The sequence below is a fragment of the Archocentrus centrarchus genome, chromosome 20, assembly GCF_007364275.1.
Source record: "Archocentrus centrarchus isolate MPI-CPG fArcCen1 chromosome 20, fArcCen1, whole genome shotgun sequence".
Taxonomy (NCBI): domain Eukaryota; kingdom Metazoa; phylum Chordata; class Actinopteri; order Cichliformes; family Cichlidae; genus Archocentrus; species Archocentrus centrarchus.
This window is the reverse complement of record NC_044365.1, coordinates 18523958-18585845: the sequence shown is the minus strand read 5'-3', so window position 1 is coordinate 18585845 and position 61888 is coordinate 18523958. Positions and strand designations below refer to the sequence as shown.

General features: G+C 40.4%; 1 protein-coding gene across 2 annotated transcripts; it reads right to left on the bottom strand.

Moving 5' to 3' along the window:
• Positions 1-33812: 33812 nt before the first annotated feature.
• epc1a (enhancer of polycomb homolog 1 (Drosophila) a) lies at positions 33813-59205 on the bottom strand. 2 transcript variants are annotated; one of them, XM_030756181.1, is made up of 14 exons: positions 58803-59205; positions 51522-51681; positions 50254-50399; positions 49621-49827; positions 49041-49189; positions 47395-47548; positions 46172-46330; positions 45840-45929; positions 45492-45640; positions 43619-44034; positions 37768-37892; positions 37199-37340; positions 36263-36709; positions 33813-34451 (listed from the first exon to the last, which is right to left on the bottom strand). In XM_030756181.1, exons 1-13 carry the CDS (start codon positions 58953-58955, stop codon positions 36294-36296), a joined length of 2466 nt encoding a protein of 821 aa, XP_030612041.1. In that variant the 5' UTR covers positions 58956-59205; the 3' UTR covers positions 33813-34451; positions 36263-36293. The 2 variants fall into 2 exon arrangements, with proteins under 2 accessions (XP_030612041.1, XP_030612040.1); XM_030756180.1 differs by having other exon boundaries at positions 33814-34451; positions 36298-36709.
• Positions 59206-61888: the final 2683 nt, after the last annotated feature.

The following is a 61888-nucleotide window of genomic DNA, read 5'->3' as shown; positions in this document are numbered from 1 at the left end:
ATAAGTGAGAGGCATGTGTGTCAATGATAACTGAAATTTTAAAAGGAATCTTAATGGATACAACTATGAGTGGGGGACTCAAAGTTGAGACATATGAGAGCCAAAAGAATGAGTTGGTGGGTCCATCGGTGAACAAGCCTCAGCTGGGCCAGCTTACTGTACAAACACATTACATATGTGTCAATGCTGGATTTGTTCATTTGGTATGTTGCAGTATTACCAGCTGGTTACATTATGACACCAAAGATCGCTGAGAAACAAGTTTTTTCAAACTTGGCTCTGGTGACAGAGACCCAGGTTTGATTTTTAAGCAAATGATCCACTATAGCATCATGCTCTTTAACCTCCAAGTGTGAACACTTTTTTGTTATGTAGAACTGATGGATTTGCGACCTGTCCAGGTTGAGCCCCACCACCTGCTCTATGACAGCTGACTTCAGCCCAGACACAGCCCTGAATTAACTGAATGGATGGAAATCTGTGTGAGACCAAACAGATGAAAACATGTTCAGCGCTCGGTTTTAAATGTTTTTAAATTTTTTATTACATATTGTGAAATGTTAAGCAGAAATAAGAAACTACCCCAACTGAATTTTGTTTGTATGGTATGTCTGTTATGACTCAACTAGAGGCATGTACCTCAATCGTGAGTGAAATACAGCATCTTCTGCTGCAATTTAGGCACTGAAAGAGTTGACAAAAGAGTGTTTTAGGTGAACGAACAGCATCCTTAAACCATCATTTTGCCCAATCATGACAAACAGGTTCTATAACTTTGCAAGAAAGGGTCAGAAGAAGAGGCAACAGCTGAAGGAAAAATGATTTCATCCTTTATCAGGATAACGCACCAGCACAGAACTCCCAGTGAAGCAGTTTTTTGGCTGAGGTGTACACTGCAGTACTTGAACTGCCTTCCCTGCTCGCCCCATTCTGATCTACCAACATGCAAACTTTCTGTTCTTTCCTTAAAATCAAGTGTGCACTCAGGGGAACTCGGTTTAAATGAAGCAAAGAAGGAAATGACCTACTGCACAACTTTGATCAGTGGAAGCCTGGAGAGCAGCAGTGTATAGTCACAAAAGGGAGATATTCTGAAGGGAAAAAACCCAGCAGTCTTAGTCTCAGTATTTAATGGCCACACCTCACAGATGTTTGTAGATCTTCTAAATAAATGTGAAAAAAGTCGATACAGAATAGTTTGTAGAACATCTATATCACACTAACGTGCAAAACTGTCCCTTTCTTTGGGTGGAGCATGAAAATTACCAATATGCAGTGAGCATGAAAATAAGAAATCTCTGCATGTGTTAGATAAGGTCAGTGGGAGATAGCGGTCACTTGCTAGAGGAGAGTGAAGCTGAACCAATCACAGGAAATAACACAACCGTGTACAGTGGGGGAAGAGCAGGGTGGTTTCCAATGTTGCTATGATACTAATGACCACAAATAAACTTTGACCCCCACAAAGTGAGTGTGTGATGGAGGGAAAATACACATTAAACACAATTTATTTCCAAACTGGTGACTGGCCAAACAGGTTTTTGGCTACAATTTTATAGTGTGTGCACTTGTATATTTCTATGTTTATCATGTGTAGCTTTGTCCTCCCCACCCAGCTGAGTCAGCAGTGCCCCCCCCCAAGGGTAGCTGAAGGGAAAGAACAGCCAGGGGTCTGCCTCTGCTGCTTAGTCATCCTTTTGACAGACTAATCAATCACAGTGGATTTTTTTTTTTTAAGGTCAATTAAAGGTGAAGAATTTTCTTATATAAAATTTCAAGAATGTTTTGAAACTTTTGCATTTAAAGGCAGCCCAGTATAAGGGAAACATAAAAGAAATGAAGCAATGCCAGCAGTTTAAGTAGTAAAAGGATGTAGCGATTGAGACATTTGCCAGTTTTTATAGCCTGGAACTAACTGGAGGAAACAAAACATTTATGACAGTAAAAAGCTTATTCTCATCCCTTGAAGATCAAATATTACAGGTTTCTCAAACTGCTGGCATCTCACAGATATGCACAACGTGTTTGATGGTGCAATCGCACATTTGGTAATGGAAGTAGTGAGAGTAGAAATTTTTAGTGCCGCACTAACAACATCTGATGGAACAGCAGCATTTGATGGCCTGGGATGAAAAGCTTTTGAGGAGGTTTGTAAATTTTTTTTTTACTCAGCAAAAAGGAACATTAAACAAAAAGGTACTTTTGACTCAAAATGTTTTTAAAAGAGATTTTGAGAATGAATATGGCTAGGAGCTATAGGGGTTTAAGAAGGATCAGAAAACTCTGCTTCTGCTAGTTTTCTCCTCTTTACCGATACCCTTAACTGGTCACAGCAGATGGCTGCCCCTCCCTGAGGTCTCTTCCTGTTAAAAGGGAGTTTGTCCATTCCCCTATCGCCAAGTGCTGCTCTTAAGAGATCATTGCCTTGAATCAGTGGTTGATTTATATAGTGCCAGTTCAAAACAAAGTGAAATGAATTGAATATGACTACATTTATTAATCCAGGGCTTTAGCTCAAGGGATGTAAAATTGACAGCTGGAGCACGCCAGGCATAAAAATTATCTGCTTAGAAATGCAGAATGAATCATGTATTACTGAATATAGAAGTAACAGTAAATAAAAACATGCTCAAAATTTACTCAGGAGACCTCCAACATCAGCCATGTGCAGTAACAGTAAGGACCTCACAGCATGTTGTCACAGCGCTGTCGATTCTCTCTGTGCCGTTGCCTGGATTGTGTATTTGTGGAAAATGTGAGCCAGACCTCAGCAGATCTCCAAGCCACATGATAAGAGCCTCCGCCAGAGGAACATGCTCGCAGCAAACGCTCATGTGGAAGTCACAGCTGGCCATGCTGCACAATGCAGATGTGACACACGCTCAGTTCACCGTACTCGCTGTCTTTTTTTTTTTTTTTTTCCTTCCTCACCCTTACTGATAATGTGAAATCAGGACATCATCATTTCTTTCTTGCAGGTTATGTTTTTTTTTAAATTTGAGCTTCTGTAGGTGGACAGCACTCCAGCTTCACCTGGAGCCGGTCCAAAAGAAGACCAGAAGGTATTTCCCTAGAAAAATACCAGGTGAGGTCTACAAGACATACAGGAACATATAAAGATGAACACTTAAAGTTCTAAATTTGATCTTTAAAAAAAACTCAGCTAGAAAACAGTAAATTCCTTAGACTTGAGTTTGATTACAGACAAGTGTCTGTGGAAAAGAGTCCATATCTTTGTCACTTTGGTGAAGGAGCTCATTTCAAGCTAGTAGTTTAAATGAAACCAGACTAAGAGTTTGCTGGCAGACAGGGAAAGGGTCTCTTGGGTGGCATTCAATGCTCTGCAAACACTTAACAGCTACATTTGATGCCCTGGTTGTTTGCAGACAACTCTAAAGCACTTGCAAAGAAGAGAAGGAGGGATGGATTGTTTATAGAAACGGTTACATAAAAATGAGAAGCAAAAATAGAAATAGAGCAAATACACAAAATAAAGGGTAAATAACATACATCATAATAAACTCAATAAATTTCAGATTCAATCATTCAGGCTAAAGTAACAAAGTACAAATTTAATTATCATAAATTTGATCCACCTGAGAATTTCAGCAGAACTTTTTTTTTTTTTTTTTTTACCCATTATTTACCTTTATTTTCCAGGAAGTTCAATTGAAATTAAAAGTCTTTAATAAAAGAGGCCTGGTTCAGGTAACAGTACTGGGGTTAGGTTAATTGGCTAATCTAAATTGCCCATAGGTGTGAATGACAGTGTGAAAGTGAGTGTGAAAGGTTGTTCTGTGTTGGCCCTGTGACAGGCTGGCGACCTGTTCAGGGTGTACCCTGCCTCTCGCCCTATGACAGCTGGGATAGGCTCCAGCCCCCCCGCGACCCTGAACAGGATAAGCGGAAGCGAATGGATGGATGGATGGCTCAGGTAACAGCCATACAAACTAAATATGTTAAAAATGCAGCAAGTCCAGCACTTTATCATCAGGTACATGTGTTCATCTGCTAGTTAACCCAAATATCTAAATCAGCCAATCACATGGTAGCAACTCAATGCATTTAGGCATGTAGACACAGTCGAGACAACCTGCTGAAGTTCACCCTGAGCATCAAAATGGGAAAGAAAGGTGATTTAACCGGCTTTGAAAGTGGTGTGGTTGTTGGTACCAGACAAGCTGGTCTGAGTAGAAACTGCTGATTTACTGGGATTCATCCGACCTCGTATTAATAATTCAGGATGGGGCTGGTGATGTAATGATATGCGAGATAGGTGCACCTTATAAATTACGTATGTATGAGACTATAAAAAGCTAAACTTTTCATGAATCTTCACAGCTTCAATGTTCTGTACATCAGTCTGTCACTAGAGGGAGCCACAATTCAGGAGAATCATGTTTTAAGGAAACACATTCTTAATGCTGAAGTCCACTGTTTAATTGAGTCTTGATGGTTCAGTTGGAATGAAGCAGAGTCAACTGCAAATTCACACACTTCCTGGAGTAATCAGTTTTTCTTGACTGAGGTTTGAAACACTGTAATTATACACTGGCTCGCAGCACCATGCAGTATTTTGACGCCACTAAGTGAACACAGCCATTGCTCATTATTTAAAACTACTCCCCATGACATTAAGCATTTAACAGCATAAAACATTAATCCTGAACAAAAAATAAATAAATTTTCTGGTCCGTGTACCATTTCTGTTCACAAGCTGTGAGTTGCAGCATCTGGATTTATCTGCGCTACATCAGCTATTCGCACATCCTGTGCTGATAAACTTCTCCCAGCATCAACATCGATGCACAGTGAGGGGAAAAAATAACAGGAGTGTGAAGGATGAGTCACAGGCTGGAGAGAATGAGGGGAAAGGCTTTGGTAGCTTTGTGGAAGAGGCTTCTCAAAAAACAAAAAAAAAATCTGCAGAAAGGGCTAAAGGCAGAGATGAGAAGAGAGAAACTGATGGAGTGCACTTGTATCAATGAGTCACATTCAACATCTGATGGAAAAGGTGAGGAAGGGAGGGAAGAGCGAGAGAAGACGATGGGTCCAAGAGTAGAGGCAGAAGAATTGAGGGCAATGAGTCAGAGCACTAGAAAGGAAGAAAGGGTGGAAGGAAGGTGTGAGACGAGGCCAAGAGTAGGGGTTTAAAAAAAATTTTTTTAAATGCACATACACACAAGAGCAAAGAAAGCAAGGAAATAAAGATGAGCCTTGGGTTAAAATTTTTAAAAAAGATGATTAGCTAGTCAGAGCACAGAAATGAAGGGAGTGAGAAAAGATGGAAAATTAATGAAGAAGAAAATGAAAATCTGAGGGGTATGAAGTGATAAGACAGAGAGGTGATGAAGAGATCAAGGCTGCCAAATGAAAATAACCTATTTATACTCAGGTAGTGGCATGGTTCAGAGCTCCAAGTAAATGACGCACAAACATATCAGTTCATTTCAGTGCTGTTAATACATCGAACTCTAACTTTTAATTGTTTGCTGGGGGATGGAAGCCAACAGAGTAAGTTGGCTGTTTCACAGAAACAGCAGTGGACAAACCGGAGCTGGAAAGTGATAGTTGAAGAAAAGAAGAAGACGCAACAGCAGAGGAAGTTTGTGTGTCTTAATGATGGAAAAACTTCATTTACAATGTGCGAGGATACAAATTCAATGTAAACGTGTGTAGCAGGGATGGGGCATGTTGTTTTTGTGTCTAAATGTGAAACTCCACCTCCCTCTACTGGCTGTAAACACACCCATTTCTGCCCACACGCTGCATGTGGGAGCAAAACTATTCAGGGAGACACACTAAACACATTTCTGGTAAGTGTTAAAGACCCACAAAGACATTAACGGACAGCAAATTTGATGATTTCACATCTTTTTTAAAAAAGTACCAACAAGGAAATCCAGTTTACAGAAGCTTTGATTCTGAGGTTAGTTAGATCACAGCGAAAGACGAAGATATTTTCTTCTTATTTTTGTTATTACTTTGTGCATGAGTAGGGACCATGAACCAATGCTACACAGCATTTATAGCCTAAACTAATCCAATGCAACACAAAACTCAGCACACAGCAAGAAAACAGACAGAAGCAGTGGAAGCCTGGCCATTGGGAGCACAGAGACATATCACGTAAGGGTCATTTTGGCCTGCTGTGAATTTGAGCGGCGATCCAATAAAAGCAGGAATGTGTCCACAGACATCCCCAAATCCATAATCAGTGAATTTGAGTGAGTTTGAGGTTGTAGGCTCAGCAGACCATGGAAACTCAGGCTCTTAGACTTGTCTGATTGTCCTACCTTTTATACATTAGACATCTGCTGGATTTGTCATTACTTTGACTTGCTCTTTTTCCAGGGTGAAACGATTTAAATATATTAGCTGTACATTTTTTTTAACAAAACAAAGCAATGGGGAGAAGTTTGAATCTATTTTGGATTTTCTCTAATCCACACAGTCAAAATTATACATACAAGCTTGAATATAAACATACACCCCAATTAATGTTTGGTTAAATGTCTTAACAGACACTCTTGGTAGCCATGAACAAGCTTGTGGCATATTTCTGGCTGGATGTTTGACCACTCTTATTGGCAGAATTTGTAGTTTATTTAAATTGGTTGGTTTCCTGGAACAATGGTTTGGGGTTTGAGAAGGCCATTCCAGAAGCTTAGTGTTAGCCTGTTTTATCCATTCCAAACTCAGTTTTGAAGTGTTTGGGATGATTTTCCTGTTTGAACACCCAATTGTATCCAAGTTTCAACTGTCTAGTTACTGAGGTGAAGTTTAAGAATTTGGAGGAAGTCCTCCTCCATTATTCCATCCATTTTATTCAATGCACCAGTGCCACTGGCTGCACAACAGTCCCAGAGCATGATGCTACCACTACCATGCTTAGCAGTTGGTACAATATTCTTAGGTTTGAAAGCCTCACCTTTACCCCTCCAACTATACCTCCTGTCATTTTGGCCAAATAACTCAATCTTTGCCTTCTCCAGAAGGCATTTGACTCCTTCGTGTGGGCAGCAGGCTTATTATAGTTAACGAAAACGAACGAAATAACGAAAACTGAAATTGAAAAAACATTGTTAACTGAAATAAATAAAAACTAAAATTAAAAGGAAAAAACAATAAACTGTATTGTGAGTTTTAAAAAATTAACTAAAACTAACTAAAATTATAGATAAAATGACCGTCCTTTTATTGTTTATCATTTTATTTAAAAAGCCTTGTGGATCATTTTCTGCTCCGAGTTTAAGCTGGGAGCGTCGTCGGGCGCGTGCGTGCTGAGCTTACCGACAGGTGTTGTGCCAAAAAGTGATCGTCTGCCAAAAAGTCATTGCCAGAAAATGATTGCCCATATTTAAACTGTTGTAAATGACTTGCTGATCTATAATCTGTGAAAAATATGTCAAACATATCTCTCGTGAATGATAAAGTCATTTTGAGTAACAAACAACATTTCTGTCACAAGGTAGAAGCTGCAATCAGTTTTTGGCAGAGACTTTTATATATTCTTTATTTATCAGGGTAAAAACTGCGATTGGCCAGATTTTTAAAGAGATATGTGGCCAAGAGGGCAGCAGAAATCAGAACAAATATGACATAACACTCTATAAAGATATTTTCAGTGACCAAAGAGGACTGGATTTATTATATGTACGTGCAATAATGCAGAGTCATAAACATACTTGAATAACAGGTCATTTCTTCATTTTATATCTAAGCCCTTCATAAATCCTATTGACTACACTCTATACACCAATATAAGCAAATACATTACACATAAAAGCACATAAACATCAAAAATCACTTTCTGGCAGACGATCACTTTTTGGCACAACACCGGTCCGTAAAGTAATGTCAGCGGTCTGCAGTGAAAGCGGCAGAGTCCCAGTTTCTTTGAGTCCGATAATACAGATAGAAGCGTGTCTTGTTGTGAATGATGAAAAATGTATGGAACACGTTTCAGTGAGGAAAAAAAAAAAAACACCAACATCAAAGTCCACCTGAGAAGCGCGCACAAGGAAGCTACGGAAACCGCTCTGAACCGACGGAATCTGGCGTTCACCTCCGGAGAAATGTGACTACTCGTCGCTGCCATGCAGCCGCAACGTTGTGATGAACCTGTTCTGTCCCTGTGCGTTTCCGGCCACTTTATCAGTGAGAGAACAACAACCAGGAACAATCAATATAAGGACTCACAAATGTCAGTAAATTCCTGGAGGGAGACTGCTAAAACTGTCGGAATGGATGCGAGGGAATGAAGAAAGTGAACTAAAAAGTCCCAGCCAGCACCGCATATAAAACACCAGCACACGACCCTAAGGTAATGAACACACACAATCCAGCTACACAAGCAGAAATGTGACATGAGGTCGGCCACATATCGAGCATCTAACCAAGCTAGCTCCAAAATAGAAGCTGTTAATCTGCTGCACTGACGGTGAACTTTATTGTAGAGTTTATTGTAGAATTTATTGAGTTTGGAAGTTCATATTTTTCTTTTTTTCTTCCTGTTGATGTTCATGTGTGTCCTTAATATTACACACATTTAGCAGGCAATGCTGCTGTCTGTGAACAGTTGGTTGTTGAATATATTTCTTTAAACGGTATCTTTTGTTGATTTTTTATTACACAAGAGTTACTCTTGTACCTTGAATCTTGCACGTGACAAAGTATGAAAAACTAAAAATACTGAAACTAACGAAACTAAAACTAAGCAATAAACCAAAAACTAATAAAAACGAGCAAAACCACTCTAATTCACTTAGTTAGTTTTCAAAGAAAAACAAAGTAAAAACTAACTTAAACTAAACGATAATGTAAAATCCAAAACTATTATAACCCTGGTGGGCAGCTGCCCTAAGTTGAGCTTAAAGGTCTCAGGGTTTCTTGGTCAGCACCCTCTCAGTCCACGGTGATATAAAACTCACTTTAATGTAGACAGCGATGCTGGTGTTCCAACAGTTTTCCAGTTCATGGTAGGATTGTACATCCTAACCAATTTCCTCTCATCTGAGGGTGACAGTTGGGTCTTCTTCCAGACCCTGGCAAAGTGGTGACACATCTGAATAACTTGTACTTGTGTACAACTGAACTAATGATCATGAAACCTGCAGTTGTTTTCGAATGTCTCAAAGAGCTTCACTACTTGTGTAAATCTACAATTCTCCTCCTTAGATCCTCACTGAGTTCCTTGGACCCTCCATTGGTCAATCCAATGAGTGATGTCAAATCTTTTTAATGCTGGCAAAGAGAAAGTAGCAGTGGTAGTCAATCATGATCACTAATGAGAAGTTAATAGGTCTTGGCAGGTTAAACTGTATACTGTAGAACCTACATACAATTTTGACCCTGTATGAATTATAGAAAATGCTAACTTGTGCACCCACTTCTAGTTTTTTAAAGTCTTTAAAGATGTGTGTTATACAATTATGTTTGTACTTTAATAGAGTTATGGTTATAAACTCTCCAACTGCTTCCACTCTTATTTTGAGTATAATTAATTTGACAAAAAGTGAAAAAAAAAATCCACAGTACAGCAATATACATTTTGTATACTCAGGATCCAAAAATTTATAACTAAGGTGAATTATTTAAATCATGTTGAAAGAATCTGATATTGTATCAGCCCTAAAAATTGCACACACAGAGGGTTAGCCTAAGTGTCCTGGGATGGATTCAAATTCTTTTTCTTGTACTCATGTTTCAGTCTGCCCATGGGCAGAAAAATATGTACTTCAATAAAACACTGTGAGGTAAGATGCAACAATTAATTCATGACTGGCCTTTTCTTTTTTTTTTTTTAAAAAAGGGAATTTTATTGGTTAATCCCTTTAATAGTAGCAGGTACAACACAGTAAGCAAACATATTGTTAATGTAAAAGAATGCAACAACAACAAAAGATGATGTAAAAGTTACAATGTTAAATTAGCAAGATATTAGCCTCAGTGGCACGGACAGTAAAACTGAAGCCTTCATAATGCTGGATGTCACTATACCTGCCGATCAGCTCTCTGATTTACAGAGTGGTAACACATGATATCACAGTGTCATATTTTTGACTGCTGCTCATCTACAGACTGAATATGGCCTCTGTGGAAAGTTGAAACATTTTTCAACTGAACTGAACATGACTTATACCATTACATCATGTTATTTAGACCTGTTCCTTGGTTTTTGTTTGTTTTTTTTTTTGTTTGTTTTTTTTAATGTTTACTCAAATGTATTACTCGTATTAAAGACAACACCCAATATCCTGTTTTAAGTTCATCCCTATGAATACCAGCCTTACATAAGTTATTCAATTATCATGTTCAAAGGAACTAAAGTTACACTGTTACTTCATTTTATTCCAAAGTGATGATGTAGGAAGATCAAACCACTTTTGACCCATTTCAGGACTGTGTGTTGATAACTGGACTGTTACATAACTTCTGTGTGGCACACATTTTTAATAAAATCTACATTCCTTGTATGGCAATATCTGGTCTGTTGGTGTTATTTAAATGGTTTTAAAATGTAACTGTAAACAACATTGCATATGCTTGATAGTCACTCAGTGTAATGCTAACGTGAGCCACATGGTGGAGCTACAAACCTATGATATCATGCTGGTACTTCTGACACAACAAAAAAAAAATTTTTAATATTATATATAGTTTTTTTTTCCTCTGCTTCAAGTTATATCTTATGTTTGTCAGTGTTTTTTGACTTTAATAGTACAGGCAAAAACCACTGCTGACCAAAATGAACACAAAGGCTCATCTCACACTTTCCCAAAAGAACGTCTTGATGATCCGAGATTTTTGGGAAAATATTCTATGGACTGACGAGACAAAAGCCGGACTTTTGGAAGGTTTGAGTCCCGTTACATTTCATAAAATGATCATCATACCAACAGTCAAACATGGTGGTGGGTGTTGTGATGGTCTGGGGCTGCTTTGCTCCTTCAGGACCGGCACGACTTGCTGTAATTAATGGAACCATGAATTCTGCTCTCTACCACAAAATCCTGAAGGAGAATGTGCGGCCACCTCTGAATGGCTCAATAAATACATAAAATTGGAGGCTTTGAAGTGGCCCATTCAAAGTCTTAAAAACCCTCCAATGTGGCTGAATTAAAACAATTCTGCAAAGAATCTTTAATATTAAAATTGGATTGCTGATCTGAAACATTAGTGAAAAATGTACAAAAAAAATAAAAAATTAGAAAAGGGCCAAATACTTCTTCATAGCACTGTAGCTCTCAAAAGACATCTGTGCTGCATTTGTTTAAACAGCAGCTAAAGAAAATGTGAATGGGTTTTATTACTGCTTTGTGTTCATGCACGTGTCTGTCTTTAAGCCTAGGCCTCTAATTACACCCATTAAGGCATTTATTGAATGACCTGGTGTGATAATATGAGGTCGCCAGAGCTCATTCTCAGTTTCTGTGCAGCCCTGCCATTGGTCAGTACCCCCTGCAGTGTGCGCCAGCATACAATTAGCCTTCAGGCCGAGGCAGTTTCAGTGCACATACGGTGGCCCAAGATTAGTGTTAAGTAGTTTCTGAAGACAGTGCTTAGTTTGGAAGGGGATGGATTTTAAGTAGCAGAGCTGCTGGCTGTGCAAAACTGCCCTTTGTTTATGCTGAACATCAAAAGGTTGAGCTGAAGTTATAGTTATATATGCTGTCATTTTTCTTGTTGCTTAGCAAGACACCATGTGTATGAATAAGCTCTTTATACACTTTATTTTATCAGCTTGTGGTTTTCATCTCCAACATTGTTAGCACCAAAAACCTCTTTAAATCCTCTGTAATCAAGTATTTAAGTAAAAGTTACTTGTCAAGAGATAGTTCAGAAGATAACCTCCCACAAAACCACACTTTGTTAGCTTTACATTTATTGTATTAATAAGATGTAGAGAGAGTAGTACTCATACCATCTGACACTCAGTAGCAAACTGTTCCAATAAGAAGAAAGAAAAAGGAAACACCAACAGCATGAGACAGTTCAGCAAAACACATTTTTAAACTTAGTTTAAAAACTATTTTTGGAAAACAATAACTTTGAAGCTCAACGCCCGATTAGGTGACTCAGCCTGCCTTTTTTTTTTTTTTCCCCGTAGCTTTATGGCACATCACACTGGCTGCGAGGCTCAAACTATTGAGACGTAGAACAAAGATGAGAGGCTGATGGAGACTCCACTGTAGAGGCTCTACCGCAGTGAATAGGAAGTTGGATGAATAGGATTTGGAGGGGTGACAAATCGAATGGAGGATTAGGTGTCTGCGTGTGCTGTGTGTGTGTGTGTGTGCGCTGTGTGTGTGAGCTCCACCAGCTGGCTGAGTCTTCCTTCCCATTAACTGAGGAGGTGTGTGTGTGTGTAATTGTGTGTGTTTGTGAGATATGCACCTCATGTGTTTGTACTAAGACGTATAAGCCTGTTCTGGATGATCCCCTGGATGTTTCAGAAGTTATTAGATACATACAAATGTGCAACCTGTTAAAGCCATGTGGAGTCAACATGCATATTAAAAAGGAGCTCTGTGTGACCTCAGGAAATCATTGTTATTAATGATGCCTGTGGCCCTTCAGTGCACTGCAGTTACTCACATCTGTAGTGTGCTAGCTTGCATCAACCAGTAAGTGAGGAGATGTACTATATAATGCTGTACTAGTCGATGAAAATACTAATTTTCTATTTTATATATTATATATATATATATATATATATATATATATATATATATATATATATATATATATATATATATATATATATATATATATATATATAAAAAAATATGCTTTTTAACATTCACAATCACTCATATGCCGATGGGTGAATTGGGGCAACCCAGGGTTTAGCTTTTTGCCCAAGGATACTTTGGCATGCAGACTGGTGGAATCAAGGATTGATCATCCAGCCTTCCTATTGGTAGACAAACCACATCTGAGCCACAGCCACACTGAGCTGGATAGCATGTCTCTTTACAGAACTGAAAGATCAGCATGTTGTATACTTGAGTATCGGTATAATGGCACCAAATTTGACTTGGAGTTCATGCATAGCTATGTTACAGCCATCAGGCTGACCACTACTGTGTTTGCTAATGTTAGTTATGCATCTTTGTTTTAGCCATCTACCATTTCCACTCAGACACTATAACATTAGCAAAGTGTAACAGCCAAGGATAAAATCCAAGTGTACATGAGAACCAGCAACACTCACATGAAAGAAAAAAAAAAATAAAAATTCCAAGGACAAAAAATCCAAACCCAAGCTAAACAACATAGCAAATGTGTTGCAATCCAGTGAGGAGTGTTTGGACCTTTAGGAAAGACCAAACCACCACTCTGCAGACACATGGCACAACATAGAGCCAGATCAGTAACTGTAGCCTACATCAACACCTAAAGGAGAAAGCATCCTTGAAAAAGTGTCCTAATTTTCCCATTTTGGACCAAGAAGACAGCAGGTTTGAGCAGGTACATCCCCTGTGAATGGCCGAGGGATTCAACCTCCATTCACACCTTGACCTTAATGATGGTGGCATGTGGCAGTTGGTGCAGTTTCTTTAAAGTCAGAAGTCATAATTTCCAAATTCCCAGTCTGCTCAAATCACACTTCTAACTCAGAGCAGCCAACCCCAGCTTAACAATGAAATGCAGCAAATGAGACCAATTAATAACTCATGATTACAGGATGGGTTGAAGACTTTCAGGACCACCTCCAAGGGGACAACCTCACAAAGGGGTTAATGCTGCATTTCATTTAGCTCTGAAGTTGGGATGTCAGAGCTTGGAATGATGTCACTCCAGAGTTGAGTGTGTTCCAGTCGTTTTGCTCCTACACAGGAGAACAAGGTAATGCTTTTTTTTTTTTTGTGCTTAAAAACATTGCTGAAGCAGATTCATGGAGAGAGCCTGGCTTATAGCCAGTCACGAATATACAACAGTGGCTGTACAGATTACAACTTTTACAGTTTTCATTTTGAAAAATACCTCTGCCCTTAAACACTGTTTAAGTGTAGACAGAAGTCACAAAGAAACACAGAAAAAGCTGCTTTTACCAAAATAACCATTTACATATGGACAGGGCCTGAATATTTGACCTCAGCCAACACTTTCATAATGAGTCATGAGAATTTGGGTAATACTGAAAAAGGCATTAAGTCCGTTTTCTAAATTTCTGGTTATTTAAAGTTTCAGAAAAGATGGTTTTAGAACACTAAGAAGGTGAGGAGAGGAAAAAAAACAACAACACACTTTCTAACCATAGATTACTTATTAAATTTTTAAGTTTTTTTGGAGTTATGTTGTGCTGGGAACCTGCAGTTTGTTGACTTTGACTATTTCTAAGCTTCACAATTGACACTGGCCACAGCAAACATAAATGCCACATCCTCTGACCTGAGTCCTTGGAAATATTTTAATACTTTCCTCTCAGGTTTCATTTTTGATGGCACGTTAAATTTTAAAACACATAATATTACTCAGTCTGCATATTTCCACTTATGTAATATTATTCAGCTATGTCCATTTCTTACAGCTACTGCTATTTTTGTACATGCTGTGGTTACATCTTGGATTGATTATTGTAATTCTATCCACTCTGGTTTACCACAAAAACATCTCCACAGAGTTCAAATGGTTGAAAAATGTGGCTGCTTGTGTCTTTACCAGAACTCCTTCCATAGCAGATATTATTCCAGTGCTCCAAAAACCTGACTGACTTCCTGTAAAATACCACATTAATTAAAAGATCCTGCTTCTTACATTCGAGTCTTTCTTGCACATCAATATCTGTGATCCTCTGCACATCGCCACTCCTTGCCATACTCTGACATCCTCCTCCTCATTAAACCACCTGCTCACCTGACCGCTTTGGAGCTTTCAGCTGAGTGGCCCTGCTCTCCTGTACCACATTTGCAATATTGATTCTTTACCTATCTTGAATGCCAGCATTAAAAACACATCTGTGTAAGACTGTCTATTCTATTTGATTTCTATTGTTGACTTTTTAAATTCTATAATGTATTGACTTATTTCTATGGTGTTTCTAATTGTCACTTTACGCATACTGTGACTGAGATTTAATTGCTTGCAAGTGTTTTGAATAACGCCCATAAAAGTTTCATTTCACTACATTGATGCACAGCCATGTCTGGATGTAAGCAGAACTTCCTCTAATATAGCAATAAAGCTGATAATTTATATATTTAACCAATATTAGCCACTTCCCTTCAGTAATAACCATCAAAATGCCACTTTCATGATAATCTTAGCTCACTCAGTTTTACATTAGGGATATGCAAATTTCAGCACCTAAAAGACTCTGAAATAAAACTAAATCATTTAACATTTGTATACGTTGACATTTCTGTCTATACAGCTCCTGTTATGATTCCCATTTCCAGCAGGCACCAAAAAAAAATGAATAATCCAAGTGGGTGCTGTCATGATTGCAGGCTATGGTACACGCGATGTTGAGGCTCCGGTGCCAAATGATGTGGGTGGAAGTGAGTAAAGCAAACTTTCTGTCTCCACAAATAGATTTATACCCTTTAAACCATGAGGCTTTTTTAGGATTTGGCTTGTAAAACGTGAGTAAAAGCCATCACGCATCCAGTCTCTTGCCGTCAGTCCCAATATAAGAGGACACTTTATCACAACATTTCACAGCAGACATTCTGACATGTCAGAGCAGAAAAATTGATAACATTAGTGAAGGCTGCTTCCAAATTAGTTTTGTCTTCTCTGGCTCACTGCGGCAGCTGAGTCGGACACTTAAACGGAACAGAGCTGTCATTAAAGTTATTAGTTCCACCTGTGCCGCTCCTCCAAGTCAAGATTTCATTTTCTATTTCTGCTTCGTGCCTTTATTTGACAGTCATAGCCTGAGAGGTGCAAGGAGAAAGACGCACACATACCAGATATACATACCAGACATGTGGGAATGCACACAGGAACAACGCGTACTGCGTTTGGCAGAAAGATTAACCGCTTCCCAAATATATCTTAGAGTTATGTGTGAAAAAGAAAGAAAGTGGACTTGGTTTGTATCCAGAAGAACATGGTTGTGATAAAAATTACACATTGTTGAACCCAAGTTTTTAAATGTCAAAATAAATAATAGAAAAACGACCCGAGGCTATGCATCAGATGAGACAAATGATTCATACTTTCCTCTAGAAAAAGAGTATTTCAATAAAGTCAAACAATATTTAAAAAAAATAAATAAATCTGAGCTTTGTAAATTTCACAGAGGATCAACTCGAGTAGCTGTTTAATGTAAACCATGCATATTTATCTTGTTATATCCTCTAGAGTCAGAAAGGATTTTTTCTTCTTTTTATGAAAACTTTGTTTGTTCTCTGGTTGTTTGTTTTTGAAAGATCGTGTAGTCACAGCCTTTTTAACCATCTTTGTTTATTGAACCTGGTTGTGACCATATTGGAATGAGCGGGTAGACCTGGCAGGTGTACTACAAAGCCAGAATAATCGGTTAAACTGTCGAACTTAAAGTCAGAGTTTTCTGTACCACAGAAGTGGCTCTTTGATCGGTTGGAGGTTTTGTCGAGCCATTAACGTAAAGAAAGTCTAGCTGTGTTGAACTTTCTCGTAGTATACCCCTCTGGAATTTTGTTGGTCAAAGCTAGCCCTAAATACTTAGCAAGGTCTAATTCACAGTGGCATCAAGGCCCAGATCCAAACTGACCCCTACACACATTGTGTGGTGGGTCTGCCACATTAAATTCCTCCAACACTGATCCATGCTTTTGCATTTTGCCTATGCAGAACCTAACGACAGCCTTGCAGACCGTCATCTACGTGTTGCAGCCGTTTACTGTCACTGGTGGGCAGTGTCACAAACAACCGGTCTGTGGGCTACTCTTATTTGTGCTGCCGTTGAGAAAAATAAAAGTTCTAACATTGCAAAGAGCTGAAGTGAAACTGACTGTTAAAAGCAACAAAGTTTCCACTTATCTTTGATGTTTTTATGCACCTCTCCTATTTGTAGTGAACTCCACTTTTACTCCCTTCCTGATTTGGCCAGCTTTTAAAACAAATCAGCATCCAGCCTATGCACAACACCATCTAGCCTATGCTGCTATGTGCTGTGGTTTTTTTTGTTTGGTTTTTTTTGGAGAACTGCACACAAGCACCCCTCAGCATAGGAAAATACTTATGCAAATGAGCACAAATGTAGAACTGCCAAATGGGCTTTAGCAACCATAGTCCATAAAGGTGTGGCATTTAGGTTGTGTTTGATATGAGGAAACAGAGCATTTATAACAATGAGTCATTGTGAATTGGAATTGAGCCCAAGTAAAATGTTACCTTTGGCTAGTTTAAGACTAGGTTTTAAACAAAATGTACTTACTGGAGAAACAGACACGAAAGGGCATCCAAACAGGAAGTAATGACCATAAATTGTCAATGACACTCACAGCGACATGCATAAGAGATACTGGTGACACAAGGTGGGCGCCTTTTCTCAAATTTGACACGAGCAGTTGAAGCGAATACCAATGAGAGTGAAGAATACAATTGACTGAGATATGAGCAGGTTACCGAAGCAAGCAGAGCCTGGAATGGCTGCTAGCAACCAACCGTCAGCTGTAAAGAGACAAGTGAACAGTTTTCTGTGTGGACGCTGTTCAACCAAATGAACAAGACACTCACAGGACGTCACAGAGCCACCATTATATGGACTGCGTTTCAACCATTAAACTACCATGTTAGCCCAGTCAAGATTTCTGTAGTGAAAAAGAATTGCATGCCTTTAAGGAGTTATTGATACAGGTTTCTGACAGTTTGGCTGACTTTCCACCCCTTACTTCAAGTTCTTTACAAAAAAAATAAAAAATCTGCTGGTTATCAATCAAAACTAATTAATGCCACCGAAAATACTGTTTTCAGTTAACTTTGCTGTAGATTTCAACTCATGATGCCAAGTGTCTTCTTTTACAGTAGCACGCTCATTGGCTGTGTTCATTTGACACTATGATACAAATCTGAAGGTAAATCTAATAAGAGCAGAAAGTAAACATCTTCATCAACTGATGATTCATGGAGAAGCAAATAGAAAAAAAAATGGTCATTGAGGATTTTTACTCTTTACACAGTCAATCTGATCTTCACCAAAAACACATTTTCTCAGAATCCAGCGACCGTCCTCAAAAAAGCACTTTTGCAATTTGCATCTGGGATGAAAATACAGGGAACATTACGAGTCATGCATTCTTGGAAAGCAGTGGGCTTCACTAATGAATCCAAATCAACAAGCCAATTATCTGTGGCGTAATTATGTCTGACAGGCAGCATGCAAAGACTCGGCCTGTCATTGACTGGCTGCTGGATTCGCCCTTGTAAGAAATAGCTTTTCAAAAATTCCCCTTTTGTTTGCCTGCATTGGTTTTAAAAGAACACTGGGGAAGTCAATAAATCTAAAGTTTTACCACCACTGATTTAAGCTGAAGCATGAGGATGTGTCATTCTAACCTTGCGGTTTTTGTTACAGATTATTCGTCAGGAGAGCATTTCAACTAAGACTGGCAGCTAAAAAGTGGAGTAACCAGCAGATTGCAGTGGTTTACATCATGACATCAACAAACTAGTCAATGGATGCAACCTAGTTCTTTCTGGCACAGATTCAGGAAGGTGCTGGAAACATTTCTCAGAAAAATTTTGCTCCATTTTGACATTACAGAATCACAAGGTTGCTCCAGATTTGTCAGCTGCACATGTATGATGTGAATCTTCTGTTCTGCCACACCCCAAAGATGCTTTAAAGGACTGAGATCTGGTGAGAGCATTTGAGTAGAGTGTTTGAGCCTTGTTGTCCTGCGTGTTATCAGAAGGTGGGTATGCTGTGGTTATAAAGGGATGGACATGGTCAGCAACAATACAGGCTGTAGCATTTAAACTATTTTCATTTGCTATGAAGGGGGCCAGAAAATGTCCCCTGCACCATTTCACCACCAGCAGCAACCTAAAGCATTCATACAAGGCAGAATTAATGGTTATTTGAATTACTGTTGCCTTCCCAGCAGCTCCAGGCAATCAAGTAGTTTCTCACAGAGAACACAGTTTCTGAAATACTCAGACCTGCACGTCTAGCACCAACAACCACTTTCAAAGTCACCTTTCTTCCTCATTCTGATGTTCAGTTTGAACTTAAGCAGGTCATTTTGACAATGTCTTTAGCAAATCCTAAAATAAAAACACAAGAGCCAAAGTTTAAAGAAAGGTGGGTTTATCTGCACAGTTGTTCATATGTTCAGCCGAGTACCCTAGAGTGTTCAAGCATCACCATGCTTTAATCTAAAGCCTAAGAAGTACACACAATTATTGCAGTTTCCTGAATACATTTATTTTGATGTTTGTGTATTTTTCTCCATTAGTTCAAGAAAAGTTAAGATAAAGATTAAATAGCCTGATGTGAATACGTCTAGCAGCTGGCTGAAGAACTCGTTAGCCCTAAATAAAAGGACATCTTTGGAGTTTCCTGATCATCTCTTTATTTTTGACATTAGAACCAACTAGCTCGAGAAATATAGCTCACTCATTCAAAAAAAAAAGTTAGAAGTTTCTCCTAGAAATTAGATGTTTGCTTTTCTCTCTGTCTCAAATGAAACACCTGTTATTAGTCTGCTGTCTATATGGTAATAACTAGCACACTGATGCGTTTTATCAAGTATGAGTGAAAAGCAGTGAATTTTTTTTGTGAATGAGATTTATTTTTGCCAGGAATTACCTGGCAAAATGTACCCATGTGAACAGTAAAAGACCTTCTTTGTGATGTAACACACACACACACACACTCTTAACCATCCCCCTCCCTTTGACTTCCCTGTCCGCTAGCCTTAAGAAGTGTTCTGTTGCTGGGTAATGAAGAGGAGGGAGGTGGCGAGGCAGGTGCTGCTGCAGGGGAACAGTGGGCCACTTGTGGTTCTTTTGAGGGACTCTCCACACTCGTCCATCTCTCTCTGTCCCCCCCTCCTCTATGTTCACTTTGTCTCGTGCTGTTTCAGCCCCACCACCATCACAGACGAGTGTGATTCCTTGCCTCCTGCCTGTCATTTCACCCACTCAATTATTTTCTCTTCTCATCTCCCTTACTTTACATTGGATAAAGAACAAAAAAAAAAAAAAAAAAAAAACATAAATCCAATCAGAGTCTATTTCCTGACTGAATAGATATGTCACGTCCTAAGATGTGGAACCCATGTGCGACTCAGCCAATGTTTAAATTACATCTTTTATCCAGCCAGCCAAATTTTTGTACCTACTGAAGCTTGGCTGGTTGCTTGGATAAGACGGCAGCTTCCAACATGATTGTAAGTCATTGTTTTTGTCCTAGAAACACAAAGATTCTGTGTAGACCAGATAATATTCAGCAGCACACTGTCAAACAGGATTCTTTTATCGATTTTATTAATTTTTTTTTTCCCCTTCTCTGAATTGATTTTTTTCCACCATCAGTACAAACAACACCTGCACTGCAGATGAGTCTCCCACCACAATGATGATTCTCTCAAGGGTAATGGGCTCTGAAAGAGGCAATGAACTATTAAGAAGTGATCAAACTCCCATTTAGGCCATCACTACAGCTCATTTTTCTGTGCTTCGTCTCACCACAGACGGCTGGCTGTGCAAAAACAAAACCTATGCAAACCTCAGATTCCAACTAGTACGAAGTCTTGACGTCTTCTCTAGTCTGACACCTTAAAATCAATACTGTGCTGACTGAGTCTGCTGAAACTGCACTCCATTTTTTTAATAAATCATAAAAGGAAGGCTTGTGTTTATTTGGGAATAATTTGCATTTAATTTCCCAACCATCATTTAAAAGGTACACACCTATTAGAATGTCAAAGAGCCATTTTATTTATTTATTTATTTATTTTTTTTTTTTGGGGGGGGGGTTAAATAGCACTTGACAGCAATAAAAATACCCAAACATGTATGGGTTAATTAGTGGATACATTGTTTATGACAGTTTCATAGAACTGTTAAACTGTTTTCCTCACAAAGCTGAATGCAGTAAAAAGGGACTTTTAATGCTTTCGTATTTTTTAGAAAGAAAATGCTATTTGAAAACAAGAAAAAACTGATATTTAAAAAACGGAGAAACCAGGAGAGATGGCAAAGGACAAAACTGCAGAAGAAAGCAGAAAAATAAATCCTTTTTAAAAACATACAGCCCTTAAACACCAATGTGTCCATTAGTGCACAGATGTACATCATAAGATGTTTTCATCTGAGGCTGACCTCTCCAAGAGAAGAGCTCTGAGGAAAAAAAAACATCTTCTAGATGGCCCTAAAAAAAAAAAAAAAAAAAAAAAAACCCTTAATTGCTAAGAAAGAGTAAGGAATTTAATGGCCTTTTAGAACCTTACTAGGACTGCATATCAGCTTAATTTGAAAAGAACTACACCATACTGTTACTTCTAAAAAAGCTTAAAATTCAAGACATATCATAAACCACTAATTAATATGTCATCATCCATCCAGCATGCACAGTTAAGACCCTCCATTCACCACTAAACAATGCAAAGCTGCCCTCTATTGTATTTTCAGTTAAACGAGGTGACTTAAAGTAACTGGAAGGTTGGTTTACACTGAGGAGATGATACCGGCATTACCGGTGTGACATAAGGAAAAAATAAGTTTATCAACCCTGCTTCCAGCAATCGTAGGAGCTCACACACAGAGCAGACATGAATCAAATGCCCTCTCATCTCCAGCGACCAGGCGCAATCTATTTCTCATTCCCTTCTTATTGTTGACACACTGTCATTGCTGGGTCTCGCTGCCTAGCAACAAAAATCCGGGCAGGCGTCCCCACCCCCCCCAATCTTCTGTCAGGGAGAAGCTCCTCCCCTCGCTGTCCCTAGAGGAATGATTGAAAGGTCACTTCACTCCTCGCCTCGTCTCACAGAGCAAAGATTGTCTTTTCTGAAAACTACGAAGAGGGTGTGTGTATGTGTGCATGATATTGGGGGTGGGTCACTTGTGTGTTGGTGCAAAACACTGATGAGTGGGCAGAGCGGCAGCTCCACAGACCTGGTGATCGAAGTGGTAAAGGGGGGAGGTTTTGCTACCAGATCAATAATGCCACACTTACCTCATTGCATGCTGAATGTTACCCTATTGGATTGCTCCATTGTTATTGTTCAATAGGTCAAAGGCCCTGTGGAGTGCTATCAAAGAAAAATTGTTTTATATATATATATATATATATATATATATATATATATATATTTTTTTTTTTTTACAAACTGGGTCATGGTATTGTATTTTTGGCTATCCATTGTATCCATTAGGGAACGTTTTATTCACCCTATCCATGCTTAAAAGCTGGAACAAGCTCCTGAAAAGCTTCACACAAAAGGTATTATGGACAAATATAGGTTGGCTTTTGCTTTATGTTCAAATGTGACAACTGTGACAGTGACAACTAGTGCTCTCACTGTGGTATTGCATCACTTCCTGTTACAATGCACAGCGGTATTTGTGCAGCTTAATCTATGTAGCTCGATTACTTACCAATCTTTAGGTAACGACTTATTTCGTAGAGTAATCATGTGCTATATCCACAGCACACTCTGCTATATCACATTCATATTATTCACTAATTGTGTTTTTATTAGTCTCTTTCCATAAGGACCTGGTACCTGGTACTTTTTTTAGCACCCACTGAGCCAGGGTTCCAACTGATGCAGAAATGTGACATTAAAGAACAGCATGCCACTGATCGACCAGGGAGTGTCCCTCACTAGCTGAGTCACGAGAGCGACTCCTTCACCAGAATCAAACACGCCACTTTTTTTTTTTAAAACCTGACAGCGAGACACAAACCAACACTGTGGTCCAACAATGAGGTGCAGACATTTCTGTGCTTGGTGGCAGATGAGAAGTGAGAAAGTGTATTAGGAGGTCTCCGAGCTAATGGCCGCGTTTGAGTCGCATACAAATTCCGTCAAGTGACTTCTGCCTGCGTTGCTATATTGACTTCACCCACATTGAGGTGGTAGCAATTATTAATCTCTGGCTCTCTTTTGCGTACTTTGTCCTGTCTCCCTCCCCTCACCCCCAACCGGTTGTGGCAGATGGCTGCCCCTCCCTGAGCCTGGTTCTGATGGAGGTTTCTTCCTGTAAAAAAGGGAGTTTTTCCTTCCCACTGTCACCAACTGCTTGCTCATAGGGGGTCATCTGATGGTTGGGGTTCTCCCTGTATGATTGTAGGGTCTTTACTTTACACTATAAAGTGCCTTGAGGCAGCTCTTTGGCACTATATAAATACAACTGAATTGAAATAATTTAGACTTTTGGACTGGCATGAATTTTCATCAGCTCAGAAAATTGCATTTTATTAAACCGACAGAAAGCCAAAGCCAGCAGAGCCTTCTGTTGTGTTTGCAGAACTGCTTTTCAGAATTGTGATTGTTCATTTCGGGGTCTCAAACACTGGCCTTGTGTCAGAACTGCTGAATGTTAGTTGCATCTCAATGCACCGACAATTTACACTGCAGTTTTTTTTTTTTTAAATAAATCAGCCACCAAGGATCTATGGTGTGTCTCTCTACTTATCCTTAAATCAGAGAGAGAGAGTTCCAAGTAAAAAACTCTTCTCAACTTCGAGGTGAGTGATTGAAGCAACTACCAATGTGAGCAAAGATTGATTGACATATGACCTGTGCAATGAGGTATAGCAGTTGAGGGGTACTACTGGCCTTTTGGGTCACCAAAACTTTTGCTTATTAATTATGAATTGAGTTGGGAGTTACAGTCAGCCCTGTTTTCAGTCTTGATTTCATGAACGTGGCAGTCCTCTACATGGTTGCCAGCACTTGCTTCTCCATGATCTGTGCTTGTATAATAAAAAATTCCTTGAACTTCAACATTATAGCCCCTCATATTGTGTGTTCCTTTGAGCCATGGATTTATGATTCTTGCTTGGGGTGTAAGTAGTCCTGGGTCTGAACCCCAGACTTGCCCCCAAATATATTGTGGTCCTTAAAGCCATAGCTCAGAGGAACCCACGGCCATCAGATTCAAGCTTGTTCCACCGCCACCTGGCCAGTTAGAGATCCTCATCCACCTGCTTAATCTCTGCCACCAGTAGCAGTCAGACTCCGGGGAGTCCTGTCCCACTTCGCACCACTGCTGGACTCCACTTTGCGACGTAGCTCAATCAGGGTTGAGTCTCCAAGTATTTAATTACACAAACTCTGAATTTCATGTTCAGTTCCTTCAAATGATCTCTCCTTATTGAACTAATAAGAGTCTAAATTGATAAATAAAACTAATATAAGGGCTGTCAGCAAGCCAGTCAACACAAAAGGAGAAGCAGAGAGAGCAGGCTGATTTGGATGAACTGGGGGATAAATATAATAAATATATAAGACTAAAACTACTTATGTTCAGGAAAAATAGTAATTTGGGCTCAAATACGACCCTTCAGGACACTGACAGTGCACGTGGAAAAACTGATTGTTGAATGTCTTTAAATATGATGCTAAGCATCCATCTGTGACACGCTGGGAGCAGCAGGCCTCTCATATTTGCCAAAATCCTGTGCTTAATGGCATGACCACCAAAGGACACCGTGTGCGCTGCCTTGCTGAGTCTCCGTTTCAACTCGTGCGGGTGGAGACTTCAAACTATATTACCCATTTTTAAATTGTGCTAACTGGCCAAGAAAAACAGACTTAAGATAATTTACACCATGCTTTTTCCTAAATATTGTCGTCACATTGGGTACAGGACGAAACAGTAAAAGCAGGATATTTGCAAACAGACGATGGTTGTGAGAAAAAAGAGAAGATAACAAAGACAAGTAATTTAGTGTGTAGTTATCATGTAGTGTTGTGTTCAGTGTGTTGTGTAGTTATGGACAAGGCAGATGCTAGCCACAAAGCTGTCTCAGGTATACAGATGCATACAAGTTTTTGAAATTTACATTTTATATTTGCATTCTAAATTACATAAGTTGTTAAACTCATTTACAGTTTTCAAAGTAAAAAGACTGAACTTTTCTTCTTGGATTTCATGGTTTTGTGTGTGATCTTAGGACCAATGTATTAATACAGTATGACAAAATGGAAATAAATCAATAAACCACTGTAAAGTCACACATGTGAAGTTGTGCTGAAGAAAAAAAAAAAAATAATACCAAAAAGGCAAGATAAACAGTTTTTAAGGTGAAATTTAAAAAGTAAAATCAGAAGTGGTCAAAGACGGCCAATTATACCAGATGTGTAGTGCCTCGAAATTATAAAGCTACCCACTTTGTGGTATTCAGCCATCAGGCAGCCAAATGTGTGTGTGTGTGTGTAAGTATACATTGATTCTCAATTTAAAACAATGGCTGAACAATTTGAAGCAATGGTTGTCAGTTGCCTGCAATCAAGCAGTTAGTGAGCCACGAGTATAGAATCTGATCCTCTAATCATCAACAAGCTGTTGTGTGAAGCCAAGAAAGCCTTTCCAGCATGACAAATGTCAGCGTACAAAAACAAAAACACACCGCATCGTTCACGACTGGATAAATGTGTTACTTAAGAATTCATAGCTGTCAAAGAAGCAAACATTTAAGTCATATTCTGTCAGTCGGATCATTAAAACCACTGACAGGTGAAGTGAATACCAGGTTCTGATGTGAAACGTTGGGTTCTGGCAATTATGTGAATGGCAATCCTCCCCCAGCACAACACTGCATCCAAGCACACCATAAAAACTGCTCAGGAATGACATGAGAGCTTCAAGCCTCGACCCTTGGCCTCTAAACTCCCCAGCAACAACAGGAACAACACAGACACTCCGCTCTACAACCCACAAGACCCAAAGGATCCATCTTGTTAGCGCCAGAGGACACGAGCAGGACCTACACGCTCTGTTTTGGGTGTGTGTTTGTTGCCCCCCCCTTAGTTATTAATAATGTGGTACAACCTGTCTGATTAACTGACAGCAAATGTAATTGTTGTGAAAAGAAAATTATATTTTTCTTCAATTAAAACTGTCAAACAGTGAATTATGTCAGGACCCCAATTATATATTTTTAGAAGGAGTGTGAAATGATGTTTTTTATTATTTTTAAAAAAAGTGAAGGTTATGAGGTAGACATTAAAACAAACTGACACATCTTTCACTGTGCTGAATCTGACAGACCCCATTAACTGCACTGTTTTGTTTTGTTTTGTTTTTAAGAGGTACTGAGGTGAACGTTGTTAGGTTCGGACCACCGTTGAATAAAGAAAGACACAGAAACCCGTAGTTGATCTTTTTACCTGCAGGGAGAGTCTCAGTCAGCTCACACCCTTGTGCGTGTCTGAAAGAGTCTGACTTCCTTCTTCCTGCCGGCTCTTTTATTTTAGCGTCACGTGAGTGTGTGGGGGTGTGTGTATGTGTGTGTGTGACGTCAGGAAACAGGCGTTACCTGCCTTCCTCACCTGGAGGGTCCGGGTGTGCGTGAGTATGTTTTGTGCTTACAATCTGATGGTCATGTGCATGTTTATGATGAACACATTATGATACATAGAAAAACAGTTAAACGTTTATCTATTCTAACAAACGTGGCTGAGGGTTGTGATGAAAAGAGAACAGACATGGATGCATGAAGGGGGACTGAGGTGGAGAGCTACATTTATTGAGTCGAATGAATATAGTCACATCGCATCTCTGTGTGAGGAGACGTTTCAAACTAAATGGTGTCATTCACAGCAAATTGATAACCTATCAGTATCTAATTGAAATGTAAGCATGCGCTGTAACTTAAAGAAGCTTCGACCGGCACATCAGACCAAAATCTCTGAACTGCCTGTTTGCATGGTTCCTGAATGCAGATCACTAAAACCCTCTGAGGTGTAACTCATCGTAGGTGATAACCTTGGCTCGTCTGAAATTACTCTAGACTTGTTTTATATATTTTAAAGACATGGATCTTTCAGAAACATTAACAGTTTGCATTTTTCCTGTATATTTGAATTTGAGCTCGGTTCGGACTTTAACAACTAAAGAATCACTAAAGACTCAAATTTGTCTTTAATTACTTGAGATTAACTCGGACTTGTTCTATGAAGTTGTAAAACCCTTTTTTCCCCCCAGTTGTCATTATTCATTTTCTCTAACAAAAATATTTTAATTAAAAGTTAGATGCCCCCTGGTTTAATACTCACCGTCTCGCCACACAACAAGGTTGAATTTCAAAAACTGGGAACATGTGATTGTAGATAAACTTCAAACATGACACAAAGCCAGCATCCATCGTGCTAAAAACTTCCATTCAAGCCACTTTCATCTGTGTTTTCCTTCCATCTAAAAAGCCACTGTTTTTTTTTATTTTTTGTGGTCTGATCAATACTGTTTCCCATTATTATCAGACGGGGAACAAAACAGACACAGCTGTAGGCAACCTTCAAAGCCAAGGCCCCTTGATGCATAATAGAAGTAAACTAACGAGCCCATCTCTCATTAACATTCCCCCACAGTCACCTTCAACAATGCATTTGCCTTTCTGCGAGTGGCAGCACTCAGTGGGGAGATGGATTTCTCTGTTCTCGTGTTGGAATATTTTAATGTGTCATCAAAGTGGCAGCTCATTCCTGGCACAGCGAAACACTAAGCCCGAGCCAAACACTGGAACATGAAGTCTGTCTGGGGGATAATATTAGCATACAGCCTCTGTGGTTTGATAGGAGAACGAATTCAGACAAGACTTTATTGACTCTGAGGCAGCCTGAATGGCACAGTGATTGTAGACCTTTGTGCCACTGGCATGAAACAGAGATTGCAGCACGGGCTGTGGAGGCATGTGGTGTCTGCATGAGTGTGTGTGCGCGTGTGTGTATCAGAGGGTAGCTTCTTTTCTCTGTCTCAAGCAAAGCACCGTGAAAGGCCTCTTACAATTTTTTGCTTAAATCTGCCTTGACTTATCAGGCCTGTAGAGCAACCAAAACAACAGCCTCTCTCTCACATTTCAACCTCTGCATGAAAAGTGAAATGTAGGCGCAGTCAAAAGTTCACAGTTTGACAGGAGCAAAAGCAGCAGTGTGAAGCACTTCTCTAATGTAAAGTTAGCAGTTTGCGGTGGGATCATTTGCATTGGCACCAAAATCATAGTTCAAATTCCAACAATGCCCTATCATAATCTTACTGCACCATGATACCATAGACCGAAAAAAGACGGGCCTAACCCTCACCCTGTTTTTGTTTCTTGTTTTGTTTTTTACTCACCAAAACTGAAGCACGGTTTCTGGATGGCCTGCTCTACACAGCAGGTGATACTATTTGTCAGACAGTTCCAGTAAAATACTTCAAAAGGCACCAAGAGCACAGCCACGGTGGAGAGGTCCAGTTCATTGACTGCAGCTAGCACAGGTGAGGCCTAATAGGCACTGATTGGCTACAGCTGCCTTTGCTGTACCAGGACACCTGTCAGTCAGAGCAGTTATGCCCTTAACTCCAGGCTGGATGAGGATATCCACAGAGACCAAACCATTTTTCAGTACCAGGCTGTAAACATGCTTTTTAATGCTCTAAAGTTGGCCATTTTAACATGGGAGTCTATGTAGATTGACACACTTTTGTAGCCAGACAGCCTCATTTGGCCACTAGAGGAACTGCAGTATTTGCACTTTGTGTTGGCCTAAGTTTGCACTTGCATGAGTCCAGTGTGGAGCTATTAAAGAGAACAACAGGTCTCAGATTTTTAGGTCAAAATGTCATCAATGTGTAAAAATCCAGTGGAGGCTCTGTCATGATTTGGGGGGGGCTGCATTTCAGCCAGTGGTGTTGGAGATCTTATGAAAATTGATGGAATAATGAAGATTTTGATCCACCATGTAAGCATCTGATTGGCAACAGCTTCAATTTTTAGCATGACAATGATCCCAAACACACATCCAGCACTAAAAGCATGCCCAGATAGAAAAACACACAATGCAACACTATCAGTTATGAGTCACACATTATTGAAGACATGTGGGGTCATCTTGACCGAGAAGGGAACAAAAGGCAGCCAACATCCAAAGAAGAACTTTGAATGTCCTTCAGGAAGTCTGGAGAACTATTCCTGAAGACTCCTTAAAGAAATTCCAAGAAAGCTGCCCACGAGAGTTCAGGCTGTATTAATCAATATTGACTGTTTTTGCCTTATATACTGTATTTCCATGTATGCTTACAATAAATCACTGCACCTATTTCCCATTTTCCTAGCAAAATACAGAGAAATGGAGGGTGATTCAATACATTTGCACAGTAGTGTAAATGTAGAAATCAATCATGTTCCTTTAGAAATGTAGAAATAAATTCACACCACTAATTTCATTGTAGAATTTATAGTATCTGATTTAGTGCAATAACCAGGAAATCCTACGTCTGACCACGTAAGCATCATTAAACTGTAAAATAATGAGATATATATATGAAAAGACTCCAGCATGGGTAATAATGATGACGTCAGTGAGTTTCTTCAGTGCTGCAGTGGTACTCAGTCTGAAATTCACAGCATTCAGAATGAAACCATCTCTTGTGTGGTTAAGAGCATCCACACGCAGCTCTTCACACTCGAGTTCCTCTGAACCGCTGTTAGAAAGACAGCTCTTGTACTTTGCTGTCCACAGCCTGTGTGAGTCATTTCCTCTTCAGAGGGTCTGAGCGCTTCAGCCGCAGTTCAAAAACTGCAGTGAGCAGAGAGGGCACGGCTAAAGCCACAGCAGTGGAATCAGTATTTTTACCAGCACAGAGCTGGGGAGGGTGGGGGGGTGCAGATTCACCACATCTAACATGCTTGGCTGTTAAATTGAGAATTGGGATCCTCTTATCCTCGTTCCTGCTAGTAATTAGGTGTGCGTGTCATTTTCTGTTCTCAGTTATTTGGAAAGCGGGGGTCACCTTTCACGGAGCCAGACTGTCAGTCACCACCGCATGAACCACTGTCTCCAGCTTTACACCTGTTGTCTGCTGGGAGACACAGAAAATGTGTGAGCAGTGTTAACAGGCCTGGCTCCCCACCCCAATGGGGATATCTGATCCAGGGGTGGCAAACAGCTGCAAAGTGCTGTCAGCACCACGACGTCAATCATCGCTTTAGATCTCACTTGTTCCAAATGTGCCACAATTGCAGAGAAATTTGGTCACCTTGCACAAGGTTTACTCCCTTGCAGACTAAATTATTGCTGAGAAAAAGAAGCTGCAGACTCATGCACATAAGTCACCATGGGGTGGTGGTGGTGGGGGGGGGAATGTGAAGTGAATTTAATGGGAAAAAAACAAAAAAATCCAAGATATGAGCTACAGTTGCAGCTATTTGCCCCCCAATGACATTGGTGATTTATTTCAAAGCTGATGAGAAAAACAACTTTATTTCAAGTCTCCACCAAAAACCACTTGCTGCAGTAATGAGAAGGAATGCGGCAGGGTTAACGCCCACCTTGCAGATTGTGTGGTGGGCCAGTTGTCTCGCTGTTGAATGATTTCTCTTCTGCGACTGAGTAATCTGTGACTGAATAATGCTGGAAGAGCTCCAGCGCAGCTAAATTGAAAAACTTGGGGAGTAATTTGGGCTGTGATGAGAAAGTGATATCTACACTGCTGAGTTTCTACGCTGGATTTGTGTTGTTTTATTCATGCTCTAATGCTGATAAAGAGCCAACTGTAAATAAAGGAAGGTGCACTGAGTCTACCAAAGCTGTTACAAACAGTTTTCATTTCTGCACCAATAAAAAGGTGAGATATACTGTTATTTTTCTAGTGAGATTTAAAGGAGACATTTCCCCTTCTCTGCCTTCTTGCCAAAGGTTAGATGAGAATAAACATCTGGCAGAGATATCAGCTCAGCATGAAAACAGGAAACAGCTACTTATGCTCAGCACAAAAGTAACTAAAGACCACACTGCACCATAGACTATATATAACAAAGTCATTGCCACTGTGTTATCACCCACTCATTTTTGAACTACTATTTTGAATCCTTTCCATTCAGTTTTCTTTATATAGTGCCAGGTGACAGCAACAGTTATTTCAATGGGCTCAATAGTGTAAGCTAAACGGCCTATGATATTAGAGAGAGAACCCCAGCACCCATCTACCATATAAGCTTTATCAAAAAGGACAATCTGAAGCCTGTACCACAAGCTAGCTTTGGGAGCCGGGGATTGGACTGCTAGGACCTTTGCCCGTGTCTGCAACCCAAACCACAAGGCACCGAATCCCCGCGGCCCCTCCTGGGCCCACCGCTCACAGGAGGGCAGACCCATGTAGCTTCTTTGAGCTAAGCCCGGCCACCAGACACTCACTCTCAAACCCCTGTCCTGGGTATGACTCCAGGGCGGGTCCCTGGTAACCCTGTCCCAGGCTGGGTAAAAACTGGACCCTTTGTCTGGCCCCTCACCCAGGACCAATTTGCCATAGGAGACTCTACCAGGGGGCAAAAGCCCCAGGACAACACAGCCAACGGGACACAGAAACCCATCCACCATGGTAAGGTGGCGATTCACTGAGGAGTTTTATATGTGAAAACAGTAGACTGTTAAGACTATCCACAGAGAACTAGGGAATGGCTGCAATCACAGCACTGTACAATGGTGAAACATGTGACCTTAGGATCCGTCTTTGGTACAGGGATGGTCATTCCCATTTTTCAAACCAGTGCTCCTCTCCATCAAGGATGTGCACATCCTCCTCATTGAGAGTGGCGACTCTTGCCTTAAGTTCCCTGCACACGGATTTGGTGCTGACGCTAATGCCATGAGCAGTTTGGAGAACCACCCTTCCAATGAGACCATTTCTGATGAGGCTTCAGCAAACAGTAGATGGATAGAGTGAAAAGCCAGCTGCATCTCTCAGGTCCTGTGTCAGGTCTTTGCTGGATTTTTTTCCCTGTTTCTTAAGGACATGACTTCATCTAGATAGTTTTTTTTTTTTTTTTTTAGGTCTAACACTTCTTCTGTCTTCCACTTGTTCAGTTTCCTGAAACTTTAAGGACACACTGTCCAAAGAAAAACTCTGAACGACCTTCAGAAAGCCTGGAGAACTACGGCCTCACGACCACTTGAAACAGTTGCAAGTCTGGCTCCTTTGAAGTAAAATATAAAGAAATGAGGGGTGGCTCAAAATTTTTGCACAGTGCTCAAAATATGAAGAATCACTCGTTTGTGAGCGGTTTCAATCTTTTTCCTTAAATGCACTAGAATAATAAGAATTTCTTGGAAAATCCAAGTCTTTGTTACTAAATTTAACTTAAATTTTATGCCACAAACCACATCAGGAAACACAGGCAGGTTTGCATAACCTTATACCCTACATTAATCATAATTATTGAGCATGTGAACACACTAAACCATGTTTAATGGCCGGCATACAGTCAATCGTGTCATTCACACATAAAATCTGACAAAAGACTTGTAATCAAATAAAATTTGAATACTACTGATATTGAGGATTTGTTCCAGTTTCTAAAACCTGATAGTGTGTAAATATAACCCATGCGTGATCATGTACAAATTAACTTGCCAATAAACCAGTTCATCTCCTGTTATTCTCACTTGAGCTATCTGTACAATTTTACAACCTTGAAAACACCCGCACAAAATAACACACACACACACACACACACACATATATAAAAGACACAAGAGTCCGAGCAAATCACATTTAATGCCCTGGGCTTTATTGTCTTATTTTAGTGAGAGTTCTGTCACATTTTTTTAGTCTTTTCAGCCTCCAGGTGGGACAAGTAAACCTCCAAGGATATATCCTGCCATTGGACTGGGCATTCAGATTCTGACAAAGACAAGAAGCACTACTAAGTAATGCTGCCTTTGTGCCTAACTCTTCATAGAAGAGAGAACATAAAATTCCCCAAAGGAAGGCACCCAATACTTGTGGTTTTTGGCCTTGCAGCCGTCTGGAGATTCTTTTTTCAAAGAAAATAAACAAACAAAACAAAATAAAGAAAAAAAAAAAAAAAAAAGAAAATGAGGCAGAGAGGCGAAAACTGATGCTTTCTTACAACCCCTCTCCACCCCCTCATTAGCATTTTTTTTTTAATTAAAAACTGGAATGATGAAACACGTACAGCGATTACTGCCCATTCACCTCCCTTATCACCTATGCATGAACAAGTAACAAACAAACAAAAGAATGAAGTCTTTCAATAAACAAAAAAAAACTTACAATCAAGTTGACCACAAGAGAGAGAAAAAAAAATACAAAAATAACTGAATTTGTTTTACAAAAAAAATGTTTGTGGGATAAAACAAATATAAAAAGGGGGACTCTGGTTGCATGAAAATGAAGGACAACCCCATAAAGAACAAATCAAATACAAAAAGCAGCATTGATATTCATCAAAACCATCAAAAAAAAAAAAAAATGAAAAAAAAAAAAATAGTGATTAAAAAAGAAGCGGCAGAAGCTTCTGGGAAGAGACTTCATCCCTGTTCTGTTACTCGTGTTTGGGACAATGTTAATGGAAACCCCCTGAAGAGAGGAACGCCTCTCCATGAGGGAATCACACCACCTCCTCTTCAACGTCCTCCTCCTCTTTCTCCTGGCCTCCGGGTCTGTATGTGTCACCACTGATTTTCGCACAATCCACAGAGAGAAGCACAGGGACCCAAAAGAAATGTGTATGTGTTTTGTTTGTGTCTGTGTGTGTGTGTGTGTGTGTGTGTGTGTTTGGGGGGGGTGAGACCTGCTTTGTGTTCACAATATACAAAAATACCCAGGAGTCCGTAGCTACCTAACATTTACTACAGCACAGGAACCAAAGGTACAGTGTACAAATAAAAAAAAAATAAAAAAAACAAAATAAAAAAATAAACCAAACCAAAAAACAAACAAAAATATAAACAAAAAAACAAAACAAAGAAACTGTAAACACAGCACAATAAATAGATAAAACAGCAGGCTCTGCACCATGCACATGATGTAATAAAACTCTTCTCTATACACCTCACACATCTCTCTCACACGCCACAAGTTACTTGGCTCACTTTTTTTTTTTTTCCTTTGACTCCCAAGTGCAAAACATCACAAATGGACAGTTCTGTATTCAAGTAATATATACACACTGGGTGGTGGGGAGGATATTACAAATATGTAGTTACTGTACAGATACTAACTTTGCCATATTCATAATTTACAGGTGTCAATATTTTACTTTTAACAGTAACAAAAAAACAAAAACAACAACAAAAAAAAAAAACAAAGGGGAAAAAAGAAAAATAACGGTTTTAAAAAGCATGAGAGATGAGAATTGCAAGCGAGCGGCCGCTGCCACACATCCCGTCTGCGAGTCCGAGTCCTGCCGTCCCTTTTGCATTCCCGATGCTACGATGCACAGCACCTAAAGAGCGGACTCTTCACTGCACCGCTACTACGTCACCTCCATGGCCACTGTGTTGTCTGCTATACTGTTCAGTGCTGGCTTCTCTTCATCGTGATTTTCCCTGTGGAGAGACGGGAAAAAAGATTAATCCTGCTGTTCTTCAAACTTTTGCCTCGCAGACTGATTTTCTGTGCTGCTTGTCCTGGCAGTTACTTTGGTAATATCTGCCAGGTCCAGCTGACTACTTAAACCAGGGATTGTGTCTGATAATGCAAAAGCTTTACTGCTTATTCCAAAACAAACATGATATAAAAGTTCATCTGAAACTGTGGCAACACTGAATCTTACAATGAACCTTTCTCTTCTTCACTACATTTTTGTTTCATCAGGTCTGGGGTTTTGTCTGAAACATGTAGGTGTTTGAGACCGAAGACCCACTCATGCCTGTGCGGGCTTTGCTTTTGCTGTAAACCAATTAAAGCTTGTGGCTGTGTAAAGTCAGTCAAAACAAAATGTCTAAAAAGTAAAAAAAAAACAATAAAGAGAAATGATGCTGGAAACATGTAACTCTTAAAGGGTGTATACAGACAGGAAGGAAGTGATGTGGCAACTATGTTAATAAACAACAACAACAACAAAAGAAAGTTAGTAACTCAGACTCAGGTCTTGGAGTTAAAACTACCTCCAACTTGGAGGCAAGCAACTGAAGCAACTACCAGTGAGGGTCAACGAATAGCTGACTGACATGACAGAGTTGTTGCTTAGGGGTTACCTAGGCAACCAGAGTGTGCAACGTCTATAAAAGTGACCAGCTGTCACGTACAAATAGATCCCCAGCGAGCTTTACTCTAATTCAACCAATATGCAACCTTTGAGGGCTTAATTTGACTAATATTTCAAGCAATCTGTCCGACTGTCTGATGTCATTTGGATGAGCGGTATCAGAGTTTCCCCACTGACTGTTCCCTGCTACACTGTGTGTGGAGCAGGGAACAGTCGGGGCTTTTATTTGGCACTGGGGGCAACTACGCATGTAAACACAGCTGGTCCACATAAAGTTAAGGCAAAGAGTCTGTGTTACCTTACTTTATGTATTTGTTTTGTTACTTTTAAGTGTTTTCTAAACAAAATGCATTTTCCTTAATGGAAAAACATCAATGCTAAAAATTTTCCATAGGCGGGAAGAACCCTGCACAGGCACGTTAAGATAAACTCTAACCCATCAGTTCTCAAGCTGTGAGTTATAAGGCAGATGCAAACAAGTGACACTAAGCTGCATGAATAAAAAATTCTCAGGGAAATAAACCTCAGGTTGTAGATGCTGCTGCACTGACCTTTACTTATTTAAGTAAAACTCACCCTGATTTCTTTTGAATTTTTAGTGATTCAGGAAAAGATTTTCAGTGTGGGGTGTAAAGGGTTTTTGATGCTGAAGCAAAGAATGGGAGGAAGAACCACTGCCTGAACCGAAACCTAATTCCTCAAGTGTTACCACTAAAACAGGCTTTTAAAATTGTGTGAAGAAAAAAGAGGAAGTCAAAAAAAAAAAAAAAAAAAAAAGTTGAACTTTGACTAAATGTAACTGCTCACATGGCCTAAAACTGAACGTGGTTCTCACAAAGATAGCTGGACATGGTTTGATTTATTTTTTTGGTTTTGTTTTGCTGTGAAACACGACTGCCACAATCTCACACAGTGATCATATTCAGCCAGTCTCTCTTTCCTCTCTTAATAACAGCAGCATTTTTAGGGCCTGCATGTGATGCATTTAGAGGACATTTGTCAAGACTCTTCTTATGGGGGCACTGCACAAGTACAGCAACAACAGGGACACAACCAGCACATCATTTTTGCAATTGTTTTTCTTGCTTGCCACAATCCCTGTTCCCTTAACTTAAAAATAAAAGACAATAAATGTAGCTTTATATTTACCTGATATGCATCAGAAATGTTGAGCAAAGCCTCACCTGGAGCTCATGTCCATAGATGTTGCTCCAGATACTTTGGGCATCTGCAGGTTGGTGGTGGTGGACAGCTTTAAGGCAGAGGGTGGCATATTGCCGAGGGTCCGGGGGATGTGGCGTCCAGCCAGGTTGGCGGCCGCCGGCACGCTCAGACAGATGTTGTTCCCGATAAGGACCTGAGTGGTGGTGGGGGTGGCACTGGCAGCGCTGCATCCCAGGAGCCCCAGTGCTGCTGCTGCATGAGCACCGGGGGTTGAGTTGAGGGAGGTGGGGACAGCGTTGGCGGGCAAAGAGGCGGCCGAGTTGGAGGAGGGCTGGAGGAAAGTGGGGGCTGCGGTGGTGGTAGTGTGTGTCGACTGGTTGCTCTGGTGATGGGCTGCAGTGGTGCTGGACAGGTGCAAACCTTTGAAAACACCTAGTGGATCAAGAAAAGCTCTCATAAATGCAAATGAAAAGAATTCAATGTAGGCAGACGGCCACACAAACCTAGAGATATAAAGTTCACTATGCAATGACAAAATACCATTTTAGATCAGAGGCGCACCTGCACAATCTAATGCAATCCAAACCAATAGTGCTGCAATAAATCCCATCTCGCTGAAGCTTATGTTAAGTTTGTTGACACCGTCAGAGGTGCTGATGCAACACTATGGTAATTGAGAGGCTGTTGGCAATGGTTTTGTTGTCACCCCCCGCCCTCCATTTTCATGTGTGAGGTGACCTGAATGCACATTTTAAGCCAAGTATTTCCAAACACTGAGCCTTAAACAACATTTTTATCTTTTCCCACAACCTGCAAATATCCTGAAGATAGTTCCCAACATCTTTGCCTCATGCCCTTCTTAACATAAAGGAAAGCGCACATGGGACTACATGTTTCCCTTAGTATTCCCCTATCACTCACCTGCACCTGCTAAGACCCCGTTGACTCCACTCGCGAGCACTAGCTCCTCTTTGGACTTGAAAGCCAGCAGCTGATCCGTGGAGACGAGGGCTGAAGCAGCAAACTGTGCGCTGGCCTGGTCTAATGTCTTTGACGCGAGCGCCTGGATGGAAACAGAAAGACAGAAAGAAAACATGTGGGTCTGTGCCAAAAACTTGACTGCGGTGTTAAAATGTATGAAACTGCTGAAACAACTGAGCTCAGCACTTCTGCTGCCAAAGTGAGCCAGTGGCATTAATGCTGCTCGTGGGAATGAGGATGTGTCCTATTTCCTAAGGACAGCGGAAGTGACCTTCAGCTGTAAATCAGTGGGAGAAGTCTGGCTCATTTAGTCTGACTGGTTGGCCAGAAAAGCACATTTAAGATGTGCCACTTGATTTGCATCAATCTCCCCAGAGATATTACTGTGCGAATATCACACCTATGTGGTAACACCTCCTCCTCCTCATTTTTTACCATCACGATAACGGATAGCTACCTTCCTCTATTACAGTACAGGCGTAGAAAGGGATTTGTCTATCCATACTGACCTGTGTGTTGGTAGTTGTAGTAACATTGTTGGCTTGTTGCTGTTGCTGCTCACTCTGCTCCAGCTGCTGTTTCTGCATGAGGGCCAGCTGCTCCTGGTGCTGCTGGTACTGCTCAGCCGTGAACACTGTGGGCGAGATGACAAGCAATGGTAAAAAACAGGATGTGGGACTGCTGAGTTTGGCAGCTTTTTGGTTCAACATTCGGTAGAATTAAGGGTAGGAATCAAAGTTACTCAGGGCAGAATCTCATGATACAGCAATTCTATGATAGGCACACTGCAAGGCAATCATATACAGGCAACACTGATCTTTCAGAAGTGCATTGTGGTATCAAGTTTATTAAATTTCAACTGCGCCAATTCAATAATAGGCTAATTTGACCATTATTTTACTTAAAGGAGTAATGAAGTAGTGACTCATATAAGACAAAGTAGTGATGAGTTTACCTCTACCTTTTGGCATCCTCCCATAAACAACCACCAGAATTGTTAGTTTGAGGTTCATCTACTCAATATTAATTCTTTACAAAAAGATTACTTATATAAAAGCCAACTTACTAACAAGTATTTTTTTCATATATTTAGTACTGTGAGGTTAAGGGAAGCGTTTAAGGTTACTGGAAAATAGCAGCTTTGTTTAGCAGTGGAGAAAACTGCAGGAAGTAGATGCTGGTGGTGCAGGCCTCAACATTACTAGCATGTAAAATTCAGCCTGATCAACTACGTCACAGAAGTGAACACTGCACTAATGTTAAGGGTGTGGTTTATGCTCAGGCTGCCCCTCACTAGTGGCTGAAGCAGTTAACCTTCACAACACCATTAACCTAGCTGGTGCACACATTAATACTAGCCACAACTATTAGCAACTACTCGAAAGCCACAAGCCCAGCCTCAGGGGGGACCACAAGCTAGTGCACTCTTAGTGCTGGTAACAAGCCTGGATAAATAGGAAGGTTGTGGCAGTAAGTGCATCCGGCATAACATCAGTGACAAATCAAACATGCGGATCCATGTGATGTGGTACCCTCTGTAGAAATAAAAGAAGCATGTAGATCTCATTTATTATTAACCCTATAACCCCGAATGTGTCGTACTTAAGTGCTGCCGTTCGTGGACTTCCGGCAACAAATAATGTAATACCCCTACATGGCTCTCAAGTGCAATTTCTGAACTGTTTGAATTTTTCTGATAGGACAAACGGTCGCAGAGTTACGGTAATATTATATATATATATATATATATATATATATATATATATATATATATAAAAAGAAAAGAAAAAAAAAAAGGTAATTTTGGAGCTAGGCCACAAACACCCTCAGTCCTGTCTGGTTGTGTTAGGGTTCTCTTAAAGGCCCTGACTGAAGCGGAGTAAAGTCTAAGTTCAACTAGACAAACAGTGACAACCTACCTTACCAACTCTCCCTGATCATCAACAAGTCAGTAGAAGCACAGCACTACCTCAAAAAGCCTAACATCGGCACTACCTAAGAGAATCTCATAATTTTAATGTCTCTTAATGTTTGTCTTTTTTTTGGCAAAAATAAATTACCGTGACAAAAATTTTTTTTTTTTTTTTTTTGCCTCCGTTGCATCGAAAAATATATTAACAAGCCACAACAGAGCAAACCCATAGATGGAGTAAAAAAAACTGTTCTAGAGTCCACAGCTGATCGCAATCAAAATGTCACAGTTAAAAGCCAATTAGAGTCCTTTATCAAACTGCCTCTTCTTTTAAAACAGAGAAACAAAGCTGCTAAATAAGAACAAACTGAAACAAAATCCATCTCTGCGCAGACAATACTGTTGGGTTTACCATCATCTTTAAATTTGGCAGATTTCTTGTAAATTTGGCAGCTGTGAACCTGCAGTCATCACTTTCTTTCTAGCAGCAATACCTCCGGCCTGAATGCGCCCCTAAAGGGGTAAACTGTATCTCATTCACTACATTTTTTAAACCATGAGTTACTTTAATAATATATAAAATTACAAATAAATTATGCTATATTATTATAGTTCAAGCTACCCTGCTTTTTGGCAGGCCAGTAAACTTGATCATCAAAATCACTCCAGACACAAACACACACACAAGTTGACTATAATATATATATATATATATATATATATATATATATATATATATATATATATATATATATATATATATATATATATATATATATATATATATATATATGTGTGTGTGTGTGTGTGTGTGTGTGTGTGTGTGTGTGTGTGTGTGTGTGTGTGTGTGTGTGTGTGTGTGTGTATAAATGCAATTCCTCTGGAGGCTTTCAGAGAGAAAGATCCATAGGTTCTGGGTGGTGTAGGCGTGTTGCTACAGGGTGCAAAATAAAGAACAATGCATAACGAGCCAGAAAGACCAGTTTGAAGGCTTCTCAAACACAAAGTCACAACGGTTCATGTTCTGGGGGCAGACTGTACATTTCAAACCTGTATATAAATAGTGGTACAAGCTAAATGCTACCATTGACTGTAGCAGTTTTGCGAGCTTAGACATATTGAAGAGCTCAACTGGGTGACGCTGTCCAACACTGCAAACAGAAGCACATCTCATCTCATGTTTTCATACATAGTTTGTATTACCCTGCATCAGAAACAGCAACAACTCCATGTGATCATGAAACCATTGACAGCGCAAAAAAAAAAAAAAAAAAAAAAAAGATCTTTGAAACAATGAATCAGGAGTAGATCAAGTTATTTACTATGGTATGCTATAAACCATCATTTCTGAAATCAGAGATCCAATAGAGAAATCTCCACTGGCTGCTAGAACTGATTTTCTCTGACAACAGGGAGGAGAATACTAAACTCCTAAATCTAGATATGCTGAGATCTGAGTGAAAAATAGCTCCTCAGATATGCACTGAATCAGAATTTTGACCTCATCACTCAATGCGGTGGACATGCACACAATCTAATTTCATCTGAGTTTTTCAAAGGTGGCAGCAAGGTCTGGACAAAAATGGATTTTAATTTAAAATCATAATTTTCATTTTTGGCCAATTGTGAAAATGAAATAACTAACTAGAAGTTTTGGGGTTCTTTTTCACTACTTGCATTATAAATCTTGTGCACCATTTTCCTCTACATCGGTGTGCTTTTGGTCCTCTGAAAGCCCAAAGTTCACCGCTGTTTAGTTCAGCCTGGGCCAACAAAAACATCACTTGGTCAGCAAGACTGACAGCTGCCCTCATGTCCTTGCTTAGTCAGGGACTAACTCCTTACCAGTAAACCTAGTGTGTTTCACCACCTGCACCTCTTTATTCTATTTAATTATTTTACTCGTCTCATCCATCTTCTTAACCACTTATCCAATTCAGGGACACAAAGAACCTGGAGCCTATCCCAGTCACAGAGTGAGAGGCAGGCTACACCCTGGAGAGGTCACCAGTCACTCTTTTTGTTTGTAATTTCAATTATATTTAAAAATGTAAAATCTACTCTTACAAAAAATTAAAATAAATTTAATAAATGGATTGCGTGTTTGTTTTTTAAGTTACTGACTAAAGAAGCTACTTTCAGCTGATTCCTTATTTCCAAGAGGTCACCACAGCGGATGGATCCACATGTTTGGTTTGGCACAGATTTTACATTTATTTATGTGCCTTTTAGGAAGGATGCCCTTCCTGATGTAACCTTCCCGTTTATCCAGGCTTGCAACTGGCACCAGAAGCACACAAGCTTGTGACCCCTGAGGCTGGATTCATGTCTCCTCCGGTCTCAAACTGGGGATCATTTGCCTGTAAGGCAAATGTATTAACCAAAGTGCTCTCACATGCAAGTGGTTATATGTCAGCTCACTTTGACACAACTGCAATACAACCACTCATTTTCTACACCAAAGCATTGCAGAATTGCACTGCTTCATGCAGCTTTCAGCTGACTTAACTTTACATGTTGCTTGTTTAGGCGTTCTCATCAGAGAGATGTGCAGCATCTGTCAGGGCTGACCTTGCTTGTTTACTGCACCCATTAAGAGGCACAAGCACTGTTGGGAACTGTGAGGGCTGTATAACCCAACAGTGAACTGGTGATGAATACCAATGATAGTAAGTAACCACGCAGGTTAACTGTTTAGATGGCTAATCTGTCACATCCATGGCTACCAAGAACTCGTCACCAGCTGCTTAACTTTTAGCCGTTTTCTATTTTTTTTTTTTTTAATAAACCCAGAGGAAATGTTGGGATGTATGAAAAAACTGGTATAGCCTGAGCTTATTTTCTGTCATTATACAACAAAGTCAATAAGAGTTTCCCCTTAAAATTGCCAGTACTGTCCAACAGGCAAGTTTAAACCAAGTCAAGCCAAGGTACTGAGAAATTCATATCCTCTTTGTTAGTGAAGTGTCTAAAATCTTCACCTTGTTCTCCTCTCTCCAGTCTTGATTCAGTTAAGATGTCACAAATCTATTTATGAAAAGCCATCTCTAAGAAAATAAAAATGTATGAAAGGCAAAGAGGATATTAAAGTACAAAACGTTTACATGATTTTACTGGAAGCATTGAGACCAGGCAGGAGCAAAGCAATCTACCTTTAAGGTGCCTCTTCAAGAAGTGCTGCACAATTCAGGCTTATTTGCCCCCACATGGACAAAATAACCACCAACTAACAGCATTTATGCTTAGAGAAACTTAACAACAATGCTGCACATGCAAACCGCAAAAGCAATACTCCAATATCGGTTTATGTAATAAAAGATGAGCTAACAGTCAGCAGCCAAAGACATGCTCAAAAACAAACAAAAAAACCCCCAAAACAAATAATAATCAAGAAACGATGAGAAACAATCAAAGTACAGCAAGGTGCTCTACAAACCACACTCCAAACAAGAAACTTCCTTTGAGCACAGAATGTGTTTCCAAAACTGTTGCATAAAGCTGCAAAACATTCTTAAAACGTTTGATCACTGGCAAGAAAAGACTAGCAACGTTGTGTAATGCTCTAAAAAAAAAAGAAAAGCAAAAAAAAAAAAAAAAAAAAAAGAGACACATCCCTGTACACAATGGCCAAGGCTGGAAACTAATAAAAATTCTTCAAAAAAAACAAAAAACAAAAAAAACCCAAAAACACACTGCCTGGACCTCTCTGAATGCAACTTAAATCTCTCCAAAGCAAAGCAAATCTCATATAAACAAGATCCACAAACACTCCAATAGGCCCTAGTTCATTTTAAGAGACTGCGGCAAAGTGGAAAACTGTCTTGTGGTCTAACATGTGAAAACCTGATGCTACAGGGTTCATGAGGTCCGTCCTCGATGCACAGTTCAAAAGCCAGCATCCATGAAGCTACAGATGACAGCATGGCACTGTACTGTTAAAACTGCCCTGCCTGCAGTCCACATTAGGAATTGGTCTCCTCAGTTCAGCAGACTTTAAGCAAGCGCTGTTTAAAGAAGTGGTGATGCTCAGTGATGCCAAAGCTCCAAAAACAACATTGTGCTGATTTTTCAATTTGATGCCAGCAACACATTTCTAAAAACAAAATCTGGCAGTTTGAACATTTGATGCGCTGACCTACTTCCAGTTACAGATAAGGTTTAAATAACTTGAAAGTTTACATTTTACACAGAGGCCCAGATTTCTTGGAATTGGGACTGGAACACAATTCAATGCTTTACCTACTTCAACTGAGAAGCAAAATGAAAACAGGCTGCACAGATTTGTGAGTTGAGCCTTTGAGTATACTTTTTTATGGCTTTATAAACAGATAAACATATACACAATTAATTTGGTTCAACTAAATGTGTAGAGACATCTGTGACCGAGTGATGTGATCACGCCCCTAAAAAATCCAAGCAGAAAACAGTAGAGGAAACAGCTCACTTACCATTGACAGGAGTGGTGGCTGGCCCAGTGCGGTTCTGGGTGCTGGCTCCTCCAGACAGGGTCCGGTTTAGTCCCGACACAGTCCGACTGAAATCCCTAAATCCTCTGTGTGACAAATCTCCTCCACCCAAAGGGTGATGAGATAGCGTCCGTGGTCTGAAGTGCCTCCAGCGGCAAGATTTAATGTTCAAAAGAATCTGGCTGAGGTCCTTCGGTTTTAATGACGACAGGGATGATGGAGATGAGGGAAGGTGGGAGGAGCTGGTTGGGTCCGAGGTATTGGTTTCTGAGGTACTGGCGTTGGAGTTGTGGAGCGGAGAGCTTGGAAGTGGTGAAGCGAGTGGTTCGGGCTCTGGGTCGGAGTCCATGCTCTGGTAGATGTTGTCTACATCTGTGTGCGCTCTGTCCAACAAGATCCTAAAACATCAAAATGCTAAGTGAGCTTTTTACTATCAGTCATTAAAAGGTCTGTTTACATGAAAAACATGCTTTAGCCATTAACTGTACAACATCAAGATCCTATGCTAATGACTGGATAACTGCACTGAGTGCAGCAAGTCCCTGCATACCCTTCAAATAATTAAAATGCCCAGTGGAGACAACCTAATATAATGGGTTATTTCAGGGGGAAAAATATAAAAACACACAAAACAGAATACTTTAGTAATCACAAGTCTAGCTTTGTGCTTCATGGGACCAGCTTGGTAAAACCCAGCAAAAACAGAGCTGTTGTTTTTATAAGTCTACAGCCTTATCGCTCAAAGCGCAAAGGCCACATACAACATCTAAAATGTACAGTGACATTTTAGATAATATTGTAATAATTAAAACTAGAGACCAAAAAAATAAATACATAAATTGAAATTTCTTTTCCGAGTGTCCCAAGTTTAGAAACACTGTCCACAGTGTTTTCTTTCTTAAGCATTTCAAGACACCAACTTAAACAACCAACACGACTGTTATTCTCAATACACTTTTATTCTTTTATTGAAATTAGTAAATGTCTTTTTGGGACATTAAATTTTTACTATTTTTTTATGCAGACACCCTGTAAAAGTAAACAAGAAAGGCAAAGAAATGAACTGACACTACAATCCCTGTAGCCACAATATTTTTAACCAAGTCCCATGTTATCTAACACAATCAAGTATTACTACACAACATTATACTGAAAAGACGCTTCAATCCAGAGGTAGAGCAAGCCTTCAATCTCCCTTAGGAAGCTGATAAGGTCACTGCAGTCAGAAAAAGAACACTGCTTATCTCATGTGTGACCGGGGAACAGATACTGTGTGACCTGTTTGGTCTCCTTTACACCTGGCACTGAGGAGGCTGCTGGGTAACTCCTCCAGTGTGTGTATTTATCTGTCTAAATACTGAGGAGATATCAGAAAAGGCTGCAGGACACATTTAAAGGTTTTTTTTCCCCCACATGCTACAGTGGCAGGTGAATCCTAAAATGGGATTGTCATGTTCATCATTTCACCCACCAGCTTGATATTTATAATAAAATGTGCCTGCCAAACAGCCGCTGGTAACCTGCCAAAGAGCTGGTATGGTAAACAACCCTGGCAGTGACAGCCAACACTTGGCTCAATTTCCCCTGCTCTGTTTTAATACTGGCAACATTCCTAAACACATTTCATATTTAATCATTTTTCCAGAATTTGGAGATTTTGGTACATCATGAATACCGTAAATAATATCATCTTCATGTTACCCTTATTGTTCTTTAAGTCAGCAACAAGGAATGAAGTGCTTCACGGAAAAATGGGGGAGTGGGGGTGTTGAGATACTCAAATGAGAAATGCATGCATAAGCATCTAAGAACGGCAACAGAAAGCTCTGCAGTCAAACAGCCAGACTGAACTCACCTGCCCCCTCTGCCCACACGGCGCCGTGCCAAACCTATGCAGCGCCGTGGGATGTTCAGCGAGGTCAGACAGTAGCGGAAGCGTGGGTCGCCGAGCCCACCCTCCGACGGGCTCACCCAGGGCCAGCTGCCACTCTCGTCTGGACGACACTGAGGGAAGATAAAGGAAAAAAAACCATCAGATATTAAATCTGAGTGCAAATAAAAGCGGAAAAGAAAAATAGGTGATTTCATTATTGCATTGTTCTGTCCAGCAGAGTGTGGAAGACTAACAGGCAGGGCAGCCAGACTGGCCAGCCTGCTGTTGGCCCTATAAATAGAAACACAGGAGTCACAGGAGGGCACTCACAGCGTAGTACTGACAGCCGGCCTTCCTCCTGAACGCATAGCAGCCATCTGGGTCATTCTCTTCTTCTGCCTCAGAGGAACCTGAATGGATCTACACAACACAAAAAAAGTAAAGTAAATGAAAAGCTAGGGACTTCAACTCATGACCTACAGAGAAAATAAGGAGTTTATTACTAGCCAAACAAACTTTTTAGAGATAAAGCACAGACAATACTAGTTGGGTAACACTGCTTTCATCTTCTGTTCCTCATTTGTTTATTTTTAATATTAAGTCTCCATATGAAAATTGCACTGAAACCACATCACTGCAGAAAAGTTGGAACCAAATGTTACCTGTGAGAATGGTTCTTCATCTGAGCTGGGGAAATCATACTGGTTAAGGTCCTTGGGATTGAACACAGAGGGCCCTGAATGTTGAGGTGCTGACAGAGGCAGGATTTTGGGTTTCTTTTCATATTTCCTTTTGGTTCGAACTCCCTCCGTCTTCTCAGGCTGTGAAGAGGGAAAGGAAATGAAAACATGTTTATACTGCAATCTGTATAATCAAAAAGACTTTCTCGAATGTGGCGCAATACTGCTGGCGGTAATTGAGTGTTGGTGGTCTACACACAAGCGCGTGTAGAGTGTGTGTAGAAACAACAGCGAGTAAACAGAGGCATTGATATGCAGATGGCAGCACGTGCCAGATGCCACTGCCTAGCCAGATGGCTGTCCTCCCCCTCCCTCCTAAATCTACTCCATGCCACCTTTCACCCTCAACTTCCCCAGTGGGACTACGACCCCTCCCTGTCTGAACAGAGTCCAACTCTGCTAGGATTAGTAGGAGTTCATTCAGTCCTTACACTCTGGGGACAAAGCAAACAGAGAGGCATGGAGACTACAGTGAGGAACTGCTGTGTCTAATCAGGGTTGGCGTGATGAGGGAGGAGGGGCAGAGTTAAAGCGAAAATAAGTGCCTGTAAATAAAAAGGAAAAGTCAACCAGCTGGTAGAGAGGAAAAGGGAGGAGGTAGAGGATAAAAGAAGGGGAAATAGAGGTCTCCCTGCAGGGCAAGGGGTGAGCTGGTGGACACTGGAGCTAATGAAGTTGTAAGGACACTGAGGTCACAATACTATATATTACAATATGTTTAAATTCTGCTTTATATTTCTGAATTTAACCGATAACCATTGATACTTGTGCTGTTAAGACTCATTATACTTCAATAAAGTGAAATGCAGATTTGGTAATATTTACCGAATTTTTTCATTCAAGGCAGGTGTGCACATCCACAAGAACAATGATTTTTGATAATTTAAACCATCCGCCATTTCGATCTGTGCACCTTTCCAAAATGAAAATGCCAAGGTCCGGTATGAGTCAGTGTGCACGAGATAGAATCCTGCATTCAGCAGCTATCACCAGTGGGTGAATCGACTCAATTAAAAAGGACAAATTCAAAGTGAGTAACATTTCACATACTTTGCTTGTCATTCTGTTTGAACACCCACACTCATTTGGAGCTGAAAGGAGGGAAATCAATTGTTTCGTACTGTCCCTGACGTGCTTGGCCTTACTTTCTTGTAGTCCTTCATGTCCAAGTGGTCCTGGTGTCTGTACTGGTTACTGCTGGACAGGGGAATGATGGGGATGGCGTAAACAGGCTTCACCAGAGCCCGCTGTGCCAGTGCTTCTGCCATCACCTCACTGCCAAAGTCTGGCAAAGCATTCCTGGTGGACACAAAGAGAAAGGTAAGAAGATGAGGAGAATTAAAGAGGGTGTATGTGTAAAGCAATTTTTAATATTAAAAACATCATTCCTGGCAGCTTTAACTCCATCTATCCATATAGTTACCAAAGATGCAGCAATCAAGCATTGATACCAAAAGGCTCAATTGGATATCTGTGACAACAGCACATCCTATGATTGATCCAATTTAGTTTTAGCACGTTAATGACACTACTCAGCGAGCATGAGCGCTAATGTATCATGGAGGAAGCTGGTTTCAGGATACAAAGTAACAGTGCACAGATGATGAGATATTGGTGAAATGCATTGGTCTTTTTGCCCCTTAATAAATGAAGTAGATTAATCATAGAGCAGATGACTCACTGTCATGTAGACACCTCGGTCGCTAACAGATGGATCACAGCCTAAGTTAGTTTCCCTTAGAAGCCTTTTTCTTTTTTAATTCAGTTACCTGAAATGCTTTCCACACAGCTTTATTTGACTACATTAACCTTGAAACTTGTGTATCCTATACTGCAATGCATCAAATTTTCCAAAAAATTAAACCGCCATGCAGTCATAGTTTAAACCGAAAAAATAATCTCAACTTTGGTGCACAGAAAGGGCCTGACACACCAGTGACAAGCTGCTCCCACCAGACATTACACCTGAGCCACTCCACAGAAGCACAGGATCATAAAGTAGTCGGCAAAAACTATCTACTGGGAACAGAGTGGTCCAGTCTGAGAGTGAGCACTAGCTGTGATGCGCAGGCAGAAACCAGGCCGGGATAACAAGAGGAAATTGAAATGTCACTACAAATCAAAAGCACTTCAAGGAGAAGGGTCCAATTTAAGCTCACGCTGACAGCTACTTTCAGAGTAAATTCATTTCATTTGGATGTCATGTTTAGATGGATTGCAAAGCCTCCGCTGGGGGGAAAAACAATCCAAAATGGAGCTTGGAACAGATAAAGTTTATATTTTATAATACAGAGATGAAGTCCACTATACTGCTTAACAGACTGGGGGAAAACAAAGCCTGACCAGTACCAAGAAGTCACTGAACTAATATGCTCCTAACAACACTGAATAAACAAGGTGAACTTTGCATGCAAAAGTCGATTTAACTGTGGCATCAATTAACAGGAGCGGTGAAGCCTGGCCATACAGAAAATACGTGGCTGACTTTTATATGATTGGTCATGCAGACAAGCATTGCTCTGAATTTCAGACGTAACAAGTAACCAACAGCCTAATCAAACATGGAGGTTCACCACGCCGTTATCTCGGCTTCTTAAGATGTTATCAGGCAGTATTTCCAAAACAGGGCGAGGGCACAGCCGTTAGTCATTACCCTAAATGACCCGCATTTGAACATCTCATCCAATCAGATAAGTGGGGCATGCAGTTAACAAGTAAAAGTGAAAAGGCCTCCTTCATAACAGCTACTTGTCTGACAAGGTGCTTGGTGCAGTGCAGTCAACTTTCTTACCTCTTTTCCACAATTTCCAGTGTGAGGTGCAACAGTTCCCTCTTACTCTTCTCTCGTCTTTTGATCATCTCCAAGATGGTGACAGCTCGACTCAGGTCCCTGCGCAGCTTCAGCATCTTCTCATAAGATGCCTCATCATTCTTTCGATTCTGAAAGCAGAGCAGCGATGACTCAATGCCAGAAGAGTTCCCATTTAAATTGAAACATTTTTAAAGGTTAAGGCGCTAAACTTTCAATCATTTTAAAATCTTTAATCTTAGAATAATATTACTGTAGGAACAAAGACTTATCTGCTCATCTGAACCACTGACTATAAATCAAATATGATTGGACTATAGCAAAATCCATGGGAGCTACTTCTATAATGACTTTGGTGAAAAGCGATTACAAAGATTTAGGGTTTTTATCTTTAAAAGAAAGATTAGGAAGCTCCTCTGGGATTTCTCCAAGGTAGAAAAAGAACAATATGGGAAACCAAAAAACTCCCTAAATCCAATATGCACATAACATATCGATCAGCTTAAGTGCTTTCATTTTATTTGCCTATTTCTTCCTCATTCTCTTGCCCAAAAGGTCCTACCTTCCTAGTCTGCATCTTCTCCGTCCGTCGGCGAAAGGCCACGTAAGGGTCGCTGGTGCTCGAGCCATCCCTCTTCTCCTGCTTGACGTTGGGGATGAGGGAGCCACCCTTGCAGGTTTTCCTCTTTCGGCTCCAGTAGTCAAAGACCTCCTTGATCAGCTCGTCGTCCTCCTTCAGTAACAGTTTGGCTTCCTGTAGACTGACAAGCTGTGGAGCAACACAGGCCAAACTGAGTCAGTGCAATGGCCTGAACCACATCATGCTGGAATAAGTATTCAGCTACGTGTAATAGTTAAGTCCAGGTGTTTCAAACAAGCAAGCTGCAGTCATTTTAAACAGCCCGAGACACAACAAAACAAAGATTTTTGATTTGAAGCAGTCTTGTTGCTTTTAGGCATGTCACAGAAACTCATTTTGACCTTTTCAAAGTCACGTGGACCCCTTATTAATCAGTAGTAAGAATAGCTACTTCTAAAGAAACCACTGACAAAGGGAATGACAGACCTGTCAAATTACTAAAACACACGGTACAAAACTTATGTTTTGTGGGTACATTTTATTCTGTGCAAAATAAATCAAAAGACATGTTTGTGTCCATACAAACCAATACTTTCCCCACACAGGGTGACATACCTGCTGTCCACTGCCTTTTTCCAGCCGGTCTATCATTTCTTCAAACTGCAGGGCGGTGATTTCCATTTTCTTCTTCAGCTTATTCACAAACGTATCATCCTCTGAATCTAGGTCATAGTCTGGCTGCTCTGTATCCAAACTAAAAGCTGTGAGATAAAAAAAAAAAAAAAAAAAAGAGTTGAGTTACTGGAGAAACAGATGCAGCCAATACACACAATATTTCACAGACATCTCCAAGAATAAGGCTGCTGAACTAAACAAAACATCACTTTCCTGAACAATACCAGCAAAGGCCTCTGTATCAAACTGATGAATCAATATTAGATAACTATGACACATTTCAGTCAGCAAAACCTAGACTTTACAATTCACCATCATTTTGTGTTTAGCAACAGTGCCTTTCAAACAAAGTCAATAACATAAGCCATGGGATATGAATTGCTGAAGCCTTTATCTTCAGCCAACTGCAGCCAAAGTTTGCTAAAAAATAAACAAACAGCATTTTATCATAACAGAGCGCTGTGCTTCAGTTTAGTTGTGTGCTTTCACCCATCCAATAAGGCAGGACTTCAGGACAAATAGGAGTTTTGAATTTAATTTATTATTTGAACATAAATATTGCCCGTGGCTTTGTTTTTTTTGGCCCTGCCAGTCTGACATTGAGATTCTGCAGAAAATAAATTAAAAGTGGCTGTCACTGCTGTGACCCACGGCTGGAAAAATAAGATGTTTACTGCACAGTCACTATCAGAGCCCACTGTAATCAACATATTAACCTGTCAAAGCCAGTGGCATTTGGAAACGCTTGCAGTATTACCCTCACCGCCCCTATATTTAAAATGTTAAGATGACTACCAAATTATGGTGAAAGTATCTGGAACAGCAGTCCCAAAGCTTGACATTTTGCTAATGCAAACAGTGCATCTAACGGCTGCAGCAAATGCCAAACAAAAGGACTTGATCTTAAGGTTTTGTTCAGAAAAACTGACTATTTCTTTCAATATTTTGTCCAAAAGCTCCAACTGTAATGGCCAGAAAATAGATCACAAAATATATAACCATATCTCTTAAAGAAAAAAAAAATAAAAGCTTTTAATTACTCACTGGTTTCTCATCAAAACTCACAAACACTCAAATCTCTTAATCAGCAGAATAAACACCCTGAAACCATCCAGTGCAGCCAAGCGGCAACAACATCACCGCCACATGCTCACAGACCACTCACACAGCTAAGAAGATAATCCAGTTGCACACAGCCTGCTACTCACGCTGTATGTGAATAAGCTGCTTTGGCATTTTGAACTCCCCGGGGTAGAGGGACTCGTAGTGCGTGATGTTGCACTCTGCCTCGGGGACGGGGATAACCATGTTGTCCCGCTTCTCGCCATATACCTGCTGTGCCGAGATGGCCCGCTGGAGATGGTGCTCCTGGAACAGAGAAAGAAATTGCTGTTCAGAAAAAAACAAAACAATGTAACGACTTCTGCAAAGATCACTCTCTTGATTTCTCCAGAGACATTTTGTACACAAATAATTTAAATAAAAAAAAAAAAAAAAAAGGTTGGGATTATCAACTTGTAAACAAGATGGTTTAAAAAACAAACAAAAAAACATCTCATTACATCCATACTCTAACACACCACACACTTTTTTCACTTCATTTCATTCTGTTATGGTATGTCCAACAGTGTGTAATGGAAACAATGAGCATGACTGATTTAGTTATTAACACTAAAACTATGAGGTGCATGATTTTTTTCCCTTGTGCATGCACAGGACTAATAACCATAAACAGTCCAGATGTTAAAGCAAACCAAGTGCTCAAATAATAGCACTTAACAGGATAATAAATGTGGTCTGTAGCCTCAGACCTCTCACATTAAAGCGATTACAGCCTAAACCTCTCACTCGATGAGTACTATAATCAAAGTTTTGTGAGGACTGAACTGTGAAATGTTTACAACCGTATAATAAAGTATCCATATGTAAAAGCTAGGGATGCAGTACTGGCTGATATTAGTCTTTTCTGCAAATGTCATAGGCTGACAGCAGCGGCCAGTGTTTACGGCTGCGCTGGCTTTCATTGGTATACTGGCAAATAAGATGGCAGCAGCTAATGTTTATCTGTTGTACTGGCTCAATGTTGTTTTGATTCTGGGGATAAAGATTTCTTTAGTTTCCTGGCACAAAATAAATAATACAAAAAAACACTGGCATTGGATATTGCTCAGCAATTGATTTTAAACATCTGTCACATTGTGAAATACAGAATTGTGAAATTCTGAGCCAATACAGATGTTTGAAATAGACTGGCTGACAATATTGTTTAGTCTAATTAATAACTGTGCAATTAATCAAATTTTGATGTCATCTCCAAACCATCACAAATTATGTGCAAAGTGCAAAGCATGATGGCAGTTGTTCAAAAACAAAATGTTTCCAAACAGGAAAGGCCTGCTACATGAATGGTCATCTCTCCATCCTTTGCCAAATCCTCAAGCTCACTGGCTTCATATGCTGCCTCCAACATTTCCTCTTCCTCTAGGGTGCATTCAACATCAAAATTAGGGACAAACATGTCAGCCATCAGGTCAAAATCATGCTTGTTTGAACTTCCTGCACCTCCTGGATGTGAATCCCACCACCTCCTCATCAGTTCCTTTTGCTCATTGTCTTTGAGCGTTTGTGGCATTTCTTTGACACCATTTTTTAATTGAATTTAAATTCATTTGTCTAGGCTTGTCTGGCAGGTGGAACACAATATTTATCATAGTTTGTTATGTCTATATAATGTATGCCAACACAGTAATGAGTCATCAGCAGGAGAACGGCGTAGGCGTATCAGTGCCCTGCCGTGTCAATGAGTTTGGAAAAGGTGAGCTTCACAGTTGGCCGAGTTGGACTTTGCAGCATGTGTTTTGTGGCAAACACCTCATTTTGAGCACCCCCCAGGTAACCCCTACTATCATTCACAACAATGACTCATTTTTATTTACTGAACCTCTCAGGTGGAACAAGTCACAAAGTGAGCCAAAACAAAACTAGTTTGCAGAAATTCTGCTGCCTGTGCTGAGCCAGTGGATCAGATTTAAATACCTGCAAGTTTCTTCAGCTTCAAATCTGGTACTCTAACTTGGCAGCAGAAGCAAAAACGTGGGCAAATGACTCAGACGGTTTGACTTTTGAACTCAGCAAGTACAAAATGTTTTTGTATTACACAACTGATAGTTGCCTGAAAAATATGCTTGGAAGAATCCCACAAAAAATATGAACCTCCCCCCCTTATAAAACACTGTTTAAATTTTCCAAATAGGATACTGCTGCTAGGTGTTCACAAGTAGTGTTATTACTAAATAACAGGAGTCTAAGCAAAGCTCTGCCCTGGTATTAAGATCTGCATCAAAGACACTGCAGCTTATTACCACTGCACGCTCACACCACAGCGCACAATATCTGTAGGCCTATTATTTCTGGTCGATGCAACAGATGGCCAATCAAGTCAAACTGACTCAAGACCCTTCTTGCTCTAACAAGTATTTTAACAGAGCTCCTACTCATTTTACACATCGCACACTTTTTTTTTCTCAACTAGCTTCTTGGCTGGATTCGAAAAATGGGTCAATGTTTAAGAGATACCAACTGTGGCATGGAAATATGACCATAAACACACCATTTCCTGACAACAACTCAGTTTTATACACTGCCACACTTGCCTGGCAGTCTGAACTGCCTTAAGTATAATTCAAAGCCATGAGGAGCTCTGCATGGAGTAACAGGGGAACCATATCAGAGCTGTGAACTGGCATCAAAGGACGCAGCATGTGCCCAGAGCTGAACCATCTGCCCCTTGTAAACCCATCAAGCTCCGCATTGTGTACTCTGTCTACGCAAAGAAAACAGCTTATTGTGTCAACTGTGAAAGTGTTCACCAGTGAGGATTTAGACACCATCCACAACCTACTAAAGCCCAGCATGCAGGACTTGCTGTGAGCTCTAAACAAGCACAAGAAAGAAATACACAATTTTTACCAAGCACTAATTTAATCACAAACTAAAGCTTAAATAGTATTCTCAACCAAGATCGAATCTGGCACACAAATCACAGGGTCAGGACAAAAACAAAGTGCCGGATTTGGCTGCGAGTGTGTGCAGACTGGGCTGCCACACTTATTAAAAATTTCACACAGCCATGTTCACTTCCCACAAACACAGAACTTCCCACAAATTAGCCAACAGCTTTGTGTCATCGTACATTTAAAAAACCCTTCCTGGGCTAAACCCAAACTGCAGAAACTGTGGTTCTGAGCTCAGCGACTTAAAACTTTAAAACTTACACAATAAGCTTTGCATGCACATTTTAGAACTGTTCAGCACTAAATTAAAAGTGTAGTTTGAAACACCAGCCTTTACTGATAATTACAAGCAAAAATTGCAGTATATCCATGGAAGAAATTCAAGATTTCTTTCTTCTCTCCAAGCTAGTGAAATACATTCCTTACAAAACTAGAAATTTGGTTTGGACCATTAGTCAGCAACCGTTACAGTTCAGACTACTGCTTTATCAGAGTGTTGCTGGCTGACATGATGTGACCTTTTGTAAACTCCATAAATCAATGCTTAACAGACACAGTAAAGGATATGTTTTCCCATGAAACAGTCACAAAAACTGCCCTCTGAGAACACCACTGTCTGACATGCTGATGAACCCAGGAGCTTTGCGAGGTAAGGAACCTGCATAAAGCGTGCGCGTAAGGAGCCAATTAAACCTGAGCCGGGCCCAGACCTGCCTTTGCAGGCTTCTATAGAGGATATTGCCTTGGCAGGTAGCAGCAGGCTCCCCTGAGCCTTCTCTGACCTAAAGATATCCTGATCTTTCACAGCTGTGATCCTCACAAGGACGGTTCACAGCCTGGGATTTCCTCTGCAGAGGAATTGGGCGGGTGGGGGATAAAGGGATTTTGTGAATGGCACATGAGTACAAGTGAACCAGGTTATTACGGGACCTACAGCAACAACCTGTGTAAGCCAAATTTTCAAGTTGACGTGTCATTATGGTGTCTGTTCACACTTTTTTTTTTTTTTTTTACAGTTTAACAATGCTAAAAATGCCTTGTCAATATTGTCTTTCATCCAAATTAAGTAAAAGTAAAAAATTAGGAGGGTGTTTAAGTAAATGCCCTATGATGCTACTCCTTATGTTGCAATGGTGAAATGTGCATATGAAACAGCCAAAAGGTTCAAATAATTAGTTCAGCGTATTTACAAATATGATACAAGACCTGATGATCAGGCTGCAGACTTAGCTAAAAAAAAAGTTTTTTTCTGGCTCTGTATGAGGTCAGTGAAAGCAGATCAGGGATGCAGCTCAGGCTGTAACCATTCTGTTTGTGAGGTGCAGCCAATAAGAAGAAAGCTGTTTCAGGAAAAGGAAAGAACTGAGGGCCTGCAACAAGGCCCAGTACAAGATGCATAAAAAAAAAATATATATATATTTTGAACAGTGGATCATGCAAAGCCATTCTAATGGCTTCAAAGATCAAAAATACAGAGCTGCAAATGAGCCCAATAGGTCCCCAGTAATGCTGGTCATTAAATGATGCACACATTCTTCATATTAAGAACATGTCCAAGATAATGTGTCCATTGTGGCAATCCTCCCTAAACAATATTTACAAAGGCTCCACAGTGTAGAAGTCCACACATTTGCCTAATAAGCTTAAGATCCCTGGTTCAATCCCAGGAGGAGAGACAATCTCCAAGGGGTTTTTGACAGGAAGGGCATCGGGTGTCAAAAAAAATGACCAACTTAAATATGTGGAGCTACCTGCTGTGGTGACCCCTTGTGAATAAGGAAGCAACAACAATTTAACATTAGGAGGATCATGTTTGGGCATTAGCACACTGTATGTGTAACATGCACTTTGTATTTTATTTATTAGATTTAGTCTCGTGACATCTCTAGTGCAAAGTGGGTACAAACAGTGCAAATGACTGGTTACACAGTAGCTTGTAACTGCTTTTCACCCGAGAAAACACAATCTAATATTGAACCTCCGATTCTCTTGTTCTTCCCACACAAAATGTTCTGGGACTCAGTGGCAGTTCTGCTTTCTGTCATGGTCACAGATGCAGATCGAGGAGAGACAAATGAAAATCTATTTTTCACAGCACCACGCGTTCCCTCCATTAAATGTTTCCAAGAAAAATAGATGACTCCAATAAAAGTTGCCATGGCAACAAAAGTGTGGCCTCCAGCAGGTGCTTTCAGCTCAACGTGCCCAGAGGAAGGCGAGGAAGTGAGGATGGTGCATTTCAGTAAATTCAAACATACACACTGTATTAACTCCACAAAGTGCTGTAATGCATGCAATAAGACTACAAGCGGGGTGGGGGGTGGGGGGTGCTACTTCTCAACAGATGGAAAAAAATGATTTATGTTTATCAACACTTATAATTCAGTGGAGAAACAATGCTGCACAATGTCAACCATCACAAAACACCGCATCACCCAGGTCCACAAGTGCTGCACAATCAGTATGGAGACGCGCTCCTTTAACTGAATGCTAACGCTGTCATCCATGCAAGCCCCGCTGAAATTATTAACACTGTAAACTTAAAAAAGCTAACTTGAAATGCTTTAGGGATGGATGTTTCAAGCAAATGCACATCTGTGGTAGAGCTTTAATATGACAGTTTTATTTGGCATCTTTTTTTCTTTTTTTTGGGGGGGGGGGGTATTTTTGTATGGCTTTGCATGTTTCGCCCGTTTGTACAGTAGCATCTAATTTCACTGTGGCACACGTTTCAGTTTTTTCCCCCCATCTTTACTTCCCCTGACATTGTGGAACAATTCAAAGTGAGCATAAAGGTAACGGTCACTGGACCACACAACCTGTTTACACTATGTGGGACATGGTGCAAGCAGAAACAATTAGCAGATGAAACACTGCGTGCCCGGTTCTGTTGCAAATACATTTTCTGCCATCAGAAGTTGATTCATCCTCGGGGGTTTGAAGGTTTAAACGCTGATGAAGTCAGTCAGTTGATGAACCAGCTTTAGATTCTGGTTACACTTTGCAAGCTAAAATTGTGAATTAGAGAGACAATGAAGTCACGCATATGCATTTTGACACCACAAACACTCACAAACTGTGCCTGCTGATAAAGTTAGAACAACATAATTCTCAGCCAGCATGTGGGTATTTAGTCAGTGTAGCAACACCCCACTGTTGCTGGACAGGATGTGGGTCAGGGAGCTAAGCCTTGCACAGGCTTGTAGTAAAACCGTCCTCTTTATCTCTTCTGTCACACTGTTATGTAATTCTGCTGTGTGTATGTGCACTGTAGGTTGAGGACAGAAGGATTTCAGCTTAGTTTGCACCCCATCTGTGCTTTGTGTTTGCATTTGCTGAGGCATCTTGGGGGTCCTAAAAGTGACTCAGAAGAATTCGGTGGAGCTGACCAGATAAGTTTGCTAATAGGAGGTAATGCATGGGCAACTGGAATCAGATTTAAACACCTTTCAATGCAGGTAAAAACTCTAAATAAGGAGCTTTGTGCTCAAATATATTATAGAATAATCTGTCCTCAGGCTAATGTAAATGCCTGTATTTGCATATGATTTGAATGTATTAACACTAACTCAGTACAAGTGAGCAAAAGCAGGACCAAAAAAAAAAGAAATAGTATCCAGCTAAAATTCAGACAAGTTAAAGAAACAATCCAGAATACTTCCCTAAAATTAAATGACAAATAACATTTTCTATTTTTTTAATATATAAAAACGCAATTATGAAGGCAATTCAACTAATACATAAGTGGCGTCAGTAAGGCAACATCATAACGTCGTTATGTGGTCAATTTACACGCAAATGTTTCTGAACTTCTCTGTAATCACTGCATTCTTGCAATCGGCACTAATTACTACTTTGAATATGGTTCCAGAAATCGAGACTACCATCATCGTGCTGTAATATATGAATGAAACTTCCCCTGAGATAGCACTATCGTGGCTATACCATGCGTTTCACAACCCATTTTACCGCCATTGCGCCATTTTTTTTTTTTTTTTAACTCCGCATTCTCCGCCACACAGGTAGCACACATGGCAGGGCTGTGGCTGTCAACACGCGGTACGTCGCTGTCAAACCGAGCTGGAGGCTCAGTGTCTCCCCCTGGCATTTGCTCACCAAAAGTACACCACGTCCAAGGCCTATCCCGCTCGCCTTTACCAACGAGAAAGTCAACAAAATGGTGGAACAGATACAAGTCACGTGACTTCTTTGTGCATTCGGGTACAGCTTGAAAGCAAATAAACGGACACAACACGGCTTACGAATAAAATATCATAATGTTACAACCTTATAACACCACCCGTGGTGAAACGGGTTGGTAAAATTCGGTTTTCATCGACCTCCATCGTGCGCACGAAAGAGCAGATATGGCGGCCATTTTGCACAAGCTTGCGCAGGCAACATAGCGGCGCCTCTCACTATGAAAACACCGCCAAAGTGATCCACCGCCAGTCGGGCGGCAATAAAATAACATACCGATTCCTCCTCTTTTTCCATCCCAGTCGGCATCTGCGGTACTGCCCGGTTGATTGAGGCATATTCGTGCAGGTCCGGCAAATCCTCGCAGCGGAAGACGGGCAGGGGCTTACTAGCATCCAGTGCCCGTGCCCGAAACGACAATTTACTCATTTTTATAATAAAAGATGCAGCATAAATCTATTCGATCTGCTAGGAATAACAGCAGGTCTGCCTCGAGTTCTCATGGAGGAATCTGTGACGGTCTCTGAGAGTCAGCCGGTCGATTGAGGGCGGGCTTGGGTCCGTAGCAGCGCGAACAGAGCCGGGCAGGCCCGGATCTCGGTCGCTCTCTGTCGGTCTCTTTCTCTCCTAGGCACCGCTGTTCCTCCCCGGTTCAATACGCCATGGCCAACATGGCGGACATTACAAACTCATGCAGCTCACCGCTCGCTCCAAGCGGCCCAACCCCCTCGATCACACAAACAGCCATTCCCACGCAGTTTCGCACGCGTGCGCGCTCGCGAGACCCTTGGGGTACGAGAGAGAGGAGGAGGAGGAGGGGGTTAATCGACGGTGTGGGCAAAAAAAAAAAAAAACAAAAAAAAAACGATGGATGCTGATGATGGGATGTGAACTTCCCAGGCTCGGGATGTTCTCATCCTGTCATACGACAGGCTGATGCTGACGTACGAAAACAATTATTTTACATATTAAAAGAAATGAAATGAAAAGGCTTAACGCTTTGACTATGTAATGACAGTTTATTTCTATATACAGATCGTATTAATATCTGACACACCATCACCAATCTTAGTGGTGATGAGCGTTTTATAAACCAGCAAGGACGCAATATTTCAAACTTATGTCGCATGTTAAAATTATCATGCGCACCCAAAACATGTTGTACCAATTAGTCAATTGTTTTGCAAATATCGCCCCCCTGTGGTACAAAAACACTACATTTTTAAGTACAAGTGACCTGCGTTGTGTTCATGCTAATACGCAGAACATATGAACACGGTCAAAGCCAGAAAGTAGTTCAGTGTGCTGTTAGAACTGCTGCCACGTTTAATTAACTGCATAAATCCTCAAATGCTGCAGAACATATTAAATACTCCAGAAAGGCTCACAAAAAATGGTTACACAACTTGGTTTAGACTGAGCAATGCACAAATATGTAATCTGTGTGTTGTTTAAATGTGGTTATCTCGTAATTAAAGAAAAAACATGAAGACCAGTACACCTTGAAAACTGAAAATATAACATGCTTACTGTAACGAGGTTGTTTTTATTATGGCAGTGCCAGTGAGAGTGAATATGCTTAAATATAAATAAACAGGAATCATAAAAACAAACTCCAAGGCAAGAATAAATGCCTTTATTTTATCATGTTTAACCTTAAAAAACCTGATGCGCTTCAGTAAAACAGTTTCTGTCAGGGAGTTAAAATGTTGTGATTAAGGTTTTTTGTTTAATTTCCTTTTTTGTAAAAGGTTAAAAATGACCCTGCCATGAGAATAAATGACAGTGCCTTACAGTTGTTGCCCCCCCCCTTTCAATTATTAAGCGTCCACTAACTGGACCCTTTATTGGTTACTTCTTGCTAACACTGGGCTGGACGCTGTTTAATCTTCAGAGCTGCCATGATGGCATCACATCTCAAAGGTGCTCTATTGGATTGAGGTCTGGTGACTGTGGAGGGCATTTGAGTGAAGTGAACTCACTGTCATTTTCAACAAACCGTTTGAGATTATTTGAGATTTGTGCATTTATGACCACAAAGTGTCCTCAGAAGGTGAGCACACTGTGGTCATAAAGGGATGGATATGGTCAGTACCAAGTCGCTCCAGCTGGTACTAAGGGGCCCCACACCATCATAGCACCACCCCGAACCACTGATAAAAGGACTCATGGTTTCATGTTTCTTACACCAACTTGTAACGCCGTCTGAGTCATCAGACCAGGCAACATTTTTCCAATCTTCTATTGTCCAATTTTGGTAAACCTTGAAAACCGCAGGCTCAGCGTGTTGGGCATTCAGAGATGCTCTTCTGCATGCCTTTGTTCTAACAAGTGGTTATTTGAGTTACTGTTGCCTTCACATCAGCTCAACGCAATCTGACCATTGTCCTCTGGCATCAACAAGACATTCTGGCCCAGAGAACTGCTGCTCACTGGAGCTTGTGTGGCATCAACAACCATGCCATATTCAAAGTCACTTAAATGATCTTTCTTCCCCATGCTGATGCTTGGTTTGAACTTCAGCAGGTCTACATGCCTAAATGCACCGAGTTGCCGCCACGCGATTGGCTTACTAGATATTTATTGTTACATATACCTAAAAGTAGCCAGTGAGTGTATATAAATATATATCCCTATATACAAAAGCAATCTGAATCCAGGGAGCAATCCTATCAATATCATTTTTTTAAAGTGCGTAACCTTAATAAGTGATCCAACGGCCAGTAAGAATGAAAAATGTACCCTAGTGTTGCAATAACTCTTTCTAATCAGTACTTACAAGCTGTTTTAACCACAACAATGTTTCATGCTTTGTTTGGCAACAGAAACAAAGATACACTGATGCATGCAACACTTTCATTTGTCAAGTGCCACTTTGCTGTGATTAACTGTAGTTTCATCCCAGTGAGGCTTCATCTTCTCGTTGGTGGCCGTCGGTACAGGAAATGCTGCAGAGCAGTAAACTGTGCACCCTGACCGCTCCTTCTGAGACGCAGTTTACATTTGAACAAATGCTCGACGAGACATCTCTCACTTTTCATCGCTGCATCGTCGTCAGTGTCGCGTTTTCTCACCGCAGGACTGCATCTTTACAGACAGGTACTTGAAGCTTACTTTAAGCTGAAGCCAATCACAGGAATCACCAACTTCATGTTTGCAACACTGGAGGCCAAACGTCTGTCACAGCACATTTGCTGCTCCATTTCATCTAATGGACCTTCAATTAAATAAAATAGCTTGTTCGTTCTTGACTTTTAGGCCATCAGCTGCATGAAATCTTGATTTTTATTTATGCATTGATGAACGTGAGCAGCTTGTATGAAGATATTTTTGGCTTTATGAACAAAACTCATTACTTTTAA

Bases quoted from the DNA above. Each gene is read 5' to 3' on its own strand.
- epc1a (XM_030756180.1), bottom strand. From the start codon at position 58,955: ATGAGTAAATTGTCGTTTCGGGCACGGGCACTGGATGCTAGTAAGCCC. The intron at 46,331-47,394 runs GTAAGGCCAAGC...CCCTCTTCACAG, and splicing joins ACATGAAGGACTACAAGAAA to CCTGAGAAGACGGAGGGAGT. The intron at 45,641-45,839 runs GTGAGTGCCCTC...ATCTTCCCTCAG, and splicing joins CCGGCTGTCAGTACTACGCT to TGTCGTCCAGACGAGAGTGG.